Here is a 54,684-nt window from a genome sequence, read left to right on the forward strand (position 1 = left end):
CCCTCCCCCACCTCACCCCCCTTGCAGTTCAAGCCTGAGCCTTTCAGCCCCCCTCTAACTAAGTTCCAGGAGCCTCCTCTGTCTTTGCCCCCATCACCTGTTTCTCCCCCACAGACTGAGCCAGAACCCTTCAGTCCCCCTCAGACTCGGTCCCAAGGGCCTCCCAAAATTATCGCCCCCCTCCGGGAGGTAGCAGGATCTGAAGGCATCATGCGCATTCACGTCCCTTTCTCCTTAGGAGATTTAGCCCAACTTGAGAAACGCCTAGGTTCCTTTTCCACTGATCCCATGACATATATCAGGGAGTTTCAATGGACCCTCCAGTCATACAGCTTCACACATCATGACATTTTCATGCTCCTGGCCAATGCCCTCCTTCCTGAAGAGCGCAGATGAGTTTGGGACTTCGCCCAAATGCACGCCACCGAAACCCACAGGACTGACCCCACCTATCCCCCTGGCCCCACCGCTGTCCCCGAACAAGACCCGCACTGGGATTATAACACCGCTGTGGGTCTCCGCTCTAGAGATATTTTTGCCTCCTGCTTAATAGCAGGTCTGAAAAAGGCAGCTCGTAAAGTAGTCAATTTTCAAAAGCTCCCTCCGAGTTCTTAGACAGACTCACTCAAGCCCTATTACAGTATACCAGCCTCGACCCAGAAACGCCTGACGGGAGACATGTCCTTATGACATACTTCCTAGCTCAAAGCTACCCCGACATTAAAGCTAAACTCAAAAAGTTAGAACAGGGCCCCGCTACCCCACAGACTGAGATCCTAACAGTGGCCTTTAAAGTCTTCCATAACCGGGAGGAGGAGAAAGAATGCTGTAAACAAAAGGCTGATCAGGCCAATTTCCGAATGTTGGCCCAGCTGATTAATCCACAACCTGGGCACTCTTCTACAAACAAGCCCCCCCCCAGGAGCTTGTTTCAAGTGTGGAAAAGAAGGACATTGGTCAAGGGCATGCCCGTCCCCCAGATCTCCTACCACCCCATGCCCCAGATGCCACAAAAAAGGCCACTGGGGGTCTGATTGCCCAGCCACCCAAAGGGGAGGCTGGACGAACAACCCCCATCCTAAGCCTGCCGTAGTGGGGCTGGCAGAAGAAGATTGATGGGGCCCAGGGGCTTCTCTCCCGACCATTTCCATCACCAAACAGGAGCCCAGGGTTACCTTAATAGTAGACGGTCTCCCCATCTCCTTCCTCCTAGATACAGGAGCCACCTTCTCAGTCTTGCGGGAATACCAGGGCCCTACCAAGCCTGCCATTACTCCTATAGTCGGGGTAGGAGGTAAACAGATTTTCCCATTAAACCCCCCCCCTTTTATGCACAATCCAAGACAATCCCATACCTTTCTCCCACTCCTTCCTGGTTATGCCCCAGTATCCCATCCCCTTACTAGGATGAGACATCCTTTCTCTCCTCCATATTTCCATAACTATATCCACTCCCACAGCCCCTAGTACTCCCTTTCTAATGGCCCTCATAGCTGATGACCCCCCCACCCAAAGAAAGTTCCAGTTCTGCCCTCATACACCCTGTAAATCCCAAAGTTTGGGACATTACAAGCCCCTCCGTGGCTCTATGTCCTCCTGCCTCTATCAAATTACATGACCCCTCTCAGTATATCTGTCAAGCCCAATACCCCCTAACCACTTCAGCCCTCATAGGCCTCCAACCCATCATTCAAGATCTTTTAAACAAAAAGTACTTCAGACCCACTCACTCCCCGTTTAATATCCCCATATTAGCTGTTAAAAAACCAACAGATCTCCCGCCTTGTCCAAGACCTTCGCCTCATTAACATGGCCATCATCCCTATCCATCCCTTAGTCCCAAATCCATATACCCTTTTATCGCAGATCCCTGCCTCAGCCTCCCACTTCTCAGTCCTAGATCTCAAGGACACATTTTTTTCTATCCCTCTGGACCCCTCCCCCCAAGATTTTTTCGCCTTTACCTGGACGGACCCATACACAAGACATTCTGAACAACTCACTTGGACAGTTTTGCCACAAGGCTTCTGAGATAGTCCCCATATTTTTGGACAGGTCCTAGCTCAAGACCTCAAAACAGTTTCATCATGATCACTCTGAGTCCACCTTATTACAATACGTGGACAATCTTCTACTCTGCAGTCCCTTGTGGGAACAGTCTCAACTTGACACTGCCTCCCTACTTAACCTTCTAGCTTCCAGAGGTTACCGAGTATCCCCTGTCAAAGCTCAAATCTCTTCCCCTTCTGTCACTTACCTCGGATTTCTTCTATCTCAACAAAGAAAGTCCATTACCTTAGACAGAAAACGGCTCCTCTCTGACCTGCTCATTCCCAAAACCAAGACAGAAATCCTTTCCTTTCTAGGCCTGGCTGAGCATTTTAGAGTGTAGATCCCTAACTTCTCCCTGTTGGCAAGACCCCTATACGACCTCAGCAAGGGCCCCCCCTGAAGAACCATTATCCTCCTCACCCCGACACTCCTTCATTAAGCTCCGTCGAGCCCTTGTGGAAGCCCCAGCTCTCCATCTTCCTGATTTGTCGAAGCTCTTTTCATTATATATTCATGAGAGGTCCAGTCAAGCTCTAGGAGTCCTAGGCCAATATTATGGTCCATCTTTGCCCCAGTAGCTTATCTTTCCAAGCAATTAGACCCCACAGTTCGGGATGGGCCCCCTGCCTACGGGCATTAACCGCTGGACAGCTCTTGCAGAAGGAAGCTCATAAACTGACATTCGGGGCGCCCCTTACCATTCTGTTCCCACATCACCTAAAGGATCTCTTAACCTACAAAAGTTTACAGACTCTCCCTCCCTCCAGACTCCTGACCTTACTGTCCTCTTTCCTCCAAAATCCCGTTCACCCCCTTTGCCATCCATACCCAAATCATGACTTTTTCCTCCTTTACTGCTCCCTCGCTCTCTCTCGCTTTTTTTCCTCATTCCTATTGTCTTCCCCACCACCCCAGCCTCCTTTGTATGGCGATTCAAAGTCAGACAGACTTACACACAGCATCAAACAAAAATTACTGCCCTCATTGCCACATCAGACTGCCCTCTGAAAGGCTGCTCCAAGCCTTTATACCTCCACTTTCCTCCCTCCACCAAAGTGTTACCTTTATTCTCCCTACCTCTGCTTCCTCTATGACCAAAAGCAAGCCTGTTGCAGGGCGATGGCCAGACACCTACAGAGATGTCCCTACTGGTCCTGCGCCATTCACTATATGGGTAACTCCCGGTACCCACAGTATTACTCCTCCAACCCATTCTCTTCAATACTAACAAACCCCTTCCTCACCTGGCTGTGGCCCATTGCAGGCCCTATAAGAATCATTCTTCTCACCTGTCTTTTCTTACCTTGTATAGTAAAGTTTATCAAATCCCAAGTTGGTAAAATCTCTAATCAAACTTTCAACCAGCTTTTACTCAGGAACTACCAGCTTTTAGCCACAGAAGTTCCCTCACCCTCATGTAACCTCCTCACCACACGCTGAGATGGACCCCTCTCTCCGCTGGAAACTGTTCCTGGAAACAATGGCCGCAGACACCCGGCTTCTGTCACCCGTATCCTCTTGGCACCATTAGAATCAACAAGTCCTCAACCTGTGGTTACAGGGAACTTTCATTGATTTCCAACCTGAAGAAGTCCTCATCTACTCCTCCTTACTGTGGGGAGTCCTATCAACCCTTTCCTCCCAGTCCTCAAGCCCTCACTCCCTTCTCCGCCACCATTCAGCAGGAGGCAGTCAGAGAGAAAGCAACGTCCACAACCCCATAGAGGAGAAAGGGGGGAATGAAGGGCCCCCACCCATAAGATGGCGAACCTCCTGCTTTTCTTCTGGGTCCTCGGTTCCCACCAGTGCCACCTGAAGCCCAATCACCCCTTGCCCCCCTCCCAATCCCAGCACCTAGCCAATAGCCACCAGCCCCATAGAAGTAACACCACAATCACCCCATGCCCCTTCCTATATAACCCAGCACCTTTCCCTAATAAAGCGGAATTCTCCAGTGAATTGCTGCTGTGTGTCACTCCTTTCCTTTCAGACCCATCAGTGTGGCTTGTCTTTCACCTTTGAAGAAGTCAGCAAAGCCCAGAAAGAGTACCCTGCACATTGTGCAGATCAGCAAACCACCAAGAGGGGCCTAGAGTGTCTCTCTGCAGCCTACAGTCGATCGCCATTTACTGAGAGCAATCAAGGTACCCACTTTATTGGATATGTGTTGCAAGGATGGGTGCAGCAATTAGGAGTAAAATGGATGTGGCCCTGGACATTTCAACACATGGACCAGCAATGGCTGGCTCTTCTGGCACCTTGGGGAAAAGGCCTTGAAGCTGGCCTTCTGTGTATTCCTGGAATAATAGCAAATTGGCCCCTGACTATCATGGTTATTTGCTTCTGTGGTCTTTGTGTCCTGGATGTGCCCCCTGGCTGCAGCTGCCGTGTGATGGCTGGAATGAAGGAGCTTTGGACTTAATCTGTATGGGACTTTGAACCTAGCTGAATTCTCTGGCTTGAGAATTATGATTGTGTTGCTGTTGTCAAGAAAATAATGTTTAAAGAGAGGCTTAACTTTGTCTAATGTTTGGTAAAAGTTTTGTGAGAAATCTAGCATGATTGTTAGGAATGAGTAAACAAGTGTAGAAATGTATTTTGTGCTTAGTGAGAGATTGTTCTGTAAAGTACATTTACTTAATCTGCATAGGCTGAATCCTCTGGCTTGAGGATTATCAAGATTTTATTGCTGTTGCTATTGCATGTTACTGGATTGGTCAGAAGAGGGGGACTGAGTGAATTGTAAGGCTAGATTTCTGGAGGGGTGAACTGTGGGTAAAATTGAAACATTTCTGGAATTTCTCAACTGGCTTTGGTGCATATGCATATCAACAGGTGTTCAGAGGTGTAAACAAGTAGGCTTTAGTGCATTTGCATCTTTCCTCAGGGGTGGAGAAGTTCATCTCCATATCAGTGGGTAATTACCTGGGCAACAGAGGGCTTATCTGTACCTGAGAGGTGAGGGGGAGGGCCAGTGATGTGGCTGCTTGAGCAGGAGAGAGAGATGGGCCGGACTCCAGTTTTGTAAGCAATAAACGGGTTTTAAACTTTATTTCTCCCTTTGACTGATTTTGGTTTTTAGAGGTATTTTGCCCCAGGATTTCCTTTCCCCAGACTTACAGCCAAATTGGTGAAGAATCCCTGTGAAGAAAGCTCTACAACCACAGAACTGTCTCTGAGTTGAACTATGAAAAAGCCTGGTAGACTCCCCCTCAAGAGAGATTTGAAATCTTCTATACAGACATTTATAATTCAGATTTTATATTAATTTCACCTCCCAATGTCTGGGCTGTTTCAGTCTTGCAGTCCACAATAGCCACATGATGGTGAGTTGAGAATAATAAAAAGGATGAAACACAAGCCAGTTTCTATTTGTTCCTGTTTAGGGAAATAGTTACCAAAGTGGGACAGAGACAGGTTGAACTCATTGATTAAAATAAAGCCATGAGTTTCAATCCTCCAATATCGGATGTCCTTAAGATAAGACAGTTGCCATACTCACATGATGTAATATCATATCATGATGCTTGGTAAGGCACACCCAACACTAGAACTCCTGGATGTGGTCCTAGGAGGTGGTTCTAGGAGGTCCCCTTAGTTATGCAAATGCAAGGCCAACAGGAACCAATTGTCCTGCAATAAGAGTCTAACAGGACCTTTTTAATGTGTGAGGCTTTATAAAATCTGCCTTTTCAAGTGGGTAAAGCTCTGTTGTAGAGGAGGATTAATTTGCCTTAGGTGAATCCCGTAATCTCTCTCAGCCCAAATTTCCTCATCCATAAAATAATATCTAGTGGGTTGAAAGGGGCTCTCAAGAAGACACGTCCATATCCTCACTCCTGAATCCCATGAATGTAAACTTACTTGGAAAAAAGATGCTGGCAGATGTAATTAAGGATATCAAAATAAACTCATTATGGATAGTCTGGGTGAGCCCTAAATCTAATGATAAGTGCCTTTATAAAAGACAGAAGAGAAGAAGACACAGGGAGACAGAAAAAAAGGTCAAGGGAAGATGGAGACAGAGATGGGTGTCATGCAACTACAAAGTGAAAAACCCTTGCCCAGAACCAGAAGAAGCTGGAAGAGGCAAAGAAGGATTGACCCCAGAGCCTGAGAAGGTGCCCTTCCCACACTTTGATTTTTGGACTTCTAGCCTCCAGAACCATGAGAGAATAAATTCCTGTGTTGTAAGCCACATAGTTTGTGGTAATTTTTTATAGCAGTCACAGGAAACTGTAAGATAAATTCTAGCCGAAATAAGCAAGTGACGAGAGGCAACAAAGGGCCAGGCAGTTTATTTGAGTGCAATTCCCTGGCGAGATTCCCCGGTCTGGCTATCACAGGTCAGGGAAGTCGCCCCAGGAGGGAAGGTGGGGAGTTTTTAAGAGAACAGGGAAGGGAGGGTGAAGTGGGCCGCTATTGGTAGGTGGGGAATTTTTTATTGGCTCAGGGTTGGGTGATGGACAGCCAGAGGTCTCCTCCTTCTGGATGGAGGGGGTCTGCATCCAGGGTTTGTCGGCACGTCATGGGACTGGAATCCAGGAAGAGCTGTTTGTTCCTTCCTTATATGGCACGGGGCTACTTGGTGCTGTCTCTGCTCCGCCTGCATTGTCCTCGCCCTTCTCCCTCCAGTGCCTACAGCCTTACAGAAACTAATATATAATACATCAGACCTTTTAAGAGAAAAGAGAAAGAAAGAATAATCCCTACTCTCCAAAGTCTGCAGTTAGGGAAATTTGGTAGACTAGACTATGGTCAACTGGCAGGAAAGTCCGTAACAGAATTCACTAGAAGGAAGGGGCACATCTCAGCCACTGACCAAGGCTTCAACACAGGTTTGGCTGAAGAGGATTGCTCCTGGCACTCTAAGTGATAGAGGCTGAAGCTCTCAGATCCAGCCAGCCATGCTGGCCAGATGTTCTAGGCAACAGTTACCTAGCATGTGAATGTGAACTAAGAGAGCCATAACCTTGAAATATAAGTATGGGGCATCACATGAGCTTGTACAGGGACTTGGACCAGCATGCAGTCACTTCAGAGAAGATACATATCCATCGGGCCATGATGGACCAGGCTTTAGCAGCAATACCAAATACCATGCACTGTTAGCAGAGACTGATAATTGTTCCTGTCTTCTGGAAGCAGGACTGCCCCCATTCTTGGCCTGAGTAAGTTACCAAAATTATCTGAAAATGGAGGCAGGGAAGCCAGAGCTTTCCAGTGGAGTACTAGACTTTGCCTTCACCAAAACAGAAGGTGCTGTATCAGTTAAACTATAAGGTGGGTGGGGTGGGAGTGGGAATTTGTTCCCTGATATGATGAAAAGAAATTCAAGACAAAGTGCAGGTCAGGGTAAAGTGGAATCAAATTAAGATTGATGTCAGTTCTTGAGGGCTACGGTGTGTTCCCTCAAGGAACTCAGAAATTAACCTTTCCCTACCCCTTAAAATAAAATGTAAGACAAACACACTAATGAGAGCATCAATATATAGCCACTGGAGAGTCACAGATTTTACTGTCATCTGCCTTTCCCTAGTAACCTATCCATGAGAAAATGTATTAGAAGAAGTGGGCCATCTGTGGAAGTAGAGAAAGAGGAGCAACCCACGGCAAACTCACACAGGGGCAATATGAATGCTCTTTAGGAGAGAGGGCAACTTAGCCTTTGGACAGGGGAGTAGTATATCCAGTCCCAGTGGCCAGATAGTCGTTGGTGTCTTGACTCAGGGAGTTACAGTCCACAGACCTTCTCTCTATCTGTTTTTTGGGTATTTTTTATTAAGGTATCATTGATATACACTCTTATGATGGTTTCACAAGAAAAACAATGTGGTTATTACATTCACCCTTATTATTGAGACCCCCCCCATACCCCATTGCAGTCACTGTCCATCAGCGTAGTAAGATGCCACAGAGTCCCTATTTGTTTTCTCTGAGCTACACTGTCTTCCCCATGATACCACACACACCATGTGCACTAATGATACCCCACAATCCTTTTCTCCCTCTCTCCCCACCCGCCCTCACACATCCCTCCCCTTTGGTAACCACTACTCCCTTCTTGGAGTCTATAAGTCTGCTTCTATTTTGTTCCTTCAGTTTTGCTTCGTTGTTATATTTCACAAATGAGGAAAATCATTTGGTACTTGTCTTTCTCTGCCTGGCTTATTTCACTGAGCATAATGTCCTCCAGCTCCATCCATGTTGTTGCAAATGGTAGGATTTGTTTCTTTCTTATGGCTGAATAATATTCCATTGTGTATATGTACCACACCTCCTTTATCCATTCTCCTACTGATGGACACTTCAGTTACTTCCATATCTTGGCTATTGTAAATCGTCTATCTGGTTTTATTGTCCATTATTATCTGATAATCTGATGTCCTTTCACCCACCTTAAACTAGTAGTTTACAGATCCAACTGGTCTGCAGAGTTTTATTGGGCCAGCCCTTCCCAGTATGTAGGTGTGTGTTGGGTTCTATATTTGGTTAGTGAACCACATTTTAGAATTATTATAGAAGTAATAAATGCACATAGTAAAAAAATTTTTTTTTCAAACAATACCTAAGGATAAAAATGCAAGAGTTTCCTAGACACTGTTTTATTTCCAAATCCTTCTTTGAAGAGATAACTGATGTTAAGGTAGTCTGTTTTTGCATGTGCATTTATCTTTCTATAACTTTTACTAGTCTTTTTCTTTTTAACATTATTGAATAAACTATCCATTTTCATGTTTCAAAACTCAAAAGGTATAAAATAGGTGAAAAATAATGGTGAAAACCCTTATTCCCACTCTTGTCCCCCACCCTTCCATTTGCCCTCTTCAGAGACAACCAGCATTAATTTCTTATGTATCCTTCCAATGGTATTTTATGTATATGTAAGAAAAAAATATATTTTTGTCATTACTTACAAAAATAATAGCATGCTATACACTACATTCTATACCTGCTTTTCTCAATAATATACCTTTAAAGATAACATCATATCAATTCACAGCTTCCTCAGCATTTTTTTCTTAAATACAGCTTAAGTGTATTCCATTGTTTCAGAGTGCCATAATTTGTTTAATCAACCCCTGCTGATAGAAATTTATATGGTTTCTGAATATTTTGCTCTTTCAAACAGTGTTACAGATGATAATTTAGCACTTACATCATTTCAAAGGTTCACATATTCAAAATATGCAATTTTGGACATTATGTGGTTTAATTCCTAGAACTTGAATTTTTGGTTTAAAGAGTATTGGAGAATTTATAAATTTTTTTTAATTAGGTGTCAACACTCAGAAGCTTTCATATAAAAAATATGAATTAATTACCTAGTCTTACTAAAATTCAGATTCTGATTCAGTACATCCTGAGTTGGGTCAGAGATTTAGAATTTTTTAAGTTCACTTAAAAATTGGAGATTGTATCTATCACATAGGACAAGAATTAGCTGGAGCTAAGTAGCAACTGCTTCCTATAGGTGAGACACGTATTTCCAGGTGACCACAGTCCTCACCCACCCCATTTTGCTCCTTGTTACTTTCCTGACGCCTGAAAACCTTTGAGATTTTTACCCCTATCTTGTTTTATTTTGATTTTGAGATCACCCAACAGCTTTTAGATTATAATATAATTTCCCTTAAGTCTGTCAATAGGGAAAGGAACATTTGGCATTCCAAGGTTTTGACTCCTGTGCTATGATTTCTCATGGTCATACCGTTGTGATTTTTCAGTGTATCCCAGTGGATTGCAAGAGTGAATGGTCTGAACACACCAACATGAGTATTCCAATTGGTGTATCAGTTATTTTTTACTTTATATTATTAAACTGGCGATAAACTGTCTACCTCAATAATTTGTAAATTTTAATGTGATTCTTGTATATCAGGGCCTGATCATCTCTGACAAGAGTTTGTCTTCAGACCTTAACAAAAACAAAGTCAGAGCTTGGCTCCCTAAATATCAAGGCCCTGCCCTGGAAAGGATTACACAGCTCAAACCTGCTTTTCCTACAGAGCTTCTCAACTTTTAGTGAGCAAACAAATTACCTGGTTTTACTAAAATTTAGATTCTAATTCAGCACATCCTGAATGGGGTCAGAGATTTAGAATCTCTAAGAAGCTACCTGATTGCTTGCTGAATAGCAAAGCCATAGAAGTTACTTTCTGAGTCCTACTTCTGATTTCTACAGGACTGATCACTTCAGCCTTCTTAGAGCAATGAAGAAATCAGACTGGCATAGGATGCCCCAAATAGCTCCTATCCTCCCAACCCACCCACATACATCAGAAAACTGAAAGAATCTAATTAATAGAAACATAATCAGGGCAAAGCAAAGATTTCCCCTCATTCATCACACATTACAGGGCACCACAGGTACAAGGCAGTATGTCAGGCATGATGGGTAACAAATGATTAAAAAGGGACTTCAGCCTTGAGTTGATCACAAACCAGCAGAGGAGACAGATATACACAAATAACTGACAAGGAGAAATAAACTAAGGTAATGGAAGCACAGAGGCAGGAATTAATTCTGTGGGGATGAGTGATGGTCTAGGTCACAAGACCAATAATAACATGGACATCACCTGGAAAAATGTTGGACTTGGAAATTATCCAGAGGTAGTGTGGAACTAGTAGTCTGTGATTCAACAGGCCCTCAGATACATGTTAAGCCCTCAGACAGCATGTGGACTCTCATACATGCTAAAGTTTAACAACTACTGGTCTATGAAAACTCAGAGAAGACATTTGAATTGGATCTTAGAGAATCAATATTTCACCCAACAGAAAAGAAAAGGGTATTCCTTCATTTTCTGTCTCGTGAACAAAAGTATGGAGTTATAAAAGTGAAATGTCTAAAAATGTTGGGGAAATAGCACATAATCAATAGTGTGAAGGGAGGAATGGGAAACATGGCCAGAGACACAAGTTGGGGCCAAATTATGAAGAGCCTCCAACTTTATACCATGAAGTTTGAATTTTGTAAACATAAAGAAATCAGTTTTGAAGCAGGAGAATGACATGATTAGAACTGTATTTAAGAGCGACATGTAGGATTGATCTACAATAAGGCTATCAGTTAGGAGCCTACTTTGTCCTGGCAAGAAATAAGAGCTAAACAAAGGCAGTAGACTAGGAAAATTAAAAAAGGAATAAATATATACAAACTAGGATAAATAAGCAATATTGAATAATGGTTTAAGATGACAAACTGTAAGGCCAAACTGCCTGACTCTAACACTTTTTAGCTCTATAGTTTTGGGAAATTTAACTCTGCCCCTCAGTTCCTCATTATTAAAAAAGACAGTAACAATTGTTTCTACCTCATAGGATTACTGTGAAGATTAAATAAATTACTAACTGTAAAGTGCTTGGAAGAATGCTTGATATGAAGTAAATACTCGATAAATATTGTGTTTGTATATGTGTGTGCATGTTTTATGGGGAATGGTATGTCTAAAATTTCTAGCTCAGGTTAGAAAATAATACCATGATAAGAAAAGTTTGGAACATGCTGAATTTCAAACACCTAGAGAACCTTTCATTCCTCTGTACCTAAACTTCTATCTTACCATCTGGGATAGTTACTTAGGGTGATCCCAGGAAACTGGTGGGCAGATGAAATGAGCAGAGATGAAAGTGTGCTCAGCAGAAAAGGATTTCAAGGCTGCTTGGGCCCTGTTTTCAGTCTTACATAGAAGGTTCTCATTTACAGTTTTTAAACGAAGTTAGGTTCAGTTAGTGTAAAGATAGCTGAACAAAGTAAAGCAATAATGAGATACTGTGGTGGCCAATAGTGCCCGTTCATCAAATGCACCCAGTTCTGCCTCCTTCCAGAGATGAAACATGACTGTTCCTCCTGACCCCCTTTTTTGGTTAGGTACGGTCTTATGATTCATTTAAGGCGATGAATTGTAAATGAAAGTGTCCTGAGTCACTTTAACTGCTAATGTGAGACCTGTGAACATTCTCTCCCTCTGGCATGGTTCCTGAGTAGCTATCACGAGTAGAGCTCCACTATCAACTTTCTAGAGATGAGCAAGAAATATATTTTTTGTTTTGAGCTTTCACAGTTGTTTCCACAAGATAACCTATTTTATCCTGATACAGGTACTATTTTAACACACGTCAAATTCTTAAAAATTAAATAGACAGTTAACAACATCCAGTCCAAATGAAGGTGTGAGGAAATAATTTCAGAGATTTGCTAGTAGGAGTAAACATTGTTTCAACCTTTTTGAAAAGTAATTTGACAGCAGATTCTATTAAAATAGAAAGTTTTTTTTTTTTTACTGAGATACCATTTTGGAGAATCTCTCCCACAGGAATAAAAGTACTATTTCAAAAGGATGTTACTGTTTGTTATTGCATTATTTGTAGTAGCTAAAACCTGAAAACAATCTAAATTTCTAAATATGGTTGAGCCATACATACTATATTATGCTATTGTCAAAAAGACAAATTTTTTCCTTTTTATTAACTTCAAGGAATGTTCACGTGTTAAATTAAAACAACACACAAAAAAATCCACATGCATGATTTTGCACGCACAAGCCTAGAAAACTAAGCTGTTTTACCTCAAGGGGCAGGAGTGGTAACAGGAGAGATAACCATGTTTTTCTTTTTATATCCCGATATATCCTTTGACTTGTTACAATTTGTATGACTTATGCAATAAAACTCAGGTAAAAGTGAGGAAAAGAAGTCTAAATTTAACAGTGCTTGTCTACTGAATACACGGTAAACTTAATTTTGCTACCGGTACGCTAGCTGGGAACCGTAGAAGACGCGGAATTTCTGTAACATACTCCAGGCCACGCCCACATAACCCTGCCAGATGCTGCTCAGACGTGTCCTGGGAGGCTCTGTGTTGACGCAGGCGTACTCGCCTGAGGGTGCCTAACCTCTGAGGGGCGCCAGCGGCCTTGGGTTTGACCCTGTCAGGCTCCCGTCGTGGTGACCGGAACGGCACCTGAGGTTTACTTCCGGGCGTCTCTTTTGCTAACCCAGTTCCCTCCCTCACGCTTCTACCCCTCCACCCTGTTCCCGTTTACGTTTTTTTTCGTTCTTTCCTATCGAGGCCGACCCCTGAGTCGGGAGTCTGGGGTCTGGTCAGTGAAAAGGACCCATTGTAGCTGGAAGCAGGGTGGTGTGGGAAACACTGATACTTGAGGTATTTGGAGACCAAGGACTTGTCTGGAATGCTTTGTTTGTGTGAGGAGGTCGAAGAAGAGTGGGAAGGAAGCCTTCCCCGAGAGGCGAGCGGGGGCGGGGTTGAGCGGGTTTGCGGGTGGGTGGGACGCACCCCTCAAATGGGTAGCTCCGGGGTGGGGCGGTGTGTGGGCAAAGGAAAAATGGAGGCAGTGGGAAGTGCAGTGGGGTCGCACGGCATTCTGGCATCGGTTTTGCTTTAGCCGTTTGATCGTAAAAGCAGTTAACACCAATATGTGGATTATTTGGATTGTAGATTTTAGATAGCCATATTTTATTACCAGATTACTTTGTTTCTCTTTACTTTGGGGAATCCTCTCTGCTGTAAGTTTTTGTGTGCTTAAGTATTGAGGCTTTTTAAAAAGTACGTTTCTGCGGGGGTGAGGGGAAAGAAGGGGATTGAGAGGTATTATGATTGGCACACATGGTGTGGGAGGGATTATGGGGAAGACAGTGTAGCCCAGAGAAGGCAAATAGTGACTCTGTGTGTGGCATCTTACTACGCTGATGGACAGTGACTGCAATGGGGTATGGGGTGGACTCGATAATATGGGTGAATGTAGTAACCACATTGTTTTTCATGTGAAACCTTCATAAGAGTGTATATCAATAATACCTTAATAAAAAAAGCAAGTTTCTACATGGAATCATTGTAATGTAAGGGAAACAAGGAATTAGTTACAGACCAACTCCTCTTTTCCAGGTGGAGGTATTTGTTCAAATTAGGCGTAACATGCAAACTGAGACAGCTTCCTCCGTAAATTGGTTCTTCCCAGTTTCCTAAAACACTGTTTTCAGTAGTTCCTTGTTTCATAATATCTGTTCTCCATGTCCTCTCAAATGTTTAGGTCTTATTCAGGCCTATGGTCTATAACATAAGACCAGAACTCTACAAAATGTCAGCATAATTCTGGAGAATGGGGGGAGAGAATCAAACTTAACTATATTTGATTAACAAGTAGCAGAGTAGGAATGAATTTTATTAGGAGATTGAATTCTCTGTTGTGTTTATAATGACTCCAAAGGTAATTTTAGTTTTCTGTTCCAGGTAGAGGACAACAGCATGTCCTCCCTCCCTGGGTACATTTGTTTGGATGCAGCAACAGCTGCAGTGGAGTCGGAAGAGATTGCAGAGTTGCAGCAAGAAGTGGTTGAGGAGCTGGGTATCTCTATGGAGGACCTTCGGCAGTTGATTGATGAAGAACTGGAAAAGATGGACTGTGTACAGCAGCGTAAGAAACAACTAGCAGAGTTGGAGTCATGGGTAATACAAAAGGAATCTGAGGTGGCCCATGTTGACCAGCTCTTTGATGATGCATCCAGGTGAGGACTGCATGGGAAATCTCTCAAACTGGCAGGAATTTTTAAAGTATAATTGTTCGTGACATTGTGCCTAGTACTTTATACTTGACAAGATAAAAATGTGTAGAGCTTTACTCTTCCCTCAAAGGTTAGGGTCCAAAATCTGACCTCACAACCACCCATATATAGAATATTCATCTATCAGAGGCTAATACATGATCAGCAGTAGGGAAGTCCAGGTCTTGGGTCTCTTCCCCTTCTTTTTCCTGCACTCTACTAAAGAACCGTTATTTTTGCTTTCTTAGTAGGACCACAACCACCTAGGGAGTAAGAGTTGCTGTCTTATGTAACTGTGGAGCATCAGTAAGTTCCTAGAGCCCTGTATCTAGAAGATATGTTTCTGGTGCCCTTATTGTCAGTTAGAACATATTTTCAAATAACAGCAAGGTAAATAATGAGGTAAGGTTGAAAGAACTATACTTTGAGCCTAGTTTGGATTTTTGAAGAACTAGTTTGAAACCACTATTTAAACATTTTTCTGTGAGAAAAGAATTTTAAATACTAAACAAATTCTTTGGAATATAGCCTATTTAAATTGAGGTCAGTTTATAGTTAAATATATATAAATTCTGATAGCTCCTACACCTACTCATACTGGCTTTGACTTTTTCTACATGTGTTCTAATATTAGGGCAGTGACTAATTGTGAGTCTTTGGTGAAGGACTTTTACTCAAAACTGGGACTACAGTACCGGGACAGTAGCTCTGAGGATGAAGCTTCCCGGCCTACAGAAATAATTGAGATTCCTGATGAAGATGATGATGTTCTCAGTATTGATTCAGGTAAGAAATAAGACTACAAGTAGGAAAGTCTCAGGATTGAAATTAAAACATGGGAAGGTGAACAGAAGAGAGGAGAAACTATTGTCACTAACTCCATATTTCAAACTGTTGGATTTATCTGTTAAAGAAAAAATTTGAATGTTGGTGGTATCATAGATGTTCCTATTCCTAGTTCCTGACTGAATTACCATCCTTTACCCAATTCTATGTAACCTCTTTTCTGAATTCCCATACTTTTCTGTATAAGTGGCATTAGCACATGTATACATCTCAGAACAGTAGATTGTTTTTTTCTATATTTTAACAGTTTTTAAGGTATAATTTATATATTATAAATCCACCCACTTAAAGTGCATAGTTTCAGTTTTAGTAAATTTATACAGTAGTCCACTCTTCACCACAATCCAGTTTTAGAACACTTGCGTCATCCCAAAGAGTTCCCTCAATCTTATTTGCCATCAGTCTCCATCATCACCCCTAGCAACTACTGATACATGCTTGCTTTCTTTTTGCCTTGTCTAGAAATTTCACATAAATAGAATCACAATATGTCATCTTTTGTATCTGGCTTCTGTCACTTAACAGTGTTCTTGAGGTTCATCCATGTTGCATGAATCAATAGTTTATTCCTTTTTTGCTGAATAGTATTCCATTGTGCAAATATACTATATGCTTTTATCCATTCCCCAATTGATAAACATTTGGGTTTCCAGTTTGGAGCAATCATAAATAATGCTGCTGTGAATATTTGTGTATAAGTCTGTATGTGGACATTTTGCTTCATCTATCATGGATATTCCACTAGGAATGGAATTGCTGGGTCCTATGGTAAGTATAGGTTAGAGTTTTTATGAAACTGCCATACTGTTTTTATAACATTTTACATTCCCACTGGCAAAATATGGGTGGATTCCATTTTCTCTACATCCTTGTCAATGCTTGGTATTGTCAGTCTTATAACCATCCTAGTGGGTGTGTGGTGGTATCATAATTGTAATTCTGGCTGCATTTTTTTAAAGGATATTGAGTATCTTTTCACATACTTATTGCCATTTATGTTGGTTCTTTTGAGAAATATGTGTTCAAGTCATTTTTTAAAAATTGGTTTGCCTTTTTTATTATTGATTTAAAAGACTCCTTATACTTCAGGTAGACTTTATAAATATCTCCTAGGTGTGGTCTTTTCATTTTCTTAATGGTGTTTTTTAAGAATAAAAATTGTTACGGTAAGGGTTGAGGGTGGTTTGTTTGTTTTGCTAATGGCTAGTTCTGGAGAAGACTGTCCTTTTGATACCCTTGTCAAAAATCAGCTGGCCATGTATATTAGGATCTATTTCTGGATTCTGTTCTGTCACATTGACCTACATGTCTGTCTTTATGCCAGCATCACGGTGTCTTAATTATGTAGCTTTATGGTAAGTATTAAAATCACTTAGTGAAAGTCGTCCAAATTTATTTGTATTTCATATATCTTCCAAATAAATTTTAGGATCAACTTGTCAGTTTCTACCAAAAAAAAATTTTTTTTAACTTGCTAGAATTTTTAATAGGAACTATATTGAATGTAAAAATCAGTTTGAGGATTATTACCTTTTTAACAAATATTGAGTCTACTAATACACAAACATGGTACATCTCTCTTAAGTATTTTATTTTTTCTGTTGCTAATGTGAATTGTATTTTCTTTATTTCATTTTACGATTGTTGCTAGGATATAAAAATACAGTTGAATTTGTGTATTGATCTCATAGTCTGTGACCTCACTAAACTCGCTAACTATTCCTAGCGAGCTATTCTATGTCCATGAAAGCTTTATGGATTCCTCGGAATTTTCTATAAGATCATGTTGCCTGCAAATAAAGTCAATTTTACTTCTTTCTTCCTAATCTGAATTTCTTTTATTTCATTTTCTTGCCTTATTGTGCTTACTAGAACCTCCAGCACAGTGTTGAATAAAGGTTTCAAGAGAAGACATCCTTTCCTTGTTCCTGATTTTAGGGAGGAAGCTTTTTGTCTTTAGGTGTTCATTACAATGTGAGCTATAGGTTTTGGGTAGATATCCTTTATCAGATGGAGGAAAGTGCTTCTGTTTCTAGTTTGCTGATAATTTTTAATCATTGCTGGATTGGATTTTATATTTTGTCAGATTTTTCTGTGTTGTCATCAGATGGTCATATGGCTTTTACCCCTTATCCTATTAATAGGATATATTACACTAATTCTTTTTTAGATGTCAAATCAACCTTGCATTCCTGGGATTAACCCCCAACACACTCCTTTGTCTTAGTGTATAATCCTTTCTGTATGTTGCTGTATTAGATTTGCTAATATTCTGTTAAGAATTTTTGCACCTATATTCTTGAGGGCTGTTGGTTTATAGTTTTATTGTGATGCCTTTGCCTTTGGTGTCAGTGTAATACGGTCTTTACAAGATTGCTGGGGAATCAAATAGTATTATTCTATAAATGTTTGTTAATTCAGTAGTGAGACCATCTTATTGTGGACTTTCTTTGTGGAAAGATTTTTTAAAGTAAGCTTTTTAGTTTAGAATAATGTTAGATTTACAGAAAAATCTCAAAGATTATACAGAGAGTTCCTGCGTACTTTTCACCAGTTCTAGTGTTTAATACCTTATGTTACCATGATACATTGAGCAAAACCAAGAAACAAACATCAGTACATTACTTTTATCTAAACTCCAGACTTTATTTGATTTCTGGGCTCTTTCTATTCCAGGATCCAATCCAGGATACCACTTTGAATATATTGTGCAAAGGTTTTTAATTATTAATTCATTTTCTTTATCTGATACGTCTATTTAGATTTTCTATTCCTTCAGTTTCATTAATTTGTGTTTTGCTAGGAATTTGTCCAGTTCATCTTGGTTATCTCAATTATTGCCATAAAGTTGTTCATAATATTCCCTTATGATCCTTTTGAAGTTCTGTAGGATATGTAGTGATGTCCCTTTCATTCCTGATATTAGTTATTTGGATCTCCTTTTTTTGTTGTTGTTTTTGGTTAGTGTACCAAATGTACCAACTTTTTTTTTCTTCAAGGAACCAGTTTTTTTGGTTCATTTTATCTACTGTTTTTCTGTTTTTTATTTCATTTATTTCTACTCTGATCTTTATTACATTCTTCCTTTCATTTTTGATTTGCTCTTCTAGCTTCTTGAAGTGGAAACTTAGGTAATTGATTTTAGATCTTTCTTCCCTTCTCCCATAAACATTAAAGCTATGAATTTCTCTTTAAGTACTGTGTCAGTGCAACTCATAAGTTTTTATGTTGTATTTTTATTCAACTCATAATTTTTAATTCCTTTTGATTTTCCTTTGACCGATGTACTATTTAGAAATACATTGTTTAATTTCTAAATATTTTAAGATTTCCCAGATTTTTCTGTTTTGAATTTGTAACTTCATTGATTAATTTCACAAAACATACTTTGTACTGACTAGCATATTTCTCTCCTTGAAAATGATCTATGTGTGCATCAAAAAATTTGTGTTCTGCCACTATTGGATGGCATGTTTTACAAATGTTGGTTAGATTAAATTGGCTGATAGTGTTGTTCATGTCTTCTGTGTCCTTATTAATTTTCTGTCTAGTTGTTCTAACAATTACTGGGAGCTTTGAAACCTTGAACTAAATTGTTGAATTGTTTATTTCTCCCTTCAATTCTTTCAGTTTTTGCTTTCTGTGTTTAGAGGCTCTGTTATATATACATTTCTAATTGTTTTCTCTCCCTGATGTACTGATCTTTTTATCATTATATCTCTTTATATTTCAAGTAATATTCCTTGTTTTAAAGTCTATTTTGTCCAATATTAATGTCATTTCCATCTCTATTGTGTTTCCTGTTTGCATATTGCATCTTTTTCTGTCCTTCCAATCTGTTTTTGTCTTTGCATTTGTGTATCTCTTGTAGACAGTATAGAGTTAGATCTTTTTTAAAAATCTGTTCTCACAGTTTCTGCCTTTTAATTAGAGTGTTCATTCCATTCATAGTTAATGCAAATCCATATGGGTGGATTTACATCAGCCATTTTACTCTTTTTACCCCCCATATGTCTCATATTTTTATATTCATATGTCTCTTCTTTTACTGCCTTCTTTGTGTTGAACCCATATTTCAGTAAATCATTTTAATTCATGTGGGGTTTTTTTGCTTTTTAAAAAGTGGTTGCATATTTATCTGATCATTATCTACTGCAAGCTAACACAATTATAGTAAAATATAGCAGCTTTGCACCAGTATAGCTCCATTTTCACTCTCTTTGTATGTTGTACTAGTGTCAAATATATCAAATCTACATCTGTTTAAAGCCAGCAATTTAGCTGGCTTTTATAATTATTGCCATAAGCAATCTTATGTTTAAAGAAGCTATGGGAAGAAAAACAGAAAATTATATATATATACTTACCCAGATGTTTATCATTTCCATTGCTCTTCATTCCTTCCTATGGATCCGAGTTACCATCTAGTGTTATCTTTTTCCAGCTGGGAAGATTTCCTTTAATACCTCTTTTAGTTATACTAAAAGTCAGTTCTCTCATTCTTTATGTGAAATATAGAAATCTTGATTGTCTGTTCTTTTGGCACTGTGAATATGCCATTCCAGTGCCTCCTGGCCTCCATTATTTCTGGTGGAAGGTCATGAGATTGAACCTTGTATGTGAGTTCATTTTGACTTATGGCTTTTTAGATTTTCTCTGTCTTTTGATTTTAGTATTTTAACAGATGTGTGTGTCAGCTTTGGTAATTTGTAATTTTCTAGTAATTTATCCAATAAGTTTTCAATTTATTGGCATAAATTTTTAGCAGAGCTTGACATTTAATTCAGGCCTTTTAGACATTACTACCTTGATCACTTTCAACTAGTGTTTCCAATACTTCTTTACAGAGGGAGTGCTGTTCTGTTCCCCATGTCTTAATTTGGTGACTTAAGAGTTCTGGAGATGGATGGCAGTGATGGTTCACAACATATGTATATACTTAATACCATCGAACTGTATTCTTAAAAATGGTTAAGATGGTAGCTTCTATGTTGCATTTTATCAAAATTTTAAAAGTTGGGGAAAAAGAATCAGATTTATAAGGACTAGGGAATACTTTCAAATATATTTTAAGTGGGGGATAAAAAGCAACACAAAGACTGCATATTGATTATGAATAAAAGGATGGAGTGGGGAGAGAATGCATATGTACATTTACAGAATATCTTTGGCCACAGAATAAACTGATAATATTGGTTATTTCTGAGGAGAGTAACTAGAAGCAGGGGTTGGAGGGAGACATTTTCCCCTACGTGTCCCTTTATAATGTTTGAATTTTTTACCACATGAATGTTTTTAAATGTACTTTAAAAGTAAAAATAAAAGCCTTACAAAATTAATAGCCATCCTTCCTCTTCAAATAGATAACATGTATTTGAGGCCTTTTATAGTTGAGGAATTTAGCCATAAACCATAGATGAGATATTTAGTCATAAACAGTCATAGCTCCTTAAAGATTGTGTACACATGCATAGCTATATACCTATTCTCTCCAGGGTTGGGTTTTTATCAAATAATTTTTATTCTAACTTTTAAAACAGTATTTCATTGGTATTTGGAGGTGTTACAGTTTATTTAATCATTTTGTTAACATTTGTTTATGATATTTATATTGCCCTCCCTTTTGCTTATTTATTTGGCTACCTTCCCCCCCCAAGTTTTATTGAGATATAATTGACATACAACATTGTATTAGTTTAAGGTTTGTAAAACTGTGATTTGATATATGGGTATGTTGTGAAATGATCACTGCCATTGCTTTCCATTTTTAGATGTATGTTATTAATCTCTAAAGCAACAATGTCCAATACAGTGGCCACTATCCACATGTGGCTATTTAAATTATGTCAAATGTGAAGGGTCTAGTATTTTCCAGAATATATAAGAAAACCCTTAGAACTCAAGAAAGAATAGAGAGACAACTCAGTTAAACACTTGGAAATGATTTGAATACATATTTCTTCAAACAAGATTTGTAAGTGGCCAATAAGTGAAAAGATGCTCAACATCATTGGTCATTAAGAAAATGCAAGTCGGATATTTCTCAAGATGGTGGAGTGAGTAGGGCAGTGGAAATCTCCCAAAACCATATATGTTTTGAAAATACAGCAAATACAACTATTCCTAAAAGAGAGACCAGAAGATACAATACAACAGCCAGGCTACATCTACATCTGCAAGAACTCAGCATCTCACAAAAAGGGTAAGATAACAAAGCCGTGACTTGGCAGGACCCGAGCACTCCCCCGACCCCAGCTCACCGGCGGGAGGAAAAGAATCGGAGTGTGGAGGAAGTGGAAGCACAGGACTGCTGAATAACCAGCCCTAGTAATCTGCACTGGGAGCACAGACACACACTGCATGGTGAACTGGATATTAGAGAAACGGGAAAGTAATATCAGAGAAACGGGAAAGTAATATCAGAGACTGAGACTGTGAACACGTCCCCACAGCCGGCTGCCCTGGGACAAAAGAAAAGCTGGCACTTTAAAAGTCTTAAAGGGACAAGGATTTAACAGGTGGACAAAATTGTCCTGACACACTCAGCCCAGCAGGCTGGGGATTTTAAGGAACTTCAGACTCCCTAACCCCCTGGGTGTCAACGCAGCTCTGAAGCCCCTCACAGCGATAAGCAGCCTGCTGTTCATTCCCCCCTGCCGGCACTGCAAGAAAACCAGCTGACCTGCCATTGGTGCAGACCAGCCAGGGAGCAGCCCTGCCCACAGCAACCACACAGAGTCTTCTCCTAGCACACAGCTAACTGGGCCAGACACAGAGGCTGCCGCCCACGTGCAGCTGCCCAGCACAGGCAGAGGACTCCAGCACAAAGTCTGGAAGGCATAAAGGGACACCATTCCCACAAAGAACACACAATGCTTGCCTCTGACCCCTGCCAGTGCCCTAGGCTATCCCGAGGGCCGCTGTGCCCATGGCCACTCAGGGGATTAACCCAGAGACTGCTCCCTGTGTGTGGTTAACCAGTACAGGCAGCAGAGAAGGGCAATGCGACCAGCAAGCAGGAAGGAACTTTGTTCTCCAAGCTGACACATGCATCACTCACCAACAATCAATTTAATTGCCATGAAAAGGCAGAAGAATCAGGTCCAATCCAAAACCACCGCCAGAGAGAAGGCCTGATGAGACCAATATAACCAATCTTCCTGAAAAAGAATTCAAAATAAAAGTCATAACCATGCTGATAGACCTGCAGAGAAATGTGCAAGAGCTGAGGGATGAATTCCAGAGGGAGATAACAGAAATAAAGCAAACAATGAAAGGATTTAAGAGCAGACTGGGTGAGGTGCAAGAGACTGTTAATGGAATAGGAATCACAGAACAGGAATACAGAGAAGCTGAGGCAGAGAGAGAGAGAAAAGGATCTCTAGGAATGAAAGAATATTAAGAGAACTGTGTGACCAATTCAAATGGAACAATTCACATTATAGGGGTACCAGAAGAGGAAGAGAGAGAAAAATGGATAGAAAGTGTCACTGAAGAAATAACTGCTGAAAATTTCCCCAAGCTGGGGAAGGAAATAGTCTCTCAGATCACCAAACAAGGGACCCAAGGAGGACAACACCAAGACATAATAATTAAAATGGCAAAGATCAAAGACAAGGACAGAGTATTAAAAGCATCCAGAGAGACAAAAAAGATCACCTACAAAGGAAAACCCATCAGGCTACCATAAGACTTCTCAACAGAAACCTTACAGGCCAGAAGAGAATGACATGATATATTTAATGCAATGAAACAGAAGGGCCTTGAACCAAGAATACTGTATCCAGCAGATTATCATTTAAATTTGAAAGAGGGATTAAACAATTCCCAGGTAAGTAAAAGTTGAGGGAATTTGCCTCCAGCAAACCACCTCTATCTACAGTGTATCTTAGAAGGACTGCTCTAGGTGGAAGTACTCCTAAGGCTAAACAGATATTACCAGAGAAAATAAAATCACAACAAAGAAAGCAGACCAACCAAATACTAACTAAAGGCAAAAAATTAAATAAGCTATCCAAAAAGCAGTCAAGGGAAACACAAAAGAGTAAAGAATAAAACACCTAACACATAAAAAGTCAAGGAAGAATAAGAAGGAGAACAAATAAAGAATCAGACTGTGTTTATAATAGCGTAATAAGTGAGTTAAAGTTAGATGGTTAGATAGTACAGAAGCATACCCTTGAACCTTTGGTAACCATGAATCCAAAGCCTGCAATGGCAATAAGTGCATATCTATCGATAATCACCCTAAATGTAAATGGACTGAATGCACCAATCAAAAGACATAGAGTCACTGAATGGATAAAAAAACAAGACCCATCTATATGCTGTTTACAAGAGACTCACCTGAAACCCAAAGATATACACAGACAAAAAGTGAAGGGATGGAAAAAGATATTTCATGCAAACAATAGGGAGAAAAAAGCAGGTGTTTCAGTACTTGTATCAGACAAAATAGACTTCAAAACAAAGAAAGTAACAAGAGATAAAGAAGGGCATTACATAATGATAAAGGGGACAGTCCAACAAGAGGGTATAACCATTATAAATATCTATGCACCCAACACAGAACCACCCACATATGTGAAACAAATACTAACAGAATTAAAGGAGGAAATAGAATGCAATGCATTCATTTTAGGAGACTTCAACACACCACTCACTCCAAAGGACAGATCAGCCAGACAGAAAATAAGTAAGGACACAGAGGCACTGTACAACACACCTAACAGACATCTATAGAATTCTACACCCAAAAGCCGCAGGATACACATTCTTCTTAAGTGTACATGGAATATTCACCAGAATAGACTACATACTAGGCCACAAAAAGAGCCTCAGTAAATTCCAAAAGATTGAAATCCTACCAACCAACTTCTCAGACCACAAAAGTATAAAACTAGAAATAAATTGTACAGAGAAAGCAAAAAAAGGCTCACAAACACATGGAGGCTTAACAACATGCTCCTAAATAATCAGTGGATCGATGACCAAATTAAAATAGAGATCAAGCAATATATGGAAACAAATGACAACAACAACACAAAGCCCCAACTTCTGTGGGACGCAGCGAAAGCAGTTTTAAGAGGAAAGTATATAGCAATCCAGGCATATTTAAAGAAGGAAGAACAATCCCAAATGAATAGTCTAAAGTCACAATTATCGAAATTGAAAAAAGAAGAACAAATGAGGCCTAAAGTCAGCAGAAGGAGGGACATAATAAAGGTCAGAGAAGAAATAAATAAAATTGAGAAGAATAAAACAATAGAGAAAATTAATGAAACCAAGAGCTGGTTCTTTGAGAAAAAAAAATAGATAAGCCTCTAGCGAGACTTATTAACAGAAAAAGAGAATCAACACACATCAAAAGAATCAGAAACAAGAAAGGAAAAATCATGATGGACCACACAGAAATACAAAGAATTATTAGAGAATACTATGAAAACCTACATACTAACAAGCTGGAAAACCTAGAAGAAATGGACAACTTCCTACAAAAATACAACCTTCCAAGACTGACCAAGGAAGAAACAGAAAATGTAAACAGACCAATTACGAGCAAGGAAATTGAAGCGGTAGTCAAAAAACTACCCAAGAGCAAAACCCCTGGACCAGATGGATTTACTGCGGAATTTGATCAGACATACAGAGAAGACATAATACCCATTCTCCTTAAAGTTTTCTAAAAAATAGAAGAGGCGAGCAAACTCACTCTATGAATCCAGCATCACCCTAATACCAAAACCAGGCAAAGACCCCACCAGAAAAGAAAATGACAGACCAATATCCCTGATGAACATAGATGCAAAAATACTCAACAAAATATTAGCAAACTGAATTCAAAAATACATCAAGAGGATCAGACACCATGACCAAGTGGGATTCATCTCAGGGATGCAAGGATGGTACCACATTCAAAAATCCACCAACATCATCCATCACATAAACAAAAGGACAAAAACCACATGATCATTTCCATAGATGCTGAAAAAGCATTTGACAAAATTCAACATACATTCATGATAAAAACTCTCAGCAAAATGGGAATAGAGGGCAAGTACCTCAACATAATAAAGGCCATATATGATAAACCCACAGCCAACATCATACTGAACAGCGAGAAGATGAAAGCTTTTCCTCTAAGATAGGGAACAAGACAGGGATGCCCACTCTCCCCACTGTTATTCAACATAGTACTGGAGGTCCTAGCCACAGCAATCAGACAAAATAAAGACATACAAGGCATCCAGATTGGTGAAGAAGAAGTCAAACTGTCACTATTTGCAGATGACATGATATTGTACGTAAAAAACCCTAAGGAATCCACTCCAAAACTACTAGAAGTAATATAATTCAGCAAAGTTGCAGGACACAAAATTAATACATAGAAATCAGTGGCTTTCCTATACACTAACAATGAACTAATAAAAAGAGAAATCAGGAAAACAATTCCATTCACAATTGCATCAAAAAGAATAAAATATCTAGGAATAAGCCTAACCAAGGAAGTGAAAGACCTATATCCTGAAAACTACAAGACACTCAAGAGAAATTAAAGAGGTCACTAACAAATGGAAACTCATCCCACGCTCTTGGGTTGGAAGAATTAATATTGTCAAAATGGCCATCCTACCCAAAGCAATCTACAGATTCAATACAATCCCTATCAGATTACCAACAGCATTCTTCAACAAACTGGGACAAATAGTTCAAAAATACATGTGGAACCACAAAAGACCCCGAATAGCCAAAGCAATCCTGAGAAGGAAGAATAAAGTCGGGGGTATCTCACTCCCCAACTTCAAGCTCTACTACAAAGCCACAGTAATCAAGACAATTTGGTACTGGCACAAGAACAGACCTACAGACCAGTGGAACAGAATAGAGACTCCAGACATTAACCCAAACATATATGGTCAATTAATGTACGATAAAGGAGCCATGGACATACAATGGGGAAATGAGAGCCTCTTCAACAGTTGGTGCTGGCAAAACTGGACAGCTACATGTAAGAGAATGAAACTGGATTATTGTCTAACCCCATACACAAAAATAAATTCGAAATGGATCAAAGACCTGAATGTAAGTCATGAAACCATAAAACTTTTAGAAAAAAACATAGGCAGATATCTCTTGGACATAAACATGAGCGACTTCTTCATGAACATATCTCCCCAGGCAAGGGAAACAAAAGCAAAAATGAACAAGTGGGACAATATCAAGCTGAAAAGCTTGGACACCATCAATAGAACAAAAAGGGATCCTACAGTATGGGAGAATATATTCATAAATGACAGTTCTGATAAAGGGTTGATACCCAAAATACATAAAGAGCTCACGCACCTCAACAAACGAAAAGCAAACAATCCAATTAAAAAATGGGCAGAGGAGCTGAAGAAAGGGACTGGGGAGGATGGGTGGGATGGGAGGGATAAGAGGGTAAAAGGGGCATTACAATTAGCACACATAATATAGGTGGGCGGCAGAGGGAAAGCAGTACCACACAGAGAAGAAAAGTAGTCATTCTATTGCATCTTCTTATGCTAATGGACAGTGACTGTAATGGGGTATGTGGTGGGGAGTTGCTAATGGGGGGAGTCTGGTAACCATAATCTTGCTCATGTAATTGTACATTAATGATAACAAAATTTAAAAAAAAGAAAATGCAAGTCAAAATCACTTTATACTCATTAAGATGGCTATAATCAAAATGCTAGACAGTAACAAGTGTTAATGAGAATGTGAAAAAATTAGAACTCTCTAAATTACTTAGGAATGTAAAGTGGTGCAGCCACTTTGAAGTCTTTCATTTCCTCAGAAGGTTAAGAACAGAGTTACGATATAACCCAGCATTTCCACCTCTAGCCATATACCCAAGAGAAATGAGAACATATGCCCACATAAAAACTCATCCATGAATGTTTGTTTTAGCATTATTTATAATAGCAAAAAGTGGAAACAATTCAAATATCCATCAATCAATGAATGGATAAACAAAATATGATATATCAATACCATTGAATTTTTTTTATTAAGGTATCATTGATAGACACTCTTATGAAGGTTTTATGTGAAAAGAATGTGGTTACTACATTCACCCATATTGTCGAGTCCTCCCTCATACCTCATTGCTGTCACTGCTGTCAGTGTAGTAAGATGCCACAGTCACTACTTGTCTTCTGTCTGCTACACTGTCTTTCCCATGATCCCCTTCACACCATGTGTACTAATGATAATAACCCTCAATCCCCTTCTCCCTCCCTACCCACCCACCCTCCCCTTTGGTAACTGTTAGTCCCTTGGAGTTTGTGAGTCTGCTGCTGTTTTGTTCCTTCAGTTTTGCTTCATTGTTATACTCCACAAATGAGGGAAATCATTTAGTACTTGTCTTTCTCTACCTGGCTTATTTCACTGAGCATAATACCCTCTACCTCCAACCATGTTGTTGCAAATAGTAGGATTTGTTTCTTATGGCTGGATAGTATTCCATTGTGTATATGTACCTCATCTTCTTTGTCCATTCATGTACTGATGGACGTTTAGGTTGCTTCCATATCTTGGCTATTGTAAATAGTGCTGCAATAAACATAGGGGTGCATATGACTTTTTAAATCTGAGATCAATACCGTGGATTATTACTCAGCCATAGAAAGAAATGAAGTACTGATAAATACTACAGCATAGATTAACTCTGTATGGTAAACAACATCCAGTGTAACTCCATTCATGTGAAGTGTCCAGAATAGATAAATCCATGGAGACGGGAAGTAGATTACTGGTTGCCAGAGGTTGGAAGGAGGATGGAATGGAGAGCTACTACTAATGGGTATTTTCATCACCCCCAAAAAAAGAAACACCTCTAATAAGTATAGAGTTTCTTTTTGGGGTAAAGAGAATGTTCTGGAATTAGTGGTGATAGTTGTATAACCTTGTGAATATACTAGAAACCACTGAGTGAAACATTTTTAAAAGGTAATTTATAGGGTAAGAATGACGTCTGAATTTTTAAATTTTCTAGTGGAATTTAAAGTTCATTTTCTCAGTTGCACCAGCCACATTCATGTGCTTAGCTGTCAGATGTTAACATTGGATAGGGCAGATACATTTCTGTCATAGCAGAAAGTTCTGTTGAAGAGCACTACTCAAGAATAAATGCTTTAGCTTTATGCATTGACTACATCTCATTTTTTCAAATTATTGACATAACCCATATAAGTAAATAGTTGTTACAAAAATTCAAATAAACAATGAAAACTCAAAATCCCATAGACCTGCCCTAGTACATTACCCCCAGGTAAGCACTTTCACCTATTTGTTCTTTACCTTTCCGGACCCTTTTAGCATTTGTACATATATGTATCTATATCTAGTTTTCAGTTGTCAGTAATGCCTATAATAATGTGTCCAAGTAGCTTATTTTTTGATTTATTGGGTTTAAGGGTAACTCTCTTACACTCATTAGTTTTTCCTATCCATAGGTGATGCTGGGAGCAGAACTCCAAAAGACCAGAAGGTGAGTTGGAATGGGTAAGGGAAGGTGAAAAATAAGAATACAAAAATGGGAGAAACTTTTGACCTGACCATTCAATCAGTTCAGACATCAACATCATCCTGTAATCAGTCCTGTGGGTTGTATTCCTCTAGTAGATGTTACAAGAATACATAAGAGGTTACTTAGAGATGCATGCACTGAGTGCTGTACAAATGTAGAGTTTGGCAGTGATCAGCTAGGTGAAGTTAACTGGGAAAACCTTCCTAAAGCTGATTTCTGAACCAGATTTGTAAGATAAGGCAGTTTTGCCTGATAAAGTAACCGTAAGCTTCCAAACGTAACTCAATTCTGTTTTGATTTTTGAAAGATGAGTTCTTACTAAGTTATTCCTAACCCATGCTACTATTTTAAAACTTGTTTCCCTCATCACCTTCCTTACAGCTCCGTGAAGCTATGGCTGCCTTAAGAAAGTCAGCTCAAGATGTCCAGAAGTTCATGGATGCAGTCAACAAGAAGAGCAGTTCCCAGGATTTACATAAAGGTTAGGGTCAGGAGGTACCTTGGTACAGGTGGGGTTTGGGGGGTCAATTCCTGCAGAGATTTCATGGATAACTGGCTTTGTTTAAGCAGCTCAGATTCCTTTCTCACCTCTGTCGGGTGCTTCTTCAGGTGTGTGATGGCTTTATCCAAATACGTTTTTAGCTTCATGCTCAGAATACTTCTTCCAAATGGAGATTAAAAATAAGAGAGTAACTCAAACTCTTATAAAGAGGTCTGAGGGAAGCTTTATAGAATGGAGCTGTTAGTATATCCCCTACAAGAAACTGTTTTATAAATGCTGCTTAGCATTTAATGACTGCTAGTTAACATTGTTGTTAATAGGGAATTGGAAACATTTAGTTTAAGCAAGGTATTCTTGAACTGTATGTGAATTTAAAATCCAAGTTTTTCCTGTTGTGTCAGCTGTGCCTTGTGTTTCTGTCCTTGGCCAAGAGAGCAGTAAAAGTGGCTAAGGATCAAAGATTACACTATTTTCCCTTAGTACCCTACTGCCCTATTTACTCTCCCCAGTTTCTACTGTATCTCTTTAGAACAACTTTGCTTTCTTCCATAGGAACCTTGAGTCAGATGTCTGGAGAACTGAGCAAAGATGGTGACCTGATAGTCAGCATGCGCATTCTGGGCAAGAAGAGAACTAAGACATGGCACAAAGGCACCCTTATTGCCATCCAGACAGTTGGTATGTTCAAGCTAGAGGAAGAACTAATGAAAGGCAACCTGCAGGTCTCCATTGCTGATGGTTTCTTTTCTCCACAGTCTTGCCTTTTGTCCCTCACATAGCAGCTAGGATTTACATGGAAACTGATGGTTTTTTTAAATTTTGTTTATCTTTCTCTGTTACTTAGGGCCAGGAAAGAAGTACAAGGTGAAATTTGACAACAAAGGAAAGAGTCTGCTGTCTGGGAACCATATTGCCTATGATTACCACCCTCCCGCTGACAAGCTATATGTGGGCAGTCGAGTGGTGGCCAAATACAAAGATGGGAATCAAGTCTGGCTCTACGCTGGCATTGTAGCTGAGACACCAAACGTCAAAAACAAGCTCAGGTACCTGGATGGGACTATAAAGAGAGCAGAGGCCAGGGACACAGCACCTGCCCTGTTCAAGCTATAGTCCAGATCTCATGGTTGGCCTTTGTGTTCTCTGTCCCCAGTGGCCAGGCACACTTTCTTGTTCTTTGCCATAGGAGTTATGTAGCAGTCTTTCTTCCTTTTTTTTTTTTCCTTAAGGGGAAAACTAGGAAAGAGTAATCAAGTTTGATTAATGGTTAAGGGAATAGGGAGTTTGTATAGGAAGAAAAAATGAAATGGAGACTAAATTGTTTTCAGCAGAATAGGAATCTATTCTGATAGTGAAACAAAAAGAAGTAGCTTTTGGAAAAGTGGGGATATGTTGGTTAGGTTAAGGAAAGTTCTTAACTCTTGGAGTAGGAAGAAAGAGTAATAGAAAAAAAGTAGTACAATGAAACATCTTCCCTGGAGTGTGTGCTGTTAGTGATCCAGAGGAGTAGAAGCCACAAGATAATTTCTGACCCTGATCTTTCTACCATCACTTTCTTTACAGGTTTCTCATCTTCTTTGATGATGGCTATGCTTCTTATGTCACACAGTCTGAACTGTATCCCATTTGTCGGCCACGTGAGTGACCTTCCTCTCTTCCTGAGTTCTATCCATTTTCTTCTCTGCCTTGTATTTCTTGGGAAGACAGCCAGTTGAAAAGCCCTGATGTTTTTGGTGCTCTGTCTCAAAGAGCATAAGTTTAATAAGTGTTCTTTGGGAGATACAGTTTTATTTGCTCATCTCTAAGGCTGTCTTTATAGCCAAAGAGTGAGACGCTAGAAGATCATGACTGACTTGGGTGGATGCTCATATTGTAGATGTGTTCTAATTTCATGTCAAAGTGGTTTAGGTTTGAGAAGATATTAATTCTTTGCAAGTCTCATGCTTTATCTAATGTTTTTATAAATCTGGTCTGCATAGTGTTTCTGCAGAAGCTGTGATATATCATATTTGTGACTCTTGTTTGAGGACAGACTCCTATGGAAGCAGCTGTTTTTAATTGCAAAAGAGTCAACTAACACTACTGTCTTTCCATATAACATGGCAGTAAATGCATTCAGGGTCCCTTAAAAGCCTGTTAGAGAATGAGAAAGGAGGACAGATTTTTTTTTATCAATTTCATTATGCCACCTAATCTTTTTTGATTTACCTCTAGACTCATATCATATTAGCAAGAATTTTCCCAAGGTGAAACATCCATTTTTTTAATAATGAGGGACTCAACCTTATTTGCATATTGTTTATTTAGTATTTACTTGATTTGTGTAGCATTTACACATTAGGTTCAATTCTTTCAGATGGTCTTGGTTTTGCTTCCCCTGAGGTTATAATTTCTTCGTGTATTTTCTCCCTCCCAACTTGAAAAATATCAAATGCCTCCTTGATAATCATTTTTCCCTATCAAGACACACCCTACCTACCCTTTCTCAGCCCTGCTTCTTCCTTGGGACAGTGAAAAAGACTTGGGAGGACATAGAAGACATCTCCTGCCGAGACTTTATAGAGGAGTATATCACAGCTTACCCCAACCGGCCCATGGTGCTGCTCAAGAGTGGCCAGCTTATCAAGACTGAGTGGGAAGGCACATGGTGGAAGTCCCGGGTCGAGGAGGTGGATGGCAGCCTAGTCAGGATCCTCTTCTTGGTACTGTTCTTCCCTAGGGTTTTGGAGGCAGGGGTTGGGGTGGAATGGGAGAGCATAAGAGGCAATAAGGATGATTTTATAGCTACTACATAATTTTTCTCTCTGTTTTCCTCCTATCTGTTCTGTTTTGTGTCTAGTTTTACTTTGTCCTTTTTGTTCATCTGTGAGTGGTTATTGAAAATAAATTCCCTCAATTTAGGATAACGCTAATCGGCATGGTGATGGGGTTTTTTTTCTTTCCCCCTCCTTCTAGGAATATTCACATTGCATGTAGGTACAGAGAATGCTGCTAGTTCCATTTGTCCAGGTTAAGGTTTTGGTGGCATAGTGGGACAAAAAAGGAGTCAAGGAATTGGAGGTCCTGATATTTCAAGGCCCAATTTAACTGTTAGATGTTATGTACCTATCTGTTTTGTCCTTCTCACACTTTTCTTAGAACTATAGTTTTTCTCTGAGCTATCTCAGTCAGATGTTTCTAAAGCCTTAGGATTCTTGTCACACTTTTTATACTCAGTATAAACATTTGTCTCTCCTGTAATTTCTTAAACAAGGAATATGTGTTTGTCTTCTTTATATTCTTGATTCTTGTCATATAAGTTTATTGAATAGGTAGCGAATTCAAGGCTCATCAGGGAGATTTCTCTCAAGGAAGTGACAGGATAGATTCTAGCCTGTAACTCATTTCCATCCACTCTTCCTCCCAATCCTTCAGGATGACAAAAGATGTGAATGGATCTACCGAGGCTCTACACGTCTAGAGCCCATGTTCAGCATGAAGACATCCTCAGCTTCTGCACTGGAGAAGAAGCAAGGAGGACAGCTTAGGACACGTCCAAATATGGGTATGTCCTGAAAGATACCCTGGGGGAGAGAAGAAATGGGCAAACCAGCAAAGGAGATTATATACAGTGGCTATTGCCTTTGTCAGGATGACACTACTGATTCACTAGAAACAGGACAAGTGCCCTGAGTGGTTTCCAGTAGTGGTGATGGATTTGTAGTGCTGTCGTGCTGTGGCTCTGGGTCATTCTAAACAGCCACATAAAAATCTGATGCTTAGGTTAGAGGTATTGGTAGTAGTAGTAACCTCTGTTACCCACATGAGGATTATATGCTTTGGGTTATCTATGGTCAGTTTTCTTAAAGCCCAGACTCTTTTTGCTTTTTATATGTTCCTGGCAGACTTTCTGATTGATTTTTCCTAACAACATTAGTTGTTCTAAGAATGCAATTTTTAAAAAATCTCACCCAAGTATAAAATAATTACTAATGTAAATCATTTCAAGCAGGAAGATAAAGCCCTATTACCGAGGTCAAATCCAGCCTGTGGCAGTATTCACACTCATTGGTATAAATAATGAGAACTGACAGTCTAAGCACTTAACTCAAAATGTTTCTATTGGTGCTGTTCATATTACATAAATAGAGCATCAGGTGTGTACATGAATATAAGTGAGACTGCTGTCTTTCTCAATGACCAATTTCCTTTTTCCTATAGGTGCTGTGAGGAGCAAAGGCCCTGTGGTCCAGTACACCCAGGATCTAACCAGTACTGGAACCCAGTTCAAGCCAATGGAGCCTCCACAACCTACAGCCCCACCTGCCCCACCTGCTGCACTCGCCCCACCTGCTCCACCTCTATCCCCCCAGGCAGGTGACAGTGAGTGAGTGCTGTTTCTTCTTTTTCACCAGTTTCTTTCATATTGTATTTTCTGTATCCCTTACTATATGATCTCTACTCTCCTAGAAATTTGGAAAGCCAGCTTGCCCAATCTCGGAAACAGGTAGCCAAAAAGAGTACGTCCTTTCGTCCAGGATCTGTGGGATCTGGTCATTCCTCCCCTACATCCCCTGCACTCAGTGAAAATGTCCCTACTGGGAAACCTGGGATCAACCAGATGTATAGGTGAGAAAATCTCAGGCTCTCTGTTGGGGGGTTGGCAGTGTGGACTTGAGTGGTCACAGTATAGGGAGGTGGGAGGTTCCTTGGCTCCAGGGACTTAGTTGTTATGACATTGAGGAGTTTGGACTTGAAAGTGTAACCTCGGAAGTTTCCAAGAAACAGAACATAACAGTAATTGAATTACAAGTCAGGTGCCTAGAAATACAGAGTCACCAGAAAGTCATTTGTTAACTTTCTCATTGAATGTTGTGTCACTGTTGGTCCAGTAAAAAGGGAACGGTACAGCCTCTTTCCTTGAATCATTGGAGTTAATAAGGACATTTATAGGACCTGTAGCAGGAAAAAAAGCATTAGTAGAAACCTGGACTCCACTTCCATAATTCACAGGCCAAAGAATTTTAGGAAAAGGTACACTGTTAGAGATATTGTCAGCTAGTAAAGAGTAACCAGGCATTTGTTGTCTTGAGTTGGTAAGGCAAGGAAAAATCTGACTTTCTTGTGTTATCTTTAGCTTCAAGAGCACGGCTATTTGAAAGATCAGAGAAGTGGCTGAGCCAGCTAGAGGGGTAATTATGCAACAGAGAGGTCCTGTTGCCATCTTATTTGATCTCTTGCATCTTATTTGCAGATCCCCTTTAGGCTCAACAACTTCTGTCCCAGCACCCCCAACACCTCCAGCCCCGTCAGCCCCACCTGCCTTCCATGGCATGCTGGATCGTGCCCCAGCAGAGCCCTCCTACCGTGCTCCCATGGAGAAACTTTTCTACTTACCTCATGTTTGCAGCTATACTTGTCTGTCTCGGGTCAGACCTATGAGAAGTGAGCAGTACCGGGGCAAGAACCCTTTGCTCGTCCCATTACTTTATGATTTCCGGCGGATGACAGCCCGGCGCCGAGTTAACCGCAAGATGGGCTTTCATGTTATCTATAAGACACCCTGTGGTCTCTGCCTTCGGACAATGCAGGAGATTGAGCGCTACCTTTTCGAGACTGGCTGTGACTTCCTCTTCCTGGAGATGTTCTGTTTGGATCCATATGTTCTTGTGGACCGGAAGTTTCAACCCTATAAGCCTTTTTACTATATTTTGGACATCACCTATGGGAAGGAAGATGTTCCTCTATCCTGTGTCAATGAGATTGATACAACTCCCCCACCCCAAGTGGCCTACAGCAAGGAACGAATCCCAGGCAAGGGTGTTTTCATTAACACAGGCCCTGAATTTCTGGTTGGCTGTGACTGCAAGGACGGGTGCCGGGACAAGTGAGTTGGTAGGGAATTGCCAGCCCTGCTTCCAACTTTGTTACGGTTGCCTTTCTTAACACCTCTTCCTTTGTCTTACATCTGCATGCCTTTCCTCCTCTCCCCACCTCCCTTTACTTCCTTACTCAGCTGGGTCTTCTGCCAGAAGGCCTCCATGAGAGCCATGAGGTAGAGAGGCTGGGGTCCGACTTGCCCCACTGCATGACCCTAGGCACATGTATTCTGTGTTTGTTTCTCTGATTCTCCTCCTTTTTGTTTCCCTCCATCATGCTTTCAGTCGCTACTTCATTCTCTGTCTCTATTTTACTGTCACTCTGTCATGTTCTTACTCTTATCTTTTCCTTTTTCATTCACATGTATGAGGGAAGAAAAATTTCACTACCTCATTCCCATACTTTTATTAGTACGTCTTGCTTCTGAAGAAGGTGTCACAGCTTTAGCTATTATACTCGTTCCTCTTATACAGGTCCAAGTGTGCCTGCCATCAGCTGACTGTCCAGGCTACAGCCTGCACCCCAGGGGGCCAAATCAACCCTAACTCTGGCTACCAGTACAAGAGACTAGAAGAGTGTCTGCCCACAGGGTAAGTAGTCAGGGGAAAGTAGGGCACCTCAGAGACTGAATTCTTATTTTTCTATGCTTATGGGAATCATCAGAATTCTAAAATGTGGAACTAGAAATAGAATAACTGAAACAGGCAATTTATCAGTGAAATCTTATTTACTGAATTCCCAGCATACATTTCTCCCTTCGGTTTTCCTTGAATTAAAAGCATGTATGGCCTAGATTGAATAACACATAGCAATTTTCTATTCAGTAAAAGATTATCTTAATTTCATAGCTGTATGAATATCTTAACAGATTGTGGGTTATAGCAAGTAAGATGTGTTCAGAGGGGTGAAGTAGGCAGTAGGCAGGGATCTAATTATATAGAACCTTGTAAATCAGAATAAAAATTAGAATCAAATTCATGGTGTAACAGGAAGTTGCTAGAGAATTTTAGGCCGGCAGATAATGTGATCTGTCTTTTGAAGATTACTTGACTTCTTTCTTTATGGAGGACAGGTCTTAGGACAGCACAAGTAGAATTTGGAAGACTACTTAGGAGATGATTACAGGAAGATAAGTGAGAGATGGTGGTTGCTAGGGCTTGTACTAGAAGGAAGGTGGCAATAGAGATGAAAGAGGATAGACTTGGAATGCTTTTGGAGATAGTACTATAAAACTTGATAGATTGAGAAAGTTGGGGAGAAGGAGCAGAATTAAGAACAAGTTCTAAATATTATACTTGAGTAACTAAGTAAGTGTGCTTTTTACTGAGATGGAAGATTAGTAGAGTTGCAAGTCTGAGTGGAATTCAGCTTCTGTTCTGGCCATGTTGTTGGAGGTGCCTGTTATGCAATACAAGTGGAAGTGTCAAAAAGGCATTGAGATTTCTAGAGAGAAGTGTAAGAGTTAGACATAAAAAATTAGGAATCATCAGCACAGGAGTGGTATTTAAAGCCTGAATGAGTTTATCTAGGGAGAATATTGACAGTAGAGAAGAGGCGGCGGCCCAGGGGTAAGTCCTGCACTCTCCAGCTACAGATTGGATGGAGGGGAGCCAACATGTGAGATTGACAAGGACAGGTCAGGGGAAGAGGAAGACCACTGTACTGTAATGTGGTAAATTGGTTATATATGAACATGGAAACTAATAAGCCTAGTGCTCAAGATATGTAATTAGCAGAGAGAACAAAAAGGAGAAAATGCGTAAGTGAAATAATTCAGGAATTTTCCCATAATTGAAGGGTCTCTGTTTCCAAATTGAAAAGTCCAATTAGGTCCCAGCATTATGGATGAAAGTAGATCCCCATAAAATACATGATAATAAAATGCGATCATTGTGTCCACAGAACTCTGAGGAGAAAAAGAAAATCGTAAACACTTCTAGAGAAGAAAGGTAGACCACAAAAAAAATTAGAAATCAGATTGATTTCAGCCTTCTCAAAATAACATGTGGAAGCTAGATGGCAATTAGGGAATTTATTCAGAATTCTAAGGGAAAATTACTTCCTACCTGGATTTCTAAACCCAGGCAAGCAATCAATTAAGTGTCAGGATAAGCTAAAGACATTTTTAGGTATGAAATACCTCAAATTTTTCCATTATTCCCCTTCTCAGAAATTTACTGGAAATGTTTGCCAAGATAACAGTAACAAGGAACAAAGGCATACTCATCCAGGAAACAGAGGATCCCACTCAAAAGTGGAGTGAGGGGGTCCCACAGATAACAGTGAAGTAAAGGGAGCTTTCAGGCTGACAGCTGTGCGCCAGATTTAGAGAAACAGAGTGTGAGAACAGGTCAGATCTGGCTGCAAGTCAGACTTCAGAAAATTGGGTTTGATAGAAAACCCGCTGTGTCTGAGTATCTTGAGATTGAGACTTGGGAAATCAGGAAATGAATTTGTGCTGAATGCATATGGAAAATTAAGCAAAGGAAAAGACAGTTGTGAGCTTTAGCTGCATCTCTGTATCATTTATGTTTCAATTATAAACAAAAATGTGAATCTTGTAACAATGTTTAAATAGTGCTGGGTGGTAGGAGTGTTCGTATATCTCTTCACATGTGTGAAACTTTTCAGAAAAATACTTCGAAATAACCACAAGTGATACATCACTCCCTTGCTTAAAACTCTTTAATTGCTTCCACTGCACTTTGGATTTTATTCTAACTCTTAATCTTGGGTCACAAGACGCTGTATTATCTAGCCCCTCTTCTCTGTCTCCCTCCAAAACTGTCCGACCACACTGATACTTTTCAGCTTCTGGGTCCGGCTCACCCAAAGGCCTTTGTACATACTGTGCCCTCTTGTTGGCATCCTTCTACTGTTCTCTCTGTGTGGTTATCTTTTTCAACCTTGAGCTCTCAGCTTTAATCTTACCTCCTCAGAGCTTTCCTGTTCACTCTAAAACTAAGTCATTTTCACTCCCTTAATTCTCTCATTGACCACTCTGTTTGTATCCTTTATAGCATCTGTGACAACTTTGTTGACTCTTCTTGCTGTCTTTTCTATTAGAATGGAAGCTCCATGATGGTGGAGACCTTCTCTTTCTTGCTCACAGCTGTATCACCAGCAGTTGACTTATCCAGTGCCTGGCACATAGTAACCACTCAAATAAATTTTGTTGAGTGAGTGACATTCAGTATATCTACTGAGTCTCACATGGTGAGATTAGACCTGAGTTCAAATTTATTTGAACTGCCTTTGTTCCTTCCAAGCTGATCTTGTTTTTATCAGCTATCAACAGAGTATGTGAATACTAACACCTCCCCAACCCTAGGGTGTTTTAAGGAATCTGACAGTTGTTTCTTGATGTGGTGCTGGTTATATGGTATGTTCAGTTTGTGAAAACTCACTGAACTTACTGGCTTAGTGTATACTTTCCTCTATGTATAATATACTTTAACAATTTTTTAAGTTAAATAAAACACTGTTAAAGGGTTGCTTTGAGGATGGAATAAGAGAATATACATGAAGTATCAGCATAGTACCAAACACAGAGTGTATGTTCAGTAAACAGAAACTGCGCTTACCATCTTTATCCAGAGGGATATGACTGTTATCAACCAATTAATATTTCCAAAAGTAAATGTCTTCCTAACGTTTAATAACAGAAAAATAAGAAGTAAAATCCTTATACTGAGCAAAGTAGAGCAGAAACATCAATACCTATAAAGGTGACAGGTTTCTCAATATGACTATATTAACTTCTTTTAATGTTGATATTTGCTGGATTCTCTGATTGACTCCAGTAGTTTTTTTTAAAATAATTTTTAAGCTGTTAAATTCCTTAAACTAGATAGAATATGAGCTCCCTGAGAAACTGACCTTTCAATTGTATTCCCAATGTCTAGCATAGCTCTTGGAGTTCAATAAATGTTCTCTAAATACAAGAATGAAAATCGACTTTAGTTTGTCCTCTTTACTCTTTCAGTATCTGTTAATGGCTTCTGTTTTTCTCATTTATCTTCATTTTATGCATCTACTTCTACAAATTGACATAGCCTAGCTACTTATTTTAATAGCTCTTAATCGTATTCACATCATAGTTGCTTAGCTTACTCCAGGTATTAGGCATTCTGTATTCACTGTTAACTCACTGTTACTCACTGCTGTAAATATCTGTGTAAATCACTTTTCCCCCTCTTTGAAATACTTTCTTGGGCTGTATTCCCAAGTGAATCAAATAGCATAGGCAGTTCAATATTCAATAAATCTGCTCACTTCAATCATTACCTAGTGAATAGTGGTGCTGTGGTGATCATTTTGATTGATTTCATTGTAAATTCCTCCTAGAGTTTATGAGTGTAACAAACGCTGCAAGTGTGACCCAAACATGTGCACAAACCGGTTGGTGCAACATGGACTACAGGTTCGGCTGCAGCTATTCAAGACACAGAACAAGGGCTGGGGTATCCGCTGCTTGGATGACATTGCCAAAGGCTCCTTTGTCTGTATTTATGCAGGTTGGTAATGAAATGAGAGGACTGTTTTCTGGTGCTAAAATGTGGGAAATTGAATCAGAGACAAGTTGAACCTAAAAACAAAATGCTTGATATGTGAATTGGGAGAAAGAGGAGGCCAGGATTTTCTTCTGTAAAGAGCATGTCAAGTGATGAGCCTGTCTTGATGGACCAGGGAGGGACAAAAGTTCTTCATAAGGACAAGAATGAGAAGGGATGGAGTTGTGGATGTGATGATGTTTCAGAGGAGAGGCATGATAGTAAAGTCCCACACCACTATCTTCCACCCAGACATCTATTAGCATAGCTGAGAAATCTCTTTTGGTAAACAAAGAGTAAGAATGGGAAAGCAGGGTGAGATTTAAAACTACAGAAAGCTTCCTATACTCTTACTGTAATTACAGCAGTGAGGAGGCTATCAAGAAAGAGAAGTGAGAGAACATAATGAAGGCATTTGACTCTGCTGATGGGCTGGATATTGATTGAATGACCCCTGTTCTTTCTAAAAGATCCTCATAACCCTGGAAGGCCTTTAATTCTCTTCATTCCCAGGCAAAATCCTGACAGATGACTTTGCAGACAAGGAGGGCCTGGAAATGGGTGATGAGTACTTTGCCAATCTGGACCACATCGAAAGTGTGGAGAACTTCAAGGAAGGATATGAGAGTGATGCCCCCTGTTCCTCTGACAGCAGTGGTGTAGATTTGAAGGACCAGGAAGATGGCAACAGTGGTACAGAGGACGCTGAGGAGTCCAACGATGATAGCTCAGATGATAACTTCTGTAAGGATGAGGACTTCAGCACCAGCTCTGTGTGGCGCAGCTATGCTACCCGGCGGCAGACCAGAGGCCAGAAGGAGAATGGATTATCTGAGACAGTTTCCAAGGACTCCCGCCCTCCAGACCTTGGGCCCCCACATGTTCCTGTCCCTCCATCAATTCCCGTAGGTGGCTGCAATCCACCTTCCTCTGAAGAGACACCCAAGAACAAGGTGGCTTCGTGGTTAAGCTGCAATAGTGTCAGTGAAGGTGGCTTTGCTGACTCTGATAGCCATTCATCTTTCAAGACTAGTGAAGGTGGGGAAGTCCGGGCTGGGGGAGGCAGAGGGGAGGCTGAGAAGGCCTCTTTCTCAGGGCTGGGCTTCAAGGATGAGGGAGACATCAAGCAAGCCAAGAAAGAGGTAAGTAGTGGCAGAAAATTCTGAGAACAGTGGCTTTTGTGTAATTTTGGCACAGTAACAAATGATGCACTCTCACCATGAGTCCTCACATGTAGATTATTTACTTGATGGATATCATTTTAAATGTATTTTCAATGCTATTGAAACTTAACCACATCACAGGTGGTGAACCATGTCTCATTGTCCTTGTATCCTTGTAAGAGTCCACCCATAGTGTTTTCCATGAACATTTTATGCCCTATCATTAGAAAGAGTTAAAGACCCTTCCCAGGGAGATTTCCTGAAAAAAAATGTGATTGTTACTGTCAAGTTGCATAGTAATTTCTCCACATACATCCCACTTTAAATAGTGTACCTTTCACTGGCTAATGTCTTTGGAGGTCATGAGGTGAAGTCTAATTGTTGAATTTGTTACCTAGGACCACGAAAACATTTAACCCTTCATTACTCTTTTCCAGGAGCCTGATGAGCAAAACAAGATGTCAGTGTAAGTGTCTCACTTTTTGACCTATTTCTAAATCTGCCTCCCCTCGAGCCTGCAAAAACCTAAGCAGCAGCCAGTAACCTGACCCACTCTCATTCCTTCCTGTGTATCAGAGTTACTGAAAGCTCTCGGAATTATGGTTACAGTCCTTCTCCCGTGAAGCCTGAAGGACTTCGCCGCCCACCTAGTAAAACTAGTATGCATCAGAGCCGACAACTTATGGCCTCTACTCAGTCCAACCCTGATGTAAGTGGCCTCCTTTCTCAAGCTGTACCTTATCCAGCCTTCTGTTTTATTCAGTCTTAGTAAAGGAACATTCTCGTCATCAGGTCCTTCACCATAATTAGGTTTTTTCTCGATTCTTTGGTCTTGACTTCCTGCCTCATTTTCCTTTATCCAACATAGTCTTGCTCTTGCTATACGCTCAGCCCATTCCTGCCCAATCACAGGTAAGAGCATGGACTTGAAAGGGCCCTCTCTTCTTCCTTCTCATTTTTCTGTTTCCCCAGGATGTTCTGACACTGTCCAGCAGCACAGAAAGTGAGGGGGAAAGTGGGACCAGCCGAAAGCACACTGCTGGTCAGACTTCAGCCACAGCAGTTGACAGTGACGATATCCAGACCATCTCCTCTGGCTCTGAAGGGGATGACTTTGAGGACAAGAAGAACATGTCTGGTAGTCTGAAAGAATTTTCAGGGTAGTAGGAAAGAAAAGTTGAGATAGAGGATTTTTTAAGGGAACTACAGAAGGGGGGCATATTTAGATGCTGAGTTGAAGCATCTCTGGGAGGGGCTCCCTGACAAATCTTTTATGTTGTTTGACATAACCCTTCCTCTCTTTCCAGTTACAACTTTTCACCCTTAACTCCTTTATCCAGCAGATCTAATCCTGCTGGAAACACTGCCACTTAAGATCTTTGGCTCAGAGCCCTAGCTTGTTGATATTCCTGCGCTGCAAATGGGGGAATGAAAATGGGGGTGGAATAGCCAGTCACAAGGTGGGGTGGGTCCTGATCCCATTCCCTTTCCTGTCCAGGTCCAATAAAACGCCAAGTGGCTGTAAAATCAACCCGAGGCTTTGCTCTTAAATCCACCCATGGAATTGCCATCAAATCAACCAACATGGCATCTGTGGAAAAGGGGGAGAGTGCACCTGTTCGTAAGAACACACGCCAGTTCTACGATGGTGAGGAGTCCTGCTACATCATTGACGCCAAGCTTGAAGGCAACTTGGGCCGATACCTCAACGTGAGACCCCTTTCCCTCACCTCTGAAGACTGGGTTACCCCATGGTCCTCAAATACCTTGTTCTTCTAACGCAACTGTGTAAACCCACCTTTTCTTGTCATAAATTCTTGATCTCAGAGGACCTTAAAGGGGTAGCTTTCTTCTAAAATTTCTGTTATTAAGGGGAGGATCATTTGGGGTTGTTTTTCATCCAATTCTCACTTGTTCCACAAAACCAGGTTTTTTTTCCTTGGTTCTTATTCAGTCCTGTCCTTAAACTTATAGCACAGTTGCAGCCCCAACCTGTTCGTCCAGAATGTCTTCGTGGATACTCATGATCTTCGCTTCCCCTGGGTGGCCTTCTTTGCCAGCAAGTAAGAGGGAGTTAGGAAAGGGGATGGTTGGGTAGGAAAAGCCCAAGCCTGGGGAGGGACAAAGACTATGAAAGTTCTCGGGCCCCTCCTCCCTCTGATCTGGCTCACCTGAACACTCCGGAAGCCCAGCACCAGCCCCAGGGCATTGCTTTCTTCACCACTCTCCCTCTTTTCCTTCCCCGTCAGGAGAATCCGGGCTGGGACAGAACTTACTTGGGACTACAACTACGAGGTGGGCAGTGTGGAAGGCAAGGAGCTGCTCTGCTGCTGTGGGGCCATCGAATGCAGAGGCCGTCTTCTTTAGAGGACAACCTTCCGAATCTTCTGAACCCTTCCTGAACTGTTTTCCAGAACTGGGTCTTCCTGACTGTTGAACTCTGACCCAAAAGTCTGCAGTTTAACTACTCCCCCAGCTCCTCAGAGATAGAAATGGGGATTCTGGATCAGAAGACCCCTTGCAACATGGTGCTAGCAGGCAGGGTCCCTCCTCCACCTCCTAAGGCGCCGGGGGTGAGGGGAGGTTACCGCTCTTAACCTAAGCCTGACATCCCTTCGGTCCTCCTGTTGCTCATGCCTCCTAACTTAACATCTTGTTCAAGTGTTCATGCCTCTAAGGGACTTTATTCCTGGAGTGAGGGCTCTGTATTTACTTTCCCTGGTTTGTACTGTTTCTTGTAAGTCTTTCAACAAGATGTTAAAACCAAAATTGTGATTTGGATTCTCTGCCTCAGCTCCTATACTCTCAATTCGGGGTCTCTCAATAAGAGGTCTGTCCTTCCCTCCCCCTGACCCATCCTTCCCAATGGGCAGCAGTCATTAATCTCATACGTTCTCTACCTTGGCTCTCTCTTATTTGCCATGTGAAATTTAGGAAAGAAAATGTTACATAACTGTGAGAAAGACATGAGGAAGACTAGTTTATTTAGTTGACCCCCGCCTTCTCAATTCCTAATAGTCTCAAACACTTGTTGCCATGTTTTACTTAATCTTTAATATATTTTAATTAAAAAATACTTTTAACAGTACATTTTGGTCTTAAGTGGTCCCTCTGCTGAAATGCCAGGTGCTAGCTGTAATTCTGGCTTTAAACCCAAAATCCCGAATGTTTAATAAATAAAAAGTACAACTAGTTGCCATTCTACTCCAAACCAGCTAGCCTAGGGGAAAAGGCCAGAGAAAGGAGGCAGTTGGATCTTAGACCTGTGACTAGGGGAACAGCTAGCAGAGAAAGAGCACAGGCTGACTGTCAGCAGTCCCCAGGATGGCCCCACATTTTGGCAGAGGTAGGGTAAGGGTCATGTGTACCCTCCTACACTCAATTCATTTGTATCTGAGGAGGGAAGAAGTTAAGTCAGCTTTGGTTTCTGGCCCGACTTAGGGAGCTTATAGAAAGGTGAGCCTTGGTCCAACTTTGGCAGAATGAGGCCCACAAATGGGACGGTAAGGCACGACCCTGGCTCTGAAAGTCAAAGAGTCAAAGGCGAATAGCTAGGGCCAAATTCTGAAGAATAAGGAATGTGAGTTGTAACTCTCCCACCCCTATAGCTGAGTAAGGGTCTCAAAAGCAATGGAAAGGACAACTTAGAAAATAGAGAGGAAAATAAGACTATCCCCTCTCTAGCAAAGATAAACCAACCTCCCCTGTACCTGGTGATAAGCTGGTTGAAATTTGGTTTAAAGGCAACTGGGTGATAAGCAGGGCTTTCTCCTTTCTCCCCAGAACTTAAAGCAACCCCATGGGGAAGGTCCTTGGCCTTATGCATTAATCTGAGGGGCAGCAGGGACACAGTTCAATCATTCTTACGATGGTTATTGAGGATGGGGTGGCCATTGGCAAGGATCCGACTCTTTGCTCCTCCCCCAGCTGCAGCTTCGTCCCCCTCTGAACTCTCTGTTTCTTCCCGGTCGCTGCGTTCGTCTTCTACCAGCTGTGGAAAGGGATTGAGAAGGGTTACACTATGTCATCAATCCCCTAAGGGCTGCCTCTGAGCAGGCTTGTTCTGGCTGTACCCAGCGCCCCACAGTAGTTTTGGGGAGGATTACTGGTATGGGAGGGAGTTCGGGCAGTGTCTAGAGTTGATGGTAATAGGGCCTATAAAATGGGGACAGAGCCTTACCTTTCCAGTTATGAACTTGTGGGCCATGCGCAAAATGAGGTAAGCCCAGAAGATATGCAGCATCTGTAGCACTCCCATCATGGAATTGAAGAAGTAATAGCCAAAGAAGGCAGGATAGAGCTCCAGTGGGTACACCACAGTGCAGTGCAGTATCCTGGAGACAAGAACACAGAAATGGAATTGTAGACACAGAAAGGATGGGGTTGAGATGGAGGATAGATAATGGGAAGTAGGGGATGAGGGGATGAGGCAAGACTCCTGATTTCTTGAGAACAGGAGTATAGTGTCTCCTACTCACCAGAAGGGCAGGATGACCAGTCGGGTGATGATGAAGACAATGGCGAAGACGATGAAGATGTTGTTGCAGGTGTTTTTCCAGCCCGCATAGTTAAACATCTTGGCTGACTGTATAGATAGTCCCCATCCATCATCATGGGTGCCTGACTCCCATACACAGTCACATGTATACCCCGTTACCACACTGGCTCTGCGCCCCTACCTCCTTGGTCCCAGGAATGTCAACCCTCCACCAAAAAACAAATTCAGAGGGACAGGAGAACCTGCACCAGGGTCTCTAGGTTTGAAGAAGTACCCAGGAAGCCTGACCTCAAGCAGGTAGTCAGAAGAGTCATGCAGAGCCATGATAAGAGTTCCCGCTCGTATATAATTGGCAAACCAGGAGAAGCTGATGAGAATGATGGTGGCCACATGGTGGATGATCTGTTCCTTGAAATCCTGAAGAAAAAATACAAGCTCCAAGGGACTTTTTCCTGACCTCCAGCCCCACTGTCTCCTCTACCTCCCTCTTAAAGTTTCCCTTATCCCACAACTCCAGCCAAATTGCCCAGAGATCAAAAGGGAGACTGTTCATCTCAGGGATTGATTTTGGCCCCTAAGCTTAGTGACACAGCCCCTTGACCCACCTTTCGCTTGACATCAGAGGCAATGCTGAAGAGCAGGGACCAGTAGAAGGAAAGTTCGATCATGTAGTACCAATACTGGGAAGGGATGGTGCTCTGAGAGGAGAGAGAGAAAGGTAAAGGACCCCAGTGCAACTAAGCCCAAGGGTCTCACCTCTCCAAACCCAGTCCCTCCAGCACCTGAGGTCATGTTTAGCATCGTGACTCCAGTCCCTTCTGCTACATATTCCAGAGATCATCTCTGAAGGGTGTATATGTCCTAGTCCTATCCTACACTGATTCTCCTGATGACCCCCATATAAGGAATCAGGACACCCATCTCATACCTGTATGGGATATCCCTCCCAGACTTTCTTCATGTCATAGAACCAGGGTTTCTGCAGAGGAAAGTGAGAGGTTGAGAGGAGGAACCCAAACTCTCTGGGCTCACCCCACCTTGCCAGAGAACCTACTCCTAGTAATCCCAACTCACATCCACAATGACAGCCATGCCAGCAATGAAGGCAATCAGGTAAAATGTGAATCTCCAGCTGGAAGAGAAAGTGGAAATGGCTAGGCAAGTGGGTTGGGAGAATAGCCAGCCCTCCAAAATCCTCTAAATATCCTCTCAAGAATACTGCCAGTCAATTAAATTCCCCTCCTCACCTGGGTATAGTCTCCCTGCAGACAGCCATGGCCCAGCCCTCCCAGCAAGATACAGCAGATCTGCCTCTGCCACCCGGCCTCTCTTGCCCAAACCTCCCCTACCTGGCTTCTCGGAACTTCTTGAGGAGACTGGGCCGGTCCTGGTTGCGGCGGCGGCGGAACCAGCGCTCTACCTGGCGGCCAGAGAGCCCACTCTGCCGTGACAAAAGCTCTACCTCCACCTGTATGTCGTGAAGCAGCCTGTTACATTCAACCTCAGAACCCAGCAGCACCCCAGCCCTTCCACCCTCTCCCAGTAATAACAAGTCAGCACCACTGCCTTCCCATCTCTTCACCCACCAAAGCTAGCATTCCACCCAAACCTGCACTTTCCCTTCCCCTCCCCACCAGAACTCTGTAATTCTGAACACAGCAGGGTCTGCAGCTCATACCTGTTTGGGCTGCTTGCCGCTGGTCAGGTAGAAATGCTCCAGAGTGGGGTTGGGAGGTGCCCGCAGCCGAGTTTTCTCCTTTACATTCAGGAGGGAGGCCAGTGGTGTAGCCACATAACTAGGGAAGGGATATGAGTGAGAAGTGTCTGGCTCTCTAGAAGGCCCTCAATCTCTTGGCAGTCTCTAAGCTGAGAGAGGAAAAGACTGCAAGCTCAGGCAACTCTATCCTAGGCCTCAGTTTCCCAGCAACCCCCTCTCTGGTCAGCTTAGGCTGCCTATAGCTAACAAAGACGTCTGTGTTCACTAGTGACCAGGAGGGGTGGAGGATAAGAACAAATAACCATTGAAGGAAAGGGCCTGGGGGTGCTGAACCCTCAGGAAAACAATGCTGCCTTTAGCTGGGCAGGGGGAGGGGGGACCCACACAGTAGGCAGGGACTGGGTGGCCAGAACACAGGGGTCCGGGACCAATTAAACAGCAAGAGACAACTTGAAGTGCAAGAAGCTGTGTGGCTGGCAGCCAGGGAAAGCACAGGGCTAGGCTGGTACGCTCACAGCTCAAAGAAGTATCGAATGATGAGGAAGAGTAAGGCCAAGGGTAGTGTGATATAGAGGTCTGAGGCTTTGGCGTAGACACGTCCATCTCGGTCTTCTAGATCAGCCCAGGTTAAGTTCACAGGCAGCCAGAGTCGTTCCCACCAGAAGTAGTCATACAAAGTCTGGAGCATCCTGGGAGAGGGGAGGGTAGAGGGCATCAGAGGGACCAGCTATGGCAGAAGAAATAAATGAAAGTTTTCATGGTATAACAAAAGGAGCAGGGGGCAGAGACTCAAGCTCTGGGTTCTGGTCCTGGCCATGTGGCCTTGGACAGATCAGCTTCCTCATCTGTAATATGGTGGCCTTCCAGTTACAACCTTTACTATTTACAGCAACCAGAGGTGATACTGACATCCCCTAGAAGTCCTTACTCCCTAGAATTAAGAACCTTAGGGTCTCACCATCATTTTGCTATTCCAAAATGGAGGCCAGGCAGGATCTGGCCCTAAAAGCTGTAGCCAACAATCTGAGTAAAACCAGAGGCACCCTCCCTTCCCCTCGACTCTCTAACCCCACCGTCAGCCCCCAAGCCAACCCACAGCTGGAAGCTTCCTTGCCAGGGAAGCCCAAAAACAGATTGCTGGGCTGGGGTAAACCTTTTCTCCTTCCTAAAACCCATCTGGGTAGCAGGTCCTTAGGGAAAACTAAGAGGTGAGAGTAAAGCAAAATTCCATCCCTAAATAATACTGAGCTTCAAGACAAGCAGTGGACAGCAAACTACTGCACACAAGATTAATACCCCATGCCAAGCCATCCAATCTCTACACACAGAACAGAAGAACCCTCTCTGAAGCCTCCTTTGAGAAACAGAGTGAAGGTCAGGCTGCAGAGAGTCAGGGATTACGGAACAGAATTGAGACAGACAACCAAGACATCTGGTAGAATTAGGACTTGTTTCTTATTAGGACTCATTCAGAAAACAAAATACTAGTCTGCAGGGGAACACCCACGAGAAATATCCTCAGCTTAGGAAAAGCTGCTGCTTTACACTCCCTGCCCCTTTTCCTTCACTGAAAGATAAAGGACAGAGGGGATGGTACCGACTATTTGGATACTTGAATGAGGGAGGGAATGGTCTTTGGCACATGAGAGGATAGCGGCTGCTTGGAGCTGAGAGAAGTAGCAAGATGGTCTGAAGAGTCAGTGCGAGCAGCACAGCACCTGGTTGGGAATCAGTAACCAACACCAGCATAATGACAAGGGCAATATTTTCCAGACTCCCTACCCCTCACCCTCCCGGGAGAGAGGAGAGGTGGTAGTATTCAGGCTGGCCCGACATCAAAGGAAGGTGGTCCCCTCCTGGCCAGGGAGGAAAGAGAGTGAGGAGACTGCTCTCCACTGAGCACTGAAGACCAATTGGTGCTGCTGGCTGAAGCCGATCAGATAGATCACAGCGGAGCTGGGCTGGTCTCCCGCGTGCTCCTCTGACAGCTCCACCCCAACACACCACAAAAGCACTTGCGAAATTCCTCTCAGCCTGTCACGGGTCAGTATTCCAGCTCAAGGACTTTACCCTCTTGTCCCCACTCCTGGTCACTGCTCTCTCGGATGAAATCAGAGTTCAGCACTGACAATAAAGGCACCCCAGTAACACATACACAGACACACATGCTCCAGGCCTCAGCTCCCAAGGGTATTGCTCCTTCCCCCTCTACCTTAGCCAAAATAAATATTTAATTAGCTAAAGGGATGAAAGCCTTTTGAGCTGAACAAAATTAAACATAATTATTCACAGTGGAACTTTACCCACACAACCAGGCACACACACACTTTTTTCCTAAAGAAAAGCTGAAGAAAACTTAGTAGAGAAAAGACATGGCAGAATGCCTAGAATGGTAGCACACCTATGGCTCTTCCTTTCCACCTTTGTCACTAACTAGATTGGAGGTAAGGAGATACACCAGACACAGTCACCTGACTGCTATGTTTCTTGGAATTCAACTTGTTCTCCCTGAGATCTAAAGCCAAAGGTACAGAAGGCCTGTACTGGACCCCATCCCCACCCTGGTCAGTGAAAAGTGGCAGGTAAGTTGCTCTCATCAGGGACGTTCAGAGGGCTGGCTTGGCATCCTACAGGGTGGGAGTGGAGCCCCTCTCCTTGACTCCTAGGGCTCAGGAATGTTTTATGCCAGTCTTCTCCCTAGAGAGAAGGTGAGGAGCTGGGGAGGTAGGCAGAGAAAGTGTCAGAGTGGCCAAGGGAAAGCACCTGGAGAGTGCAACTATCTCAACTCCACAAGATAACACCTACCTCCTTCCCACTCCATGAAGAAAGTGTGGAAGGTGGCATGAGGAGAGCCTGATGTGTCAGGAGTTCAGAAAGGCAGGTGAATGGGGGCTCTCACACCTGGGTTTCAGGCTTTCTGTGCCCACAGCCCTACTTTGCCACCCAGTACTTCCATTAACAGAGGAGCACTACCCTATCCCCACCCACCAGGGCCTAGCCCAGCAGGGAGAGGCTTCAGATTCAGCAAGGTCAGGACTTCTGACTTAACACGGGGGGAAGGGAAGACACCAGGGGCTCCCAGCAGGCCTCACTTTACATACCCCCACAGAACCAACGGGTCTGCCCAGGGGCAGTCCTGGTGGCTCCTCGGCATCAGCACACCAAGACAAGCAAGGGCTCTCAAACAAAAGGCAGGGGCAAGAAGAGGGGGTGTGTACTCAGGACAGGGGGAGATGTCAGTTACTTCTTTTCTGGCAGAGAAAATCACACCTACAGATATTTTCCACTCACTGACTTTACTCCCTCCCACACATGAGAAGACAATTAAAGAGTGTGTGTGTGTGTGTGTGTGTGTGTGTGTGTGTGTGTGTGTGTAAGGGGGGCCAGCAAAGTGGGTATTTCATGGGCATTGGAAGACAATTAAGGAGTGTGTGTGTGTGTGTGTGTGTGTGTGTGTGTGGAAGGGGGGCCAGCAAAGTGGGTATTTCATGGGCATTGGATTACCAAGAACTTGAACTGGTTTCCACCTAGTTTGCCCCAACTCTGACTGACCCCTCCCAGACTCTCATAGATAGATGAAAGGGGGTAAAGGTCTTCACGGGAGCCTGGAGACCCAGCAGCTGAGAGGGCAGAAGTTTCTAAGAAAGGTATCTCACAGACTTATGATAACAGTCCCACTGGCTCTCAGAGCTTGGAGAAATAACTGAGGAAAATTAAAATGGATCAGAACAGGAGAGAGTAACAAGGAGAGGGTCCCAGAGATTCCTGGTTTCCACTAAAGCCTGAGGGACTACAAAAAAGTGGAAGAGGATCTTCAATAGTCTTCCTTGTTGAAAACTTTCTTTTCAGGCAGCAACAGCAGGTCATGAACTAAAAGGCTGTAGCAACGGATGAAGCCAAGAGGTGTGTAATTCTCCAGGCTGAAGTGTAGGTCCCTAAATTTAGTTAGTCTGGGCTGCTCCATCAGAGGCCCCAACACATCCAAATACTGCATTTGACAACTGCCCCCAGGGGTAGGGAGCAACCCACAAGGCAGATGGGGGTGGTGTTGAAAGGCTGTGTGAAGGATCAGTCGGCCTGTGCCCAGCGACAGGGGAAGGAGAGGCCCTTCCTCCCAGGGGGAAAGCTGGCCAGAGGCTCCAGTGAAGGTAGTGGATTGTGGGGTACCAAGGGAGACCAGGAACTCTCTCTTTGGAACAGAGAGTCTGTCCAGGTCACTGTATGATTAGAGTCAGGCCCTGAGGGATGAGGCTGCAGACTAGTCCTTACCCTGAGGCTCCCCATCACACGGGCAGTTGGCCACCACATTCAAGCCCAGTCACCTGATTCTGGTATGGGACAGTGACCCTCCAACACAGATGTGGTGGTGACTGCCTGCCAGAGGCCTTCCCTGATTCAGTTCTCTGGGAAGAGGGTCTCATTCCATTCTTCAGGATCCTCAGAACCCCGATTCCTTGGCCTAGCAACTCAGGTTACTGAGACCAAGTCTTGAGGCCAGGAGTCTGGCATAGGGGGAGAGAAAAAACCCCGAGCTGAGGCCCGAGATCAGTGCCGCACACCTGCAATTAACCTACTTGCCAGAGAGGCTCTGGGCCAGTACTTGGCAAGCTGTGGCCAAGAAAACCAGTTTCACCAGCAGCTTCCCCCATCCCAGCCACACACCCCGTAACGGTATAGGAGCCTTAGCCTTGGGTGGGGGGGGGGCCGGGGCACACTCAGAGCCACTCCTTCCTGTTTCCCGTTAAGCACGTGGACGTTCTGACCTCCCCTCCCAGAGTGGGCACAGTGGGCGGGTAAGGAAAAGAAGCTAGACCCCCTCTGCCCTCCCACTCCAGCCACGGGACCCGTGCAGGCCAGGGGCAACGCCGCGGGCCCACTGCCGGCCTGGGGCTCTCGCGCCAGTGATCACCAAGCTCCTACTCCCCAGCAAGGGGGCGCCTGTGGCTAAGGCCCTCCTCGAGCAGCCCCCGCGTCCCCACCTCGCAGTCCCTACCTGTTGCCCAAAAGGGCTCTCTGGGCTCGCGGCGGCGCGCCCGAGAAGGCCAGGGCGCCTGGCCAGCCGGCCCTCGGCTGCGCTGGGGGCCTGGCCGCTCCCGCGAGGCGCTCCAGCCCGCCCTCCGCCAGGACCGCCGCCATGAGCGCCCGGCCGGAGGCCCCCTCTCCACCGCCCCGCGCTTGCGCCCGGGACCCCCCTCCTTTCCCAGCAGCCCTCCCCGGCCGAGGACCCCCTCCGCAGAGGCGCGCCGGGGCGGCCCCCAGTTCTCCCAACTTTTCCGCGGCCGCTCCCCGCCCCACCCCCGCGCGCCGCTCCCAGACGGGGGTCTGCACTCACTCGGCGGCGGCGGCGTCGCGGAGCTGGCCGGGCCGGGAGCCGCTGCTCCGTGTGCCCTCGTCCGCGCCCCGGGGCCCCTCAGGACTGGCTCGGCCCGCGCCTCTCCTCCCCCTTCCGCCCGCCCGCCGGCCCGCTCCCTCCTCCCCCCGGCCTCCTCCTCCCGCCGCCCGCTGAGCCCAGCCCGGGAAAGGCCGCGGGCGCCACAGGAGCTGGGGATGGGCGTGGGCCCGCGGCCGGCGGCGGGAGGGCGGTGGACCGGGCCTCAGAGCCAGGGCCCCGCGGCCGCGCCTGCTCCGACCGCGGCCCCGGAGAGGAGCGCCGCCGGGGGAAGGCGGTGCAGGCCCCTCCGGCCACTGGTCGCTCCGTGAGAGGCGCCGGGACGAAACCCTGCCCCCTCCGGCCCGCGACCTCAGCCCGTCCGCGGCGCCCCGTTCTCTCGGTCCGACCCACAGCCTCAGCGCTCACGTCCGGCCCCACGGGGCGGCGGTGGGAGGCGGGCGGCCTGGCAGCCGCGGGCGCAGCCCCGGGGAGCCGGTCCCGGGGGCCGCGCGCTGAGGCTGAGGGCCGCCCGGGGCAGCGGGCCCGTGGGTACGCGACAGACCCCCAGCGCAGAGCCGGCGGCCCTACCTCGGCCCCCGCCGTAAAACCCGCAGCGCTCACAGGGGAGCGCTGCAGAACCGAGCCACGATGGCGCACGCGCCATACTGTAGTAGGCTGAAATTGCCACCCCCCAACTACTGTAAAATGTATTTGAGTTTTCAATCTATACCACGTTTATTCATATCCAAATTCATATTTTAGAAACATTTTCCCTTAGTCTGGTAAAACTGGTGTTTTAGGAAGATGCAACATGTTTATCCAGAAAAACGGCCGTGACTTCTAGAATGGACAGAGGTTGACTGCGATGTGTTGGAGGGTTTGTTTGGAGAGAGAGAGCTACAGCTTACTCCACGTAGAGGTAACTTAATTTTTTACCTTGAAGAAATGTTGGCATTTTTATATGGTCACAAAACCTCTGACAGCAGCTTTTTCGTGACTTATCTAGTCAAGTTCAGGTGCTTTGATAGCTCTCGTAGGAAGAAGGGTTGACCTCCCACTAAACCAATTTGAGAGTTTGGTCTTCACCTAGGTAAGATTCTTTCCTGGGAGGCAGAGAGGCAGAAGCTGACTGATTTCCAAACTGTTGGTTTGCTTTTTGCAGTTGGACCCTGTGCGCAAGCCTGCCACTGGAGAAATGAGCCTTGTTGGCCATCTCACTGGAACCAGCAACCAAGAGAATCCTCACCCTTTTTAAGCTCCAGACCTGCCTGGTTTTCTGTTACAGAAACCTATCCAGCCCTGTTTTCCTTTGCCGCAGGCTGACCTCCTCCCATGTTAGCATAGTTTCTATCTTTCTACTCCTTCATAACTTTCCTTCCTTCAGCCGTCCAATTCAAAGTTCCCTCTGCCTCTCTGGAGTGCCCTCCCCAGTTTCCTTGTCTGATACACACCCACCCACTCGTTTCCAGCAGACTCCTGTGTCTCCTCTTTGGGCTCCCTTTAACTGCTCCCCACACTTCTTTTCTACTAGGACCCCTTTCTAACGGCTCCCCATACCTCTTTTAACTTCTGAATCCTTTTTTCAAGCAGTTTTCCTAGGTGCCAGGCTTTCCCATGGTCCCCACCAGACTTTTTAAATGATTCCTCAGAGGACTGAAGACAGTTAACTTTTTTTAAAGATAGCAGTGGGGAAAGGAAGTTTTGGGGCAGAAGCTATATAGTCAAGGCCTGAAAAAGAAGATAGAGGGTGTACCCTACCCCAGGAGACAATGGAGAAGGGGAAACTGGGCCCTGGGCAGCATTAGAGTGATGCTACCCGTTCTGTCAACATACATAGGACACACACAAATACACACACACCCTTAGGCTGGAACAGGAGATTTTAGTCACTGCCCTTCTGACCCATCCCCCACCATGCTAGGCTGGCATGGCCATGCCCACAGTGCCCCAAACTGTTAACAAAACTGTCTGCTTTACTGTGACCCACTTCCTCTACATGGGCCT

General features: G+C 43.0%; 2 protein-coding genes across 7 annotated transcripts; one reads left to right on the top strand and one right to left on the bottom strand.

Annotated features, from left to right (window-relative positions):
• The first annotated feature begins 13,027 nt into the window (after nucleotides 1-13,027).
• Nucleotides 13,028-44,170, top strand: SETDB1 (SET domain bifurcated histone lysine methyltransferase 1). Of its 3 annotated transcripts, none has more exons than XM_036905212.2 (22): nucleotides 13,028-13,160; nucleotides 14,309-14,583; nucleotides 15,254-15,405; nucleotides 28,944-28,978; nucleotides 29,399-29,498; nucleotides 30,072-30,197; nucleotides 30,364-30,565; nucleotides 31,083-31,156; nucleotides 32,031-32,221; nucleotides 32,934-33,063; nucleotides 33,720-33,885; nucleotides 33,969-34,127; nucleotides 34,753-35,385; nucleotides 35,852-35,968; nucleotides 39,726-39,895; nucleotides 40,445-41,073; nucleotides 41,532-41,560; nucleotides 41,671-41,803; nucleotides 42,067-42,232; nucleotides 42,593-42,804; nucleotides 43,069-43,157; nucleotides 43,344-44,170. In XM_036905212.2, the coding sequence occupies exons 2-22, from the start codon at nucleotides 14,324-14,326 to the stop codon at nucleotides 43,459-43,461; spliced, it is 3,891 nt and encodes a 1,296-aa protein (XP_036761107.2). In that variant the 5' UTR covers nucleotides 13,028-13,160; nucleotides 14,309-14,323; the 3' UTR covers nucleotides 43,462-44,170. The 3 variants fall into 3 exon arrangements, 2 of the variants coding, with proteins under 2 accessions (XP_036761107.2, XP_036761106.2); XM_036905211.2 differs by having other exon boundaries at nucleotides 13,052-13,222; XR_008997121.1 differs by lacking the exons at nucleotides 40,445-41,073; nucleotides 41,532-41,560; nucleotides 41,671-41,803; ... (2 more) ...; nucleotides 43,069-43,157; nucleotides 43,344-44,170 and having other exon boundaries at nucleotides 13,043-13,222; nucleotides 34,753-35,312; nucleotides 39,726-39,876.
• Nucleotides 44,123-52,785, bottom strand: CERS2 (ceramide synthase 2). 4 transcript variants are annotated; one of them, XM_036905225.2, is made up of 11 exons: nucleotides 52,642-52,785; nucleotides 47,825-47,998; nucleotides 47,271-47,388; nucleotides 46,942-47,060; nucleotides 46,667-46,724; nucleotides 46,521-46,571; nucleotides 46,198-46,290; nucleotides 45,881-46,009; nucleotides 45,573-45,679; nucleotides 45,275-45,428; nucleotides 44,123-45,085 (listed from the first exon to the last, which is right to left on the bottom strand). In XM_036905225.2, exons 2-11 carry the CDS (start codon nucleotides 47,995-47,997, stop codon nucleotides 44,948-44,950), a joined length of 1,140 nt encoding a protein of 379 aa, XP_036761120.2. In that variant the 5' UTR covers nucleotide 47,998; nucleotides 52,642-52,785; the 3' UTR covers nucleotides 44,123-44,947. The 4 variants fall into 4 exon arrangements, with proteins under 4 accessions (XP_036761120.2, XP_036761116.2, XP_036761118.2 ...); XM_036905221.2 differs by lacking the exon at nucleotides 52,642-52,785 and adding an exon at nucleotides 52,303-52,438; XM_036905223.2 differs by lacking the exons at nucleotides 45,573-45,679; nucleotides 52,642-52,785 and adding an exon at nucleotides 52,303-52,441.
• Between the last annotated feature and the right edge of the window lie 1,899 nt (nucleotides 52,786-54,684).

This window comes from Manis pentadactyla, chromosome 4 (genome assembly GCF_030020395.1).
Source record: "Manis pentadactyla isolate mManPen7 chromosome 4, mManPen7.hap1, whole genome shotgun sequence".
NCBI lineage: Eukaryota > Metazoa > Chordata > Mammalia > Pholidota > Manidae > Manis > Manis pentadactyla.

Coding starts and splice junctions, on each gene's coding strand:
- SETDB1 (XM_036905212.2), top strand. CDS start 14,324: ATGTCCTCCCTCCCTGGGTACATTTGTTTGGATGCAGCAACAGCTGCA. Junction 31,157..32,030: donor GTATCCCATTTGTCGGCCAC/GTGAGTGACCTT, acceptor TCCTTGGGACAG/TGAAAAAGACTTGGGAGGAC. Junction 39,896..40,444: donor CTTTGTCTGTATTTATGCAG/GTTGGTAATGAA, acceptor CTTCATTCCCAG/GCAAAATCCTGACAGATGAC.
- CERS2 (XM_036905225.2), bottom strand. CDS start 47,997: ATGCTCCAGACTTTGTATGACTACTTCTGGTGGGAACGACTCTGGCTG. Junction 47,061..47,270: donor GCGGCAAGCAGCCCAAACAG/GTATGAGCTGCA, acceptor CACGACATACAG/GTGGAGGTAGAGCTTTTGTC. Junction 46,010..46,197: donor CCTCTGATGTCAAGCGAAAG/GTGGGTCAAGGG, acceptor TTTTTTCTTCAG/GATTTCAAGGAACAGATCAT.